The sequence below is a fragment of the Lactuca sativa genome, chromosome 2 (genome assembly GCF_002870075.4).
Source record: "Lactuca sativa cultivar Salinas chromosome 2, Lsat_Salinas_v11, whole genome shotgun sequence".
Classification (NCBI taxonomy): Eukaryota; Viridiplantae; Streptophyta; class Magnoliopsida; order Asterales; family Asteraceae; genus Lactuca; species Lactuca sativa.
Window position 1 is genome coordinate 131,732,180 of NC_056624.2, and position 72,089 is coordinate 131,804,268.

The following is a 72,089-nucleotide window of genomic DNA, read 5'->3' on the forward strand; positions in this document are numbered from 1 at the left end:
ATACAAGTGTTAGTGAACAAGGCGTAATTCCAAAAGGATAAAGGAAGATACTTTCTACCGATTAGAAGGTAAACCATATCTAGTAAAGTTTAGATCATCATTTATTAGTAAAGTTTAGATCATCATTTATTATCTCTAACGATTTAGATGATATTACTCATTTGTATCTTAACTTTATATTTCAAAACGTCAACAAAGGTTTTATAAATATCCTTCAACAGGTAAAATATAATTACAATGACTATATTTGTAAAATATATTTGATTAAGTATTTTGTATTAAATCTAGACATTCATTAGAAATAAATTTATACATCACAGTTTATAGTTTCTTAATAATTATTTTCTTTACATTTTAGTGAAAATATCATTAAGAACTTTTTATATATAAATAAGATTCACATATGTCAAATTCACTACATAATTCGCCTTTAAAAATCAATTTCTAAGAGTTGGAATATGTGTATTTTATTTATATAAACATATAACAATTTATTAGATTAGTTTGATTCGAAAGTGTTTTTATATAGAGCATATTATATAGAAAAAATTGATATTTATGTTATAATTCTATTAAGAGATATGGCTCTCAAGAATAGAATTTAATTATTTTAGAAAATGAAGGTAATTGTTATGAAAAATGATTAAGTATCTTGTACTAAATCTAGACATTCATTAGAAATGAAGTCATACATCACAGTTACACTTTCTTAATAATTATTTTCACTACATTTTAGTGAAAATATCATTATGGATTTTTTATATATAAATAGGATTCACATATGTCAAATAAACTACATAATTTTCCTTTAAATATGCATTTCTTGAAACTATAATATGTGTATTTTATTTATATAATAAAGATAACAATTTATTAGATTAGTTTGATTTGAAAGTGTTCTTATATAGAACTTATTGTTTAGAAAAAAATGATATTTACTTTATAATTCTATTAAGAGATATCGCTTCCAAAAATAGAATTTAATCATTTTAGAAAATGAAGGTGACCATTATGAAAAATGATTTAAATAAACAATCAATCATTTAATAAATTAACTAAGACATATATACTAGACATGCTAAATTTAAACATAATTGTTCCAAAAAAAATATTGTTTTTTACAATACAAGTATTTTATGTTGTAAGGATAAATAATAAACAAAACTTCAAGAGTGCAATTCAACTTGTTTGTGCTGAGCTGGTCAACTTGCTTGTACCTGAAATACTAATATTTTCAGACTTTCATTTCATATAAGACGGACAATTCCTCTTCCAATGTCTAGTTTCTCCACAAAAGAGATATGATCCATCTATGTCCACCTTCTTGGATTTCTTAGGCCTAAAGGTATCCATTCCATAAAATATGGGCCACTTAGATCATACATGGTTGCTCTTATTTGTTTTGCATTATTCCATTGTTTGAACTGGCTCAAAGTAAATATCATTGGATTGTTGGAATATTTGCTTAACATGTTGTAATATCATATATACATCTAAATTATCAAAGATTTCCTGGAAGTTAGGAATAATTGTTCCTAGTTATAATGTTAGAAACATTTTCAGCATCACAACCAGGTATTATGTTTACGTTTACTGCTCAAAACAAGTGGATTAGGAATAGGTCCTTCAGCAATGATCATTTTTGGTCTAACAAGATATGAACGCATTCATTGAAATTGTATCCATCAAATGTTATTGTTTTTTTAAGATCATTTAGAAAACGATGATTCATGGTAATGAGAACGGATTGTACATCTACAAAATTTTAACAAAATTCATTTACTATTTTTGATATTTAAATCTTTAATAACTAATACCCTTTTAATTTCTAAAAACATTATTTATCAAAGTCTAGGATCCAAATTGCAAAACAAATAAACTGTTAGGTATCCTTTATATCATTCACTTGAATCTAGCTAGATACATATCGAGTATCAATTATATTTTGTTATATAATTCCTTGGTTTATGGGATTGCTAATAACAAAATTTAATTGACATGTTTGATACCAACTATGCCTCAAAATATTTTTCTTAGGTATCATTTATCACAAAAGATTTCAAGTCAAACCATCCAATTTTAAAAAAAATTGGTAATTGGCCTATAACTTGTTCATAGAAATCGCGAATACACCCCATATTTCAAAAGATAACACAAAGAGGTTAGGTGATCTCTATCCTACTAGCGTATCAAGAGACGTGCAAGTGTTTTCAAAATGGATTGCATAGATCTGAGTTCATTAAGGGATCTTTTATGTTCTACAATTCTAGTTTTAAAAACATATATTATATCATGGTTATAGCATGCATCCGATAAACTATCATATACCTTTTTATTTAAAATCACATTTTAATACTATTATTTAAATCACATTTTAACAATGTTCCTTTATAAAATCCAAATTTTATAAATATGATGCGATCGAATTTAAAATTTAATAACTAATAGTAAGTTTTACCGTTTGAGCGCAATAGCACATTCATAAACTTTTTAATAAAAAATCATTTTATAAAATAAGGTTTGGAGTTTGATGTTGGGTTTTTATTCAAAACTAGTCTAACTTTAGTGACTAAATTAACATAATTAACGATGGAAGAATTTTTAGATTTGATTAAACTAAAACCATTTTAACCCACCAATGATCATTTTGAAAATCTTAGAAAGATTAAAACATAACCAAAGGAAAGAAGAAGTTCACAACCTTTGAAGACTTTGGTTCCTTTTAAAAATTAGGAAGTTCATGAAGATGACAATATAACTCCAAGAAGAAGCCTTCTATAATGTATCCACCAAAGAAAGAATAAAACCACATCAAGATGCTCGTCTTCACTTGTAAATAAGTTATTTTTAAGATATTAAGACATCCAAATAAGTCTGAATAGAAAACAAATTATTACCCGTCATATCTAACACCATTTGCAAGAAGCAAGAAGGAGAGATGAGGGCATATTGATGAGAGATGAAAGATTGAAAGAAAACTAGCCACTTCCCATGTGTCATGCCTTTCTTTTATGCCTCATCTTAGGTAAAAAAGCCAGACATAAAATAATGAGATCATGGGGCTTTCTTACAAGCATTGTATAAGGTAATAAACAGATCAAAATCAAGTGTCCTTCATAAAAGAAAGAACCTACAGTTCTTCATGCCATGGAGACAAGTTTCAAATGCTAATTACTTTATATGTAACTAGCTAGTTGGATGGAAACTTAATGGTTACTCAAAGTGACCAAAATGTTGTACACAACATTAATATTCATAGCATGGGATAGAGCTGGTTTTGTTCTCTTTTATTATTATTTTCTACAAACAATAATTCCCAATATGTTGGTAAAATACTATTTTCATAAAATAATGTTTTTCCAATTAAATACAAGTATTGATTTTATTTATTAATAATCAAGTTACTATAATAAATAATCAATTAGTTATAGCTTATTATAAGACGTGACACTATAGAATCATATGTTATTAGCAATATCATTTTATAATGACTTTTAGGCATACAAAATCTTTCGGTAGGTTTATAAATCTTAATTTTAAACTTATATAATTTAAATCCCGATATTTACTGTTTGCTACCATTAGCTAGTTTTAAATAATAAAGTGTGTTTTACTTTTAAGACCTTTTTAGCATCTTATGTTAACCGACTAATTTCGTTAAAATTTACACTCCTTGTGATGTTATTTATGTTAAAAATATTTTATATATATTAAATCAAATTTAAAAACAACAACATAATATTAATATAAATTTAAACAACGCATACATGAAAAACATATGTGCATAAACCAACCATCTAATGACATTTTTGTGAGCCACCACAAAAATGTCAAGTCCTTCCTAAGGGACGTAAAGGAACCAAAAAATCTTCAACTTGTTGTATTATGTCCTCCCACTTGCTTTGATAATTTCACGCTCCAAAAATACACAATCTTATAGATGTTACGAATACTTTATGAAATCATGATGTAAACACTTGATCCTCCAAAATGGTCTTCATCTTCATCTTGTTACACACACACACACACACACACATATATATATATATATATATATATATATATATATATATATATATAACTATTTCTAAAAGTAATATATTACTTATAAAAAAAATTAAAACTAATATATTTAATTATTACATATCATATGATTAAATAAATATTACAACAATTTCATCAAATCAACACATAGAACACAAGAGGTTCATCGCTTGTTTATGCACATTACACACATACACACACACACACATATATATATATATATACACACACACACACACACACTCAAAATTACATAAAACAACACTTTGTTTTTCTAAGACAACTTTTACTGACAAAAAATACATGTTAATTTTTGTCACTAAAAATAACAATTTTAAAGTTGTCATGGAAAGTATATACGGATATTCTTAAAAAAGAAAACAATCAATGTTTCTCAAAAACAAAGATAACACCAAATTATCAAATAATCAAACTAAGCTTGCAAAAATGGTTTTGATACCAATTTTTGGGTTTTTATTCAAAAACAATCTAATTATAGTGAGAAATTTGATGTAATTAGTAACATAAACATTTTTTAGATTTGAGTAAACTAGAACCATTTTACTCACCAAATATCATTTTTCGTAGCTTAGGAAATATTAAAAAAAGCATAGAAAATGTAAATATTATAACCTTTGATGTTTTTGGTCCTTTTTGGCAGCTAAGAAGTTGATGAAGATTGTAACAATATCCAAAGTATAATCTCTCTAGAGATATCCATCAACAATTTGCCAACTTGATAGATTCTAGTCGTATTCTTGTAATAAAAAGAATCTCTTAAGCTTTTAAGACAAATAAACTAGTTTGGCTTAAAAGAGAGAATCCAAGTATCAAAATTTTCTCATACAAGTGCTTATCTCTTTAAGTATTTAGAAAGAAACTTCAGAGAGCATGGAGAAAATCGGATTTATCCCACAAGTCTTAGCACATTAAGATCCATGATTCATCATTATGTCAAGATACACCTTCCAAGCACAGATGCCTTAATATAACAATCAAAAGCCTTTTACTTGTACCTTATTTATGTACTTACAATTTTAGAATATAAAAATGAAGAGATTTTTATAAAAAAAATCTCTCATGCTTTTATAACTTACAAACCCTTATCCAATTAGCTAAAATAAAAAAGTCTTTCTAGTCCAAAAATATGTACATGTCATAATAAATCATACGTTATGATATATATTATGATATCTTATGATACTCAACATTGAAAGTTAATATTTCCATGAAATAAATAATATCCAATTAATTACAAGATATATATATATATATATATATATATATATATATATATATATATATATATATTTATTTATCAAGAATCAAATTCTTATAAATAATATATTAGCATCAAGTTGTTGTTAGTGTAACCCTTTATGATCATATATTATCTAGCAATAGCATTTTATAATGACTCTTACGCATAAAGATCTTTCAATAACTTTTATCCTTGTTGTCTAGTTTACTACCATCGAAGTCGATCTCTCTGTTGTCGTATCACAAAAATGGACTCTTTGGCAACTAGATGACAAGGATGTTTCTTTATGGGGATCTTAATGAGGCTGTCAAAAACCAAAGAATGTCTCTTTACTCAATAATCCTTGTTTGGGTTAAAACAAGCCCCTCGTGCTTGGTTCTAGTATCTGTCTCAAGCATTAAATTCTCTTGGCTTAAAGGTTCTCACATAGATTCATCATTATTTATACTCTCAACCAAGGGTACACATGACTATAAGTTGGTTTATATAGACGATATTATCCTCACGGGAAACAACCCTATGACTATTGATCATATCATTAAAAGTCTTAGTCAGAAATTTGTTGTTTAGGAAATGGAAGTAATTTCATACTTTCTTGGTGTTGAGGTTGCGTTTTGTGGAACTGGCTTTTTCTCTCTAAGAAAAAATACATCTTACATATTTTACAGCACATTAGTCTTGTTGAGGCCAAGTCAGTCACCATTTCGCTCCCAACTCGCGTTGCTTTAGCGCTAAGGGACAGTCCACTTTTTGTGAATCATGTTCGATGTCATTAGGTGGTTGGTGCTCTACAATATGTCACCTTATCCAGAACAAATATCACATATGTAGTATGATGTGTTTTCTAGATTATAAAAAATTTTACGTGGGAAAAAAACTTAAACGCCTAAGTTCACATGCAACCAAGAAAGGATGTATGTTTTCTATATCAATAGCAATAATCTGTGAACATCAAGAAACCCTAAAGGAAGGCTATAGAAATCAAGGTTCATATAGATCTAAGGTTACATACCTTTTGATTATTGTAGCAAATAATCAAAGCATATTCCTTCTTCAAGAAATTGGAAAGCTGACACCAAAGGAATAAATGCCTCTAATGGCTTGTACCAAAAACCCTAGTAGCAAGAAGACTTGAGGATAAAGGAGGCCTAAGGAGAATTTTGGATCTTTAGAGAGTGTATATTGTGTGTGAAAATATGATGCTAAGGGACCCTACGTATAGCTGATAGGAAAATCCTAGAAACCCTAATTTTAAATAAAATAATATTATTTCAAATCCAGAATTATCTAGTTTCCCAAATTATCCATAAGGAATATTCCAAAAACCCTAAAAACCCTCCTTAATTTCATTCAAGGAGTTGCAAGGTTATGGAATACCTTCTTATTCAACTATTGAACAATTACAACTTCAGTCCTTGCACTTTTAATTAATCCAATTAATCCGGAAATTAATTCCAATTAATTTATGATTAATTTCAAATTAATTATTCCTATTTCCAATTAATATATTAATCATAAAATATATTAATAAATCATTTATTTCAGTTTCTAATTAATTTATTAATCATATAATAAATTAACAAATCAGCCTCTTCATCCAAAATTCATTTTATCCAAACACTAGTTTTCATGGGAACCTGAAAAGGACTTTGCTTCGAATTCAAGAATATACCAATTGGTTATTGGCTTAGACACCTTAATCCAACATATTCAACAAAGTATGTCAGGTCATCCATTCTCTGACTGAAAATCACTATTTTGTTGTTAAACGGATCCTTAGTTATCTTAAAGGCACCAATGATTTTAGCCTTCGTCCGACTCCTTCAAGTGACACTACTATCCATGCCTACAATGATGCACAATCTCCTAGGCTTACTTTCTATTTAGATGCCAACTGTTTTGGTTGTCCATTTGATCATTGATCCACTAGGGGATTTGTTTTATATCTTGGTTAAAATCTAGTATATTGGTCAGCAAGAAAACAAAATACTGTTTCTTGTGCATCTACCGAGGTAGAGTACAAAACCTTAGCTTACACTATTACGGAGGTCACTTAGCTTGAAGCCTTATTACAAGAGTTATGTATTCCAATTACTTCAACATTGGTCTTATGGTGTGACAACCTTGGAGCCACCTTTTTATCTGCCAATCTTATATTACGTACTCGCACTAAGCATGTTGAGGTTGATTTTCACTTTGTAAGAGAAAAGTTTGCTGTAAAGAAGATCTCACTTCAGTTTATTTCCACAAATGATCAGATCGTTGATGTATTCACTAAGCCTCTGCATTCACACAAATTTTAAGGTTTATGGTCCAAGCTGCAGGTCCTTACCAAGTCTTAGCTGTGGGGGGAATATTAGACATTAAATAATAGATAGGGATTAGTGTGTAACTACCATTATTATATATACTCCTTATGTAATTCTTGTTTAATAATTAATAAAATACAATCTATTTTACCAAGTTTATGATGGGTTTTGAGCAGTACATCATTCCTATGGTGTACATGCAAACACTAAAGCTTTGGATCTAGTTTGTCTAATGAACATGCAATAATCATCCAAAGCCATAAACCCTAGATCTAGCATACAATAAACAATTGAACATATGAATTATGGTTTAGATCTTACCTTACAATGGTTATAATAGTTCTTTGGTCTTCAAGAAGCTTAGTGTCACAAGTGTCACACCTCTAATGGCTCACAAACACCAAGAGCAAGAGAATGACCTATGAGAAAGAGGAGGAGCACCAAAAACCGTCCTAGGGTTATTCTAAAAGAGTTAGTCTCGTTTTTGGGGCCATAGGGGTATTTATATAGTGAGGCTATTAGAGTTATCAAACAAGGAAACCCTAATTTGACTACTTAGGCTCCAAGCAGCCTATGGACTCCCTTTAGAACACCCCTTGGACGAATTCCTTATGGGATTCCCATAGAATTCGTCCAAACTATGTTCCAAGGTGATCCATAGCCCAATTGCAATTATCTTATACTTACAATTCCAGTACCCTAAGTTTAATTAATGTCTTTTAGTCACACAACTAACTATCAATTAATTCTTGACTAATATTAATTAAACAATATGGTTTCTCCTTTAATATATTATTCATATAATATATAAATAAATCATAATTAATCCTCTTTCTACATAATTCATCCTATAAAGTTGCTTTGGTGAAGGCAACCCAAAAGGACCATGCACAACCGGGTCAAGTACATACCAAATATAGTTACAGGCTTAGACACTAATCCAGCAGTCTCCCACTTCGATAAGTCTAGTAACTATAATGTAAGTACAATCCGATTAGCAATCGTAGCTTCTCAAAGACGTTGTCGAACTCTGATCTTATCAATAACCTGTCCTTTAGATAAGGGATCATATATTCCTCCATTCTAGATATCGTATGAACACTGATATCCGATTTATGACGACTGGCAACATACTACAATTGAACACATCAACTCAGTCCTGACTTGGCCAAGCGCTTAGGGTGTCATCAGCAAATCATTGAGGGGCCCAAAAATATCGCTTTTATCCCACTTTGGTTAAAAGGAATGGATAAAATTCGACTCATTACTTGCTTGCACTCACTCACCTAATCACACACAACAATACGTTTTATAACACCAAGTTCCTGGTGCGTTTACAAATTATCAATGTGTAACCGACTCGGAAGATACAACTCACACATCTCGATTTCAAGAATATAAGATATTACCGTCTCACCAATCACTCGTGATAAAATCCATGAAGCGATCCAAGTGAGCGTGGGTTTAATCCAATACTCTAATCTTATAGCAGCACTCTTGAACTCTACAACAAACTTGTGCCATGTCTAAACATTTTAGACAATCTACAGACGGATACACGACAATCTTCATTCATACCTACTTCCAAAGTATGAGCGACTGTGGAGGGTTTGAATAATCTTATTATTCAGGAAGTCAAAACATGCAAAGTGAAACACAAGAATAATACTAATCCTATATGCTCCCAAACCTTTGAGTATAAATAAAACAATTTTATTTAATCACCATATTGATTACTCATTATTTGTTGTTTCGGGTAATCAACTTCTTACTTGAATTATGACAACAGTTGTCCCATGCACCAAGCATGCACACTATGTTTACCTATGGTCTTTACTTTGTGAAATAGATCAAATGAACACATTTCCAATGATGCTCATTTCACAATTCCTAATCCATTAGTGTAAGAATACAAAATTCTCGCCACTACTAGTATATGTTAGATTCTAACATTTTATGCGACGGTCCTTTCGTAATAACACAACGCCAAAGTCACCAAGACTTTGCCAATGAAATTACAAAGTGCTCTATTGGAGATTGTTTACAAGACAATTCTATAGTCATGAAGTCTCACATTTAAAGTACATTCCTTTGAACATCCTTCTTGCATAAAAGTTTCTAATCTAGACATAGATTCTTAACGTCCAACTCCCAATAAGGAAACATTTCCATATTTTCCATATGACAACTCATTCTAAATAGAATATTATCCATTCATAATAATGTCAATATGGTCCATCTATGACTATACTTCCAGTTGTCCGCAAGCGACCAATCCTTGGCGAACCTTAGATTGTCCTTGACAGTTGTTTAATTATTTTAGTCAAATCCAATTCTATTCCCCTTTTTCCCTCTAAATGCCCTAGGCATTTGGAAAATTTTAGAAAGGTCGAATATTACAGCATATGCAATCGATCCTATACCCGAAGTGTATGGGATACGAAACATAATGAGAAATGTGATAGTTTACCAGTTTCTTGCCATAATTGCCACAATATTTATATTTTCCGTGTTCTCAAAATTCGAACTATGAAGAGGGATGTCGTAATCATAATCGAACTTTGAGAATGCAATTAATAAATATATCCTTGACTAAATTCTATTAAAATTTCTCGATCTAGGCTTTTAGATTGGAAACGAAGTATAACATTCTCTCCCTTAATAATAGCAAAAACAACTTTTCAACCCCTGCAACTTTGCAAAGTAAACTTTTGTTTTTCTATAATTAATATTGTCAACTTGCAATACTTAAAATAATAATCATGCTCCCACTAACATAATGATTATATCCATTGTAGCATAACATTTATGCTCCCACTAGCCTTGAAGCGTATCGGAAAACAGTTGGACTTCAAGAAGACAATACTTATTGACTTCCAAAGTTCATATTTCCAATATGATGTGCTTCGATAAGCCTTTATCTAAGCTTCTCAAACTCATACACCTTTCTTTAGACAACTTACATGTGTGTCTAAACTAATTCAAAACTTATATTACTAAGCCCCAAATGTTCAGACTAATCGCCAAGTCTCAGAATTCGACCTATGAAGAGGGATGTCGTAATCATAATCGAATTTGAGAATGCAATTTACATAATATCTATCTCCTTAAAATCTCTCTTAGTGAAAGCGTTTCCTCAAAATCATTTTCATGAAGGAGAGAAACCTTACGACACTTAGATCTTATGGTGCATGTGTTCTCATCCATGCAAATTTGTCATAACCATAATCATAAGATAATGTTTGTGACAAATCTAAACTCTTATGGACAGAACTTGTTTATACTTCATTTCTTGCCATCAAGGGTCCTACCATTGCTTCCAAGTTATTTAGAAGCTCACCTATGCCAGTCAATGTACTTTCATTAAACAAGGTGCTTGCCTTATGCAGTTTATTGAGAACTCGTAGAACTCATATGCATAACCAACTCAACTGGATTGGCACAAAAACAAGAATACATCAACACGATAGGCTACAATCCTCAAGTCGTGTGCTAGTGTTTAATAGGTTTATTCTTGATTAGTTCTTGAAAATTTCAAGATCTTAAGACTCCCACTGACCTCTTGACATATTAGATTCTCTTAACAAGAAACATTTCTTGACAAAAACAAATATCCAAGAGTTAGTGTGTGTTTATATCAAGACAAAACCTACACGCAATTTGGTACTAGTTGGTCTTTGTTTTATTCAAAACATTACATCTTACCAAAATGTGCGAGTGTAAGAACATCACGACTTAAGATTATGTCACTCAAGTCACAATCTTGGAGTATGACTCTAAGACTAGATTTTGGAACGAAGTACGATACATCTTATTGAGTTAACCACTACAACAATTCTCGATTCCTCTTCTTAGCCAAACTAGTGCATTAAGGTGTCCTTAGAGGATCAATTGTAAGTATAACCACACTTACTAGACCTTTAGTAAATCATGATGAATAATGTTATTATTATTTATGGTGGACTTGATTAGCGCATAACATTGTGTACTAGTTACTTTATTCCTTTACTTGACTCATATATTTATGTGAACAAGGAATTAGTCTTACTTACTTAAGTACCAAGATTTCATACATCACACAATACAAGCTGTATGATTCCAAGTTTCTGTCCAATTGAAACTTGGGTGATGGGAGTCTTTCCTTACTTAGAAAATTATGACACTACCATAAATAGCATAACTAAGAATCACATCCATTTCAACATTGCTAATAGTAGAAATACACAAATATCAATTTTTCATACATGTCATTGCAAGGATAAATAAATAAGATAAAATCAAAATTTATTTTATTGCGGAAAAATTTGTCCTTACAACGCAACTCAATTGAAAAACTATGCTATTACATTTCTTAGCAATTTATCCTAACTCTAAAGTAGTACCTCAAAAAATCCGATCTTCGAATCCATGAAATCCATTTCTTCACGATCAAATTCAGCACGCTTCTTCCTTTAAGCTTCCTCTCTTTTCTTTGATTCTACAAAACATCAAAAAATGTAATCTTATAACATAATGTATCAAGAATAAAAAAAATAGGAAATTATAGAGTTAGTTAATGGATTTTACCTGAAGCAGAGCCATATGTCTTGACTCTCCAATCTCTTAGATCTCTCAGGTAGATAGGGCGGCTTCGTCTCCAATGCCCATTCTCTTGGCAATAAAAGAAAATTGACTCTTCTGGAACAGCACACGGAACTACCTCAGACTTTGCCTTTATCTTATGATCAAACTTTTCGACCATGTCATGCCTTTCGTTGCCATTGCCTATGTCCATGGAGGTTGGGAAGGCAGATCCACCAATCAATTTTTCTTCTCCAGTGTGCCAAATCATTGCTGATTCAGCAGTAACAAGCAAATAGGTGAGATTGATGAGGGTCACATCATGGTCTGTCATATAGTACTCTCTTACGAACTCACTATATGAGTCAGAAAGTGATTGAAGAACCCAGTCAACAGCCAACTTCTCACAGACAACGACTCCTAACATTCTTAACTTATCAATGTGTGACTTCATCTCTAAGACGTGTGCACATACTGACTTTCCTTCTTCATGTTTACTTGCCAAAAGGGCTTGAGTGAGCTTGAATTTTTCAAGCCTTTGAACTGGTGGGTTAGGGAGAACAATAGGAGGAGGTGGAGGAAGTGAAGCATGATCTCTTGTTCCTCGATCGAATCATGGAATATCATCTTCATGTGTAAAGCTTGTTCCAAGGGATTTGGGAAGACCATAGTTGTCATACTTTGACATCTACAAAACAGGAGAAAATTCAAGTTAGTTGATTGATTGTGTCCTTAATAAAACACCCAAATGAGATATTAAGTCCAGGACCCAACACAATACTCTACAACTTGGGAAAGGGATGTCGTAACCCAAATTGCAGAACATTTGAAGGTAAGTGAATGACGATTCACTAATTTTCCACCATGAAAAATGAAAAAGAGATTAAGTTTTAAATGTATTGAAAACTCCTAGATCCTTTGAGATTCATTGAACTTTTCAATGGCATGTTTAAATCTCGATATGCCCCTTGATTTGTGACTGGGATGCCGAGGGTCACAAAACAGGGTGTGAATAACCATGCAAACTTACACGGTGCCCCCAATGTTACAGTCACCTATTTGATGTGCCAGTTAACCACATACACTCCACCGAACTATGACAAACATCGAGTCACCCTTCGCTACCTTTTCTTAGAATCGATTTAGTGTGCCGGTTAACCACACACGCTCCACTAACGTCTTAGCAAGGGTACAAAGTGTAATTTGATGGAATTGCATCAAATGCACTTTTGCCTAAAGTAACTAAGATTGAGAATTTTGAAAAAACATTTAGTTACATTATAATTCATTATGCTTTTAATGGAAAGGGTTTGCCCTATCCTACCCGTCCAGCTAACGACCCTCCATTAGTCAAGAGTGTGGTGGGTAAGAGTGGATACCCAATGGCGGTCATTTTACAGGTCGCTTCCTTAAACACCCCTTATAGACCAACTTTGTGAATGAGGCCTACTACGGTAAGACTAGCATTTAAGTTATACATATATAATATTAGACTTTTAATTTTATATATAATATAAGGGTGTATTTTAAACTTTTAAAACACTATGTGGTCTAATTTAATAAATTACACTTTTAATTTAATTAAATGTAAACCATATCACTATGAATTTATTAACTCTCTTTTAATCATACACTTAATTAACTTAATAAAACCATAAGGGTGCAATTTGAACTTTTCAAAAATTAGGGTTTTAGAATTTAACATTTTAAAATTAAACTTACAATCAAAATTTAAATTCCAAAACTTGAGGGAAAGTTTTGAAACTTTTCAAAACATTAGGGTTTAGAATTTAAAATTTTTCAAAATTAAACTTTAAATGGAAATATTTAAATTCCAAAACTTGAGGACAAGTTTTGAAACTTTTCAAAACTATCTAGATCAAATTACAAATAATTAAATCAATCAAATAATTGGTAATTACTAAATTTGACCTAATTCAATTTCTAAAAAGATAATTCATAAACAAAATTACAAATAATTATTATTTATCTTATAAAACAAGTAATTATCTTAATTTTGACAATTATCTTCTATTTTGGTAAGGATAATCACCAAATATTGATAAAATTCGGATTTTATTAATGAAAAACATTTTTGGTAATTATCCCACAACAAAATAGGTCAAAATCCCGCAAATTCAGCAACCAGATCTGAAAACTCGTCGAGTCAAGGAAGGACTTGTCGAGTTCATCTATGAACTCGGCAAGTTCAGGCTCCAGATTGCAGATTTTCGCGATTTTCAGCATGAACGATTATCTAAAGCATCAAATACATCAAACAAACTGTCTAGGCTCTGATACCACTGATGGGTTTTGAACACTATATCATTCCTATGGTGTACATGTAAACCCTAAAGCTTTGGATCTAGTTTGTCTAATGAACATGCAATAATCATCCAAATCCATAAACCCGAGATCTAGCATTCAATAAATGATTTAACATATGAATTAGGTTTAGATCTTACCTTACAATGTTTATAATAGTTCTTTGGTCTTCAAGAAGCTTAGTGTCACAAGTGTCACACCTCTAATGGCTCACAAACACCAAGAGCAAGAGAATGACTTATGAGAAAGAGGAGGATCACCAAAAACCGTCCTAGGGTTCTTCCAAAAGAGTTAGTCCCGTTTTGGGGGCCATAGGGGTCTTTATATAGTGAGACTATTAGGGTTATCAAACAAGGAAACCCTTATTTGATTGCTTAGGCTCCAAGCAGCCCATGGACTCCCTTTAGAACACCCCTTGGACGAATTCCTTATCGTATTCCCATAGAATTCTTCGAACCTATGTTCCAAGATGATCCATAGCCCAATTGCAATTATCTTATACTTACAATTCCAGACCCCTAAGTTTAATTAATGTCTTTTAGTCACAAACTAACTATCAATTAATTCTTGACTAATATTAATTAAACAATATGATTTCTCCTTTAATATATTATTCATATAATATATAAATAAATCATAATTAATTCTCTTTCTCCATAAATCATCTTATAAAGTTGCTTTGGTGAAGGCAACCCAAAAGGACCATGCACAACCGGGTCAAGTACATACCAAATATAGTTACATGCTTAGACACAAATCCAACAGTTTATCTATAATTATGTTTTCTAAATCAAATTAAATACAAACTTAATGAAGCTTTTTATGTAAATCTTACCTTAAATCCCAAGTAGAACCCAAGAGAAACCCTGTGTTCCCGCCCTTTTTCTCACAATTTCAAAAGAAGAATAGAATCAATTTTCAAGCATGTCTTTGTAGTTTCAATGATAATAAGAGATTTTATCCTTGTATTAACAAGATTGCTACATAATTTCATGAGAAAAAATTTCCTATCTACATACACATTATTAATAGTCATACCAACATCAACAATAGAGATACCAAAACTTTGATACACAATAAAACAAATCCTATAACACAATCACACACTAGTTTCTTAGGTGGCACTCGCACCAAATTTGTATGCGGACTTTGAAGTAGTTGTACCCATAATAGAAGGCAACTCTTGAATAACATTCCCCATATCCATTCGATCATGTGGAGACTCAGAAGAACATTGCACTCTGATTTGTACTAACGAAATTAAAATCGTTTGGTTGACATTATCATTTAGAAGCATAGGATCCACAATCTGAAGCACAAAACCATCTACCACGGCTTTCCTTGCATAAGAATGCAGGCTCCTCCCTTCTTGAAATATTAGATCAACAGATCTTTTTCCGGTCAACATCTCTAACAATAGGATCCCATTCTATTGTACTGTATCCTACATATATTGTTCAATATATTCCATATGTTTTCAAGGGGAAATACTTGACTTATATGGTATCACAGCCAATAGTCAATATCTGACATTTTTCTTCCTGATTCTTTCCTTCTTGGTCCTATCTTCTTCCTTCCTTTTCGTTTCTTTTCTCACCTGTGGTGGCCCTACCTACCCTCCATGGCTGGAGATGAATTCAATACGGATGCTACTGATAAACCTTTCAGTATCACAAACATCCGGAACTATGTACCCATCACCCTCGACTTTGAAGAACTCAATTATGACACTTGGTGTGAGCTATTTACTGCCCGTTGCATCAGTTTTGGTGTCAAACACCACATCTCCAAACCTGCGTCACAAGCTATGACCTCCAAATGGGAGCTAATTGACAATCTTGTCAAGCTTTGGATTTTCGGCACTATTCGCAAATCCTTACTCCAAATGGTTTTGAAACCCAGAATGACATCATATGATTTGTGGAAAGGTCTTGAAGATCTCTTCCGAGACAACAAAGACTCTCGTGCAATGCAACTCGACCAAGACCTCCAGTCAATTGAGATCGGAGACATGTCCATTCACGACTACTGCCACAAAATCAAAGTATTGTCAGACCTTCTTGCCAACATTGATCAGCCCGTGCCCGAGAAGAATCTAGTCATTTACATGATTAATGGCCTTGGAGATAAGTTTGACAATGTCTCAAGCATCATTCGTCATCAATGACCCATTCCGTCTTTCCAACAAGCTCGCTCCATGCTGATGGTTGAAGAAACACGCCTCCTGCGTCCCCGTTCATCTACAGCAGCCCATCGTGATCATAGCTCCTCACTGGCTGCTCTTCTTGCCGAAATTGATGCTCAAAATCCGTCACATCAGCCTCGTCCTGGAGACTGAGACCGGCGGCAAAACGATGGTGGTGACCGGCGACAACACTTTGATCACCGGCAGCAAAATAATCGTTGGCGTGGCAGCGATAAGCGACAACAAGATCGTCGCTCCAACTCAGGTGGGAATTCTACGTGGGGCTTCTGGAACACGTATTATTCCCCTCCTTGGGCTGCTCTAAATTGGCAGCAGATGTGGGCCTTGGGTCAACAAGCACATCGACAACCCTATCCACCATGGGTTGCTGGCTCTTCTTCTGGACCAAGTCGTCAACAGCAACAACAGGCCCAACAGCCTGCTGTCTTTTCTACTTGGCCCGCAAATAACTTCCAGGATCAGCCCACCATCCTCCCACAAGCTTTTCAGGCAATGAATTTACAAGATCCGTCCAACTTGGACTGGTTTATGGATACCGACGCTACCAACCATCTCTCGTCGAATACGGGTAACTTACATACTATTTTTAATTCGCGTCCTTTTTCATCAATTCTTGTTAGTGACGGGTCTCCGATACCCGTCACCAACACGGGTCATGGCATTTTATCTACACCTTCTCGCGCCCTACACCTAAATCATGTCCTTGTCACACCAAATATTATTAAAAACCTTATTTCTTTATGAAAGTTTACTCGCGATAATAATTGTTCCATTGATTTTGACAAAAATGGTTTTTCTATGAAGGATCCTTTGACCAATCAAATCCTCATCCGTTGTGATAGCACTGGCGAGCTCTACCCTTTCCATCACCTCAAGAATTTTCCTCAAGTTTTTTTGTCACCAAGTTCGTCTATGTGGCACCAAAGGCTTGGGCACCCCGGCAATGAAGTTCTTAGTTTTATGATTTCTAGTCATTTAATTTCTTGTAATAAGACTATGTCTCATTCTCTTTGCAATGCTTGTCAATTAGGCAAACACGTTTGTCTTCCATTTTATAAAATTGTTGGTGCTCCTTTCGATATTATCCGCTCTGATACGATATTAGTCGAGTATTTCCCCTTGAAAACATCTGGAACATATTGAACAATATATATAGGATACAATACAATAGAATGGGCCGAACCCTACAAGGCCAAAGGTCAAATACAAAGGTAAAGATATATCTATAATATACACTAATATAGATGTCCCCCTCGGTCCATACTTCATTTCCAAGTCCATATTCTGCATGTTATGTAGAATTATGTTTGTACATATATAGTAAAACAAAGATTAATTAACATAAAAAAAAATCAAGTGGACTAGGGATCGTAAATTTACCTGGTTCTGCATACCAATAGTTCCTCTCATAAGACTTGAACTACTCATGTTTGCATTAGGAAGCTTTTCAAGTGTAAGAATTTTTTCCAGCCCAAAGTCTCCAAAAGTCAACTAAATATATTGGCAATGTAATAACATCAAGTCAACTAAATATATTTTAAATTTACAACTACTAATATTTTGGAAAATAAGTTCGTTGTTTTAAAATATGTGTTTCTATCTGTGATTCAGACAATAAGAATCACATCTTAATTTCATTATGTGAAATGTCATATTTAAATAAAAAATTCTTACTTATTTTTTAATTAGTTAACATGTTGAAGCAATATGCACCACTAGAAAAAAAATTTACCGACAAAAATTACATACAAAATATCTATGGAATTGGATGCATCCTACTTTAGTAACGAAATTTTGACGAAACAGGTACGGAATAGCGACGGCAGGTAGTCCGACGGTAATTACCAACGGAATAGCTACAGAATAGTGATTGAAGTTATGCTATCGGCATAGCAAGTAATTTTAATAAATATTCAATAAAACTCTTATAATTAAATTGATAATTATTTATTTCATGGAAGTAATAATTTACATTAGCAAGTAACATATTATTTCGTATGATATGAATTAATAAGTCATGTACAATATTTTGGACTATATAAATTCTTTTGTCTTTTACTAAAAAGTTAAAGTTTATATTTTATAAACTTGGTTTATAAAATGTAAATATTTTGTCTTTTTTCTTTTATTATTTTTATAAAATAAGAGTCAAAAGACAAGAGTACGGCTTTCATGTTAATATATTGACAAGTAATAGGAATGGGAGATAGCTTGGGGGACAAGCTTGTCTAAAGGGATTAATGGTTAAGGACCGTTAGATTAAGTCTTCACTTTAACTAGCTTAGAGGCTTTCATGTTATGTGTCCTCTTTTACACACAAATTTCGAAATTCCTAAGCTCTCCCTTATTCTATCTTGTTTTATTAAGAACACTTGAGGATTACTTGCATTTATACTCTCTTGAAGTTCATAATTTGGTTATGAACTTCAAGCTTAAGAGTTAAGAGTTTATGGACTAGCATCTAACTCAAGTTGAGTCATTATTGGTGTCTCAAAGGTTCCACATTATTCATCAACTTCTAAGCCTCCCAAGATGACTTAAAGAACAACAACAGTTGTTGTTTCTTCACCCTTTCTTTGGTTGTTGTTTAATCTTTCTATAATTTGCAAGATGATCCTTGGTGGGTATAAAATGTTTATGCTAGTTTCGAAATTTAAAGTCTTTAGTTTGCCATGATATGAGTTTTTTGAAACTATTTTTGAACTAAAACCCAACACGATTCCGCCTGTTTTCTCACAATATCAAAAGAAGAATTCATGTCTTGTAGTTTCAACGACAATAAGAGTTCTTATTCTCATATTAACAATATTACTACAAATTTTCAAGAGAAAAATCGCCTATCTACGTACACATTATTAATAGTCATACCAACATCAACAATAGAGATACCAAAACTTTGATACACAATAAAACAAATCCTATAACACAATCACACACTAGCTTCTTGGGTGGCACTGACACCAACTTTGTCTGTGGACATTGAACTAGCTGTACCCATCACAGAAAGCAACTCGTGAATAACAATCCCAATATCCATTCGATCATGTGGAGACTCATAAGAACATTGCACTCCGATTTTTGCTAATGAACTTAAAAACACTTCATTGACATCGTCATTTAGAAGCATGGGATCTACAATCTGAAGCAAAAAACCATCTGCCAAGGCTTTCCTTGCATAAGAATGCAGGCTCAGTCCTTCTTGAAACATTAGATCAATAGGTCTTTTTCCAGTCACCATCTCTAACAATAGGATCCCATAGCTATAGATGTCCCCCTCGGGCGATACTCCATTTCCAAGTCCATATTCTGCATGTCATGTAGAATTATGTTTGTACATATATAGTAAAACAAAGTTTAATTAACATAACAAATAAAATCAAGTTGACTAGGGATCATAAATTTACCTGGTGCTGCATACCCAATAGTTCCGCTTATAAGACTTGAACTACTCATGTTTGCATTAGGAAGTTGATCAAGTGTAAGAATTTTTGCCAGCCCAAAGTCTCCAATGTGAGCAACCATATCAACATCTAATAAAATGTTGCTTGGCTTCAAATCACAATGAACAACTACATTTCCACAATGATTGTGTAGATAATCAAGAGCACAAGCCACATCTTTAGCAATGCTTATTCTTTGAATGAGATCTAGTTGACACGAATGATGAGGAGGCATATGGTCGAGTATCGTGCATGAATGCAACAACCTCTCAAGACTTCCATTTGGCATGAAATCATACACTAAAGCTTTGAAATCATTACCTTGGAAATTGAGGGTTGAGCAAGCAGTTATGATCTTAACCAGGTTTCGATGACGAATATTTCTCAAGGCTTCACACTCGGCTATGAAACTCTTGGAACCTCCTCTTCGTTGGAGGTTTAGTACTTTGATTGCCACAATTGTACCCTCTTCATCCAGAACTCCTTTGTAAACTGAAGCAAAGCTACCTGTACCAATAAGATTTTGTGAAGAAAACCCATCAGTCGCTTTAAAAAGCCTTTCATATGAAAACATTTCAAAAGATTCCCTGATCAGTATTGATTCTGTTGGCGTGTCTTTCTTCTTCTTTACACAAAAGTATACCAACACAAAGAACACCAGAGCTACACATGCAGCAACAGAAGATAGTGAAATTGCCAGAATACCACCAAGAGAAAGCTTTTTGCTTTTGTTGGACACGATACTTGTGCATTTGGCTAGATGAAGCTCAGCTATTCCCCCGCAAAGTCTAGGGTTCCCTTGGACTGATACTACAGATGTGTTTGTGAAGACACCCTTAACATATACCTCTCCCTCAAAATCATTATATGAAAGATCAAGATACTCTAAAGGAATTTGCTCCAAATAACTTGGAATAGGTCCCGAAATATTATTCCTTGATAGGTTCAAATATTTGAGACCTTTCAGTGATCTCCATGCTTCCGGCATTGATCCATGAAAGGAATTGCTTGAAAAATCTAGGAGACCAAGGCTGATGCAACTGCTCAAACTACTCGGAATTTCACCCGATAAATGATTCATAGACAAATCAAATAAGTCCAAGTTTTTCAGGCGATGAATTCCTGGTGGAAGCACTCCAGAAAGATTGTTTACACTTAGATCTAGTGCTTTTGAAAGTGAAGACAATTGAAATACTTCTTTTGGTATAGTTCCTATGAGGTTATTTAAAGCAAACGATAGAAATATCAACTCTTTGCATGCTCCAATACTCGAGGGTATAGTACCCTCCAATTTGTTTTCTCTAAATGAAATTTCGATTAGAGAAGAAAGGTTTCCTATAGATCTAGGAATGATCCCAGAAAAACTGTTGAAACCAAGGTTGAGGTACGCTAAGTTGCTAAGCTTGCCGATGCTTTCAGGAATCATGCCTGTGAGTTTGTTTCCGACTAAAGAAAGTACAGTTAGTCTATGCAAGTTTCCTATAGATGAAGGAAGGGTGCCTGAAATAGAGGTATATTGAAATTTTAGTGTTCTCAATTCAGTCAAGTTCCCAACCCAATCAGGTATCCCCCTTAGTTGGAGTCCCGCAAGTTCCAATAGCTCCAAATTGCTGCAATTCAACAAAGAATCAAAATATTTCATGCCACCAAGACCCTCGGTTGGACCAAGAGTTAACCACCAAAGATGACGGAGTTTTCCAAAATCAACATTTATTTCTCCCTTAAAATTGTTATAAGTAGAATCAAAGCGACGCAACTGAGAACAGTTTGATAGTGAAGGTGGCAAGACTCCAGTGAACAACGTTTGACCAAATTCTAGTCTTTGGAGATGAGGTTGATTAGAACATAAGTTTGAGGGTAGACTTCCAGCGAGTTGATTGTCAGGAAAATTTAGAACTTCTATCTTGGAAAGGTTAAATATGAACATGGGAAAGTTTCCAACGAGGCGATTTTCTCCAAGTATTAAACTTCTCAAGTTTGTCAACTGATGGAAGGAATCTGGAATGCTCCCTTCTAATCGACAACCAGAAAGATTTATGAATTCGAGATATGTGAGATTGCCAATGGATGTTGGAATCCCACCGGTTAACTTATTTTTCCAAAAATTTATCTCTTGTATCATTCCCAAAGAACTAAAAATATTTGGAATATTCCCAGATAGCATATTCCCAGATAAATCAATGTGTTGTAGTTTTGTACAATTTGATATGTTGTTGGGAATTTCTTTAGCGAACGAATTATTAGGAAGGGATAGTGATTCTAATCGAAATAAGCTACCGATTTCAGAAGGTATACTTCCATGAAGTTTGTTGTTATCAAGATAAATATACCTGAGGAAGCTGAGGTTGCCAATAGAAGGAGATAAAGTGCCTACTAAGCCTCTGTTCGCTAGATTCAAACCTGTGACTCTTTGGTGGCGACTACCACATATGACTCCTCGCCATAGGCAAAAAGGAAGAGAATCATTCCAAAATTTTAAAACACCTTGAGGGTCTTCTGTAATCTCGGATTTGATTGCATGTAATGCAAGATTATCTACCGAGACAACTCCACTCATTTGTATGATAAGTGCAACGAATAAGACTGCTACTTTTGAGAAGAACGAGAAGCACATGATTCCTAGTGTTGAGATTTAGAGAGAAACAAAGAACGAATAAACACAAGATCTGTTTGAAAAAAAAAAAAAACCTACGAAGCATCAAATTAATAGGGACTGATTTCAACTACTACATTCGAAAACAATATCGTTTTTTTTTTTTTAATATTTTCATAATAACATGTGTGGATTGATGTAAAAATATTACTATATATAATGCACGTTCTTGGAAACCTCTCGTCCTATATAAAATTCATAAGTTAGCATCTTACAGCATTCACACGAGCACAACAATATGATGCTTAATTAGTAAAAAAAAAAAAGAGCCATAATAGTGGAGGTAACGCGCTACGCAACAAAGTTATAATAGTACCATAGTTATATGAATGTTTCTCGAAGTTTAATCTTTCGTTTTTGTCATTTTTTAAAATAATAGTACCATTTAGCAAAGCTTTCACGGAATTCGTCTGAAATTCTCCGCGGTGCAAACTTTCAAGTAATCAATATTGGCAATGAAATAACATCAAGTCAACTAAATATATTTTAAATTTCCAACTACGTACTAATATTTTGCAATATAAGTTCGTTGTTTTAAAATGTGTGTTGCTATCTATGATTCAGAAAATAAGAATCACAACATGTTGATTTCATTACGTGAAATGTCATATTTAAATAAAAGAATTCTAACTTATTTTAATTTTTTTAATTATTTAACATGTTGAAGCAATATGCACTACTAGAAAAAAAAGGTTTTACCATCGAAATAGCTACGAAATTGGATGCATCCTACTTTAGTAACGAAATTTTGACAAAACAGGTACGGAATAGCGACGGCAGGTAGTCCAACAGTAATTACCAAGGGAATAGCTACGGAATAATGATGCATATGGAAGTTATGTTGTCGGCATAGCTACGAAATACCAATGGCTAAGGACAATAAAAAAAAACTACTGTGTGATTCAAACTCAAGTCTCAAGCGTTTATGTCTAACACCTGACCATCCGGCTCGTAATGTCACATCCAAAACTTACTTGCTCCACTAATTATACATTTTTTTTGTTGTTATTATTATTATTATTCGGGTATTAAAACGTAATTTTTTCGGTTCGTTTTTCTAGATATTTATCATGCATATAAACATACATAATTGTCTTACATATACATCCATATAACACATAGAGAAAAAAATGAAAAAATCTATGTTTAATAAACGAACAACTAATAATAATAATAATAATAATAATAATAATAATAATAATAATAATAATAATAATATTTAACACACGAATAAGCAACAAAGGGTTCTACCATGCGGTATCCGGTGATGTCTTCCTTACTCGAGGTTGAGGAGCCACGTTCTGGACACATATGGAATTAAGGAGTAGTTTACAAGTAGAGTAGATTTGTCATTTCAAAACAAAAAACACACGAATAAACGAAAAAAAAAGCTATGTGTGTATGTTTATGTATATGCCTGTGCGCATATGTATATGTATTGGTCATATGTATTTGTTTATGTATGTTAAAATGTGTCTATGTTTATGCATATGTTTGTATGTATTAATGTATGTATGTATGTATGTATGTATATTTGTATGTATGTATATGTATGTATGTATGTATGTATGTATGTATGTATGTATGTATGTATGCCTATATATGAATGTGTATATGTATGTATACTTATAAGTATGTATGTTTATGTGTGTATGCATAAGTGTATGTGTATGTATATGTGTGTATACATATGTATGTGTATCAAAAATCACAAGTATTAATAGGCATTACAATGTTAAACCATGAAATGAGTAATGGATCCTGAAGATATACACAATTTTATGAACGATATTAGTAGTTAAAAACTGATGAAAGTATAGGTAATCATGTATAATAGATGTGAGAAAATACGAAGCAGAAAAAACGATATTCGTTGTCCGAAAAATCAAAAAGAAGAAAAATACATAGGTAATCCGTCAGCAATTACTGATAGATTACCTACAGATATTCCATATTTTCGATTTTTTTGGCACCAAAAGTCGCTTTTTCCGCTCCTTTTTTTTCACAGCTCTAGTATACATTATTATCTTTACTTTCACTAACTTATAAATATAAATATTGTTCATAAAGTTGTGTGCACCTTCGAGATCCATTATTCACTTTATGGTTTCACATTATAATGTCTATTAATACATTCACATACTCATATACTTACATATACACACAATCATATATATATATATATATATATATATATATACACACTTTTACATATACACATTCATTGATACACACACACACACACACACACATATATATATATATATATATATATATATATATATATATATATTTATAGACACACACACATAGACATACACATACGCATACATATATACATATACATATGCACATACACATACAAATAAACATACAAATACATATTCATATACTCATACACTTACATATATACACAATCATATATACATACCCATCCACACATTTATATATATATATATATATATATATATATATATATATATATATATATATATATATATTTACTATCTTATAAAAGAAATCTCACTATTTCTAAAAATAGATGGAATATAATAATATTATTTTTTTAAGACGTTCAAATCATTAAGCTAATAGTACAAGTAGTCATCAATAAAATAATATTAAATTTTAACCTGTGTTTTGAATCCTTATATTTCTCAACAAATTCTATCTCCTTCCTTGAATTTCGGATAATTCAAAATTTGAAACCACCAGAAAATACATGTTGATTTAAAATATCCCTCCTGTAGATGACTCTTTCTTACATCCCCTGCTATAAAGCCTACCGTGAATCTATTGTTAATGGAGGTTTTGCAACATTTTGCAAAGTATAGCATGTTATATTTTTGATGTTGAAGATCTGAAATTCTATCATAGTTAGGCAAGAATCCTCTTCTTGAATCCTTTTTTCTCTCTCTAAACACAATGATGATCTCGAATCGTTCAGGTTATCTTGCACCCCTATATTCTCACATGTCTTCACCAATAACATCAGCCACCATTGTATTCACAAGATCAGCCATCATCACTGTCAAAACCATCAGACACCACCGCATCAGGCGACTCCTTCCTATTACTTCTTATTTGTCTTTATCTTGAGTTGGAATCGCAAATCAAAACACCCAGATCTTATTTGGAGTTGTTATTTGCTACACATCAAATGATAGAGCTTCAAGATTTTGTTTATCTCTCCCCTTATTTAGACATATGATCAATTTGTATGTGATTTTTTGGTAACAGAAAGCTCGGATTTCTGTTGTTGCAGATATGTCAACAAAGTGTTTTCATTGCTCCACTTTCAGGTGACATTTTTGACCTAGACATGCTTTGATTTCAAAAAACTTGATTTTTTTTGATCTTCTTATGGATGTGATGGTTCTGGGAATGGTAGAAAACCTCACTCTCAATCCACGGACCCTAATCTTCTCCATCTATCTGAGAATACCTTGCTTTCTATTTCCTCACTTCCTCACCCGCCTCAACTCATTAAAAATTGACCATTAGCCCACCAGAAAGTCTATACGGCTCTTCTTCCCTTGATAATTAACTTTCAGACAAGTGAAACTGGTAAATCCCATTCTTAGTTTTTTTTTTTTTTTTTTTTTTTTTTTTTTTTTTTTTTTTTTTTTTTTTGTCGCTTCAGTCCAATAATTGGGGTTTTTATTACTTTATATTTGATCTTCTTTTATGATTAATGATATTAGGTCTTAATTGTTAATTTTATTATTATATATGTAGAAGGCTTCTTGCTGAAGCTGCCCTAAGATGTTTAGAAACTTGAAAAGAAGGTCGTATAAACCATAGTGTTGGTCATTGAAGATGAATGGATTGGAAATTTGATTAGAACTTCTGAAAGGGTTGGGGCTAACCATGTAAGGTTGCTAGAAATTCATGTGTATCTTGATCTACATATTCTTTAGGTTCGGACAAACCATTTTGTACAAGAGGCTTTATCAATAACGATATCAATATGCATAAAAAATGGATCAAGAAAATGATTTTGAGACTGGATAGGGCAAAGGCCTTATCTTAATAGGTTTATTATTTTAATTCTTACTTGTAAATGATTTCATCATTTTTAACTTTTTGTATTTTTATCTTATAAATATATTGGGTGAAGGCTTTATTATATCAGGTTTGTTCCTAAAAAGGTTTTTACTATGTTTCTTTAATGTGTTGACTTTACAGGTTCAAAGAACTCAACCAAGAGGGCCAGTTAGAGCATTGTATTATCATTAGTTTGTATATTTTGGCATCTTACTTTTGCATTAAAGGACGGTTAAACACAAGATTTGACATGATTAAGGTAGTTTGTATATTTTTCATCTTGTTTAGTCTAAAAATGAAACATTTTTCATCATTGGTCCTTATAATATCAAGTTTCATCACATGGACTTCTTGATTACGGTGATTATTGTCCTTATTATAAGGTTATAAGATTCTATATAGATTTTGTTCAATATTTTAAGGTTTCGAGAGCCTAAATCAATATGAATCCTTGAATTACATACCATCGTTAAAAATGTTTTAATTTGTGACCAAACTTGGTTTAAAATCACAATGAACAAGTTGACACTTGAGTATTTTGGCCTTCTCAAAGGCTTATTTATCGACTTTTGAATCACAACACCTGATATTTTAAAGGTTTATTTTTATAAACTATTATTTATATATTTTAGCATTTTACTTAGTAGGACATTAAATTAATAAAGAAATTAAGGAAAACGAAAAAAAAAAAAAAAAAAAAAAAAGAGGACGATAAACAGTACAAGTGGTTTGGGTATGTATAAATGGAAGTAATAACCATTTAGGGGGTGTTTGACAAAAAAGTTTATTGCTTATTAGTTTATTTGCTTATAAGTTAATAAGTAAGTATAGGGTAACTTATGAAAAAATGACGTATTAGAGGTTCCCCACTGGAATAAGTTATTTTAATCCAAATACTTTTTTAACTTATAGTGATGTGGAACCTAATAAGTTGTTTTAAAAAAGCTTGACCAAACACCCCCTTAATATGGTATGATAATGCTCTTGAAAAATAGATGTCATTTAATATTCATTTCTCAAAGTGAATGCAAAATGGTTTTAACTCTAAAGAGATCAAACTATTCGCCGCTCGCCGCTTTGCGCGGGTAACGGCTAGTATATATATATATATATATATATATATATATATATATATATATATATATATATATATATATATATATATATATATATATATATATATATATATATATATATATACACTGTATTTGATTTTATTATATATTAATGATTTGATTTGTATTACTAACATATTGGATTACTATTTTTTAATAAAAAAAAAAGCATATAGCGACAACATACCGGCAGAAAATCCGACGGTAATCCATCGGTAACAAATCAATTTCAGTCAAAGCCAAATCCAACTCCATTGCTGCGTCGTAGGAAATCCATACGTAAATGCTTCTATCGATATTTCATCGGTAATTACATAAAGATAAAAGGTCGTCAGTATTTCATAGCTAATTTGTCGCAAATCATTAGGTATAATTTACCCAAGGGCGTTTTTATTACAACCCTTTTCCCGTCAGAATTTTATCAGTATTGTCGTATACATGTGGATTATGTTGTAGGTATTATTGGTAATGACCGTCGACCATTGACCCTGAAATTAATAAAAAAAAAAGATACTAAAAAGTAGAATATGATTAAAATCTTCAACTAAATGTCATTTTGCAGTTGAAATCTTCGAGGAGACATAGCTAAGAAATAATTGATAATATTTGCATTCATCACCTTGGAAAATCCTTCTCTTTTAACTGAAAAAATTACACAATCATTTAAAAATTCATCCAAAATTCAATTCCGAAAATCCAAATTTAAAAAATTCATCGCGAAAAACATTTTTCCGTGGTTGTGGTTGCAACCGGCAAAACTAATGGCAACTTCACTAACCAATAAATCAATGAAAATAAATATTCATATTGGTTTCCAACATCACTTTAGCAAGGTCAGATATACTCTTCAAGGTAGGAAATCTTCCATCTTTTTGCATTTGAGTAGGATAAACCAAAAGTTAATATAGAATATCCATCTTATCTTTATAGCTAAAATCATATGGATAGAAATTGATCAACTTTCATATCTTTGATTGGTCAATGTTACAAAATGAATCATGTGAACTTACTTAATTAAAAATATCACTAAACTCTTGAATTTTCATTTTAAAAAAATAAAAAATAAATAAAAAAAACTTGCAGTAGTGGTGAAATCAACTACCGCTATTTGTTCCTTTTTGGATATATCGATGGACTCGTTAACTAAAAAAAGCAAAAACATCATCACCAATTTCATCAAAAATGATTTAAGTACTTCTTCAGCAAAAAAAAAAAAAAAAAAAAAAAAAAAAAAAAAAAAAAAAAGAAAAACAAAAAAAGAGCAATATCTTTTGGAATACATGGAGCCACCATTTTATTGTTTCGTGGAGCATTTCATAATGTAAATTTGCATACACTCTCATTTTGTTCCTAAATTAAATTCAATGTTTCCAAGAAATTCATCTAAAAATATATATTTCACACTCATGGTGACCATGAAAAGATAATGCACAAGAATCAATGGAAACATTTAATCGGATTCGATGTTAATTCATTTTAGCATCATTTTGCTTATGAAGAGCAGATGAAATACTTGATTTAACTTTAAATAAGTAACTTAAAAAAGAAAAGGCCTCATTTGCCTTTTTATGACACTACAACCATTTAATGTATTGGTCAAATCAAGTCTGATTGAATCATCTTGTACTACCTCCTATCTTTTTGTTGGAAATGTATGGTCATGCGGTTAACAAGGTTCTCTAATGAAATTATTTTCACCTTATTTCATCTCTTTGATTATCGTGATAATCTAGAAAACAAATTGTCGGATGGATCTTAAGGATTTTCACTCAAATCAATTTCAACCAACACCGAAGGAATAGAGTTACATTAGGGAATTTCATTGGAGCAATTCTCAAATGAAGATGCACCATCTATTGATATCCGTCTTTTTAAAAATTTTTCCAGTTATCTGTTAATAGAAATTAAAAATCATTATACATTGATATAATAAAACTTCACAATTAAATATATATATATATATATATATAATGTATTCTCCCTCAAAAGCATTAAAGAGTTTAAAATTGGGGTTGTGAAACTCACTTTCATTGCGTGCTTTAACTGGATCAGGAATCGAAAATTGGAACGAAATGGAAAGCGCTTTGTTTAACGAAATGTTAAATGGGAGTTGTCGATTGGGATACTTCGGATCTTATAAATGTATCGGGTGATTTTTCAGGTAGAGGTACATCTGAGCTGATAAGGGATTTGGATGCAACTTGAAATTCTTGGATGAACCATCATTATGCTCGTGGGATGTACATCTGAGCACCTGAATTACATGGAGAGGCCAATGTCCGTTCTGGAGAAGAAAGTGAAGGTTCTACGTAACTAGGAGGTACCTTTGGTAAAGGTACAATGGGAGCATAGGAGGGAATCCGAGTGGACTTGGGAGCCGGAGGCCGAGATGCAGGAGCATTATCCGGAGTTGTTCACCGCAACAGGTTTTGCATGTCTACTCGAAAACTCCCAATATTTAGGTATGAATTTTAAAATCTTATATACGTATTTTCAGGACACCTCGACGAGTTGGGAGGCTCCAACTCTTCGTGTAGAATGTTTATGCCCGTGTATATTTACATGTCTACTCGACGAGTTGGAAGGCCCCAACTCGATGAGTTGACGACTAATTATGAAACCCTAATTTTCAGGGTTTTGCACCTTATATAAAGGACTTATGGCTCATTTGTGGCCTCCCTTGAAGAAGTTGGAGCAATGGGAGAAGTAGTAGATCCGACATCTACTCTGTGTTGGCAACCATCTTGAGGTATAAAGTTGATACCTTGACCTTTCATTGTTTAGATCTCCTCTTATGAAAGTATATGGTCATTTTTGGTGAAAAATGGAGGCATTCTCAGATTTGAGCTTTTCAAGAGGATATGGTTTCAGATTTGTACACTTCTAGGCCTCCATGGATATAAATTTGACCACTTTATCTAGTCCTGGCCCTCCTCCATGCCCTAAACCTCTTATTAAGCCTAGTTTTAAGTGTTTTAATCCCTTTTATGCCTTGCATGCACGTAAAGTTAGCAACTATACGTGGTATCTCAATCCTAAGGGGCGAGATCTGTAATTTGGGGCCTTGGAGTCGACTGGAAAGGGCTGAACACGTTAAGACAGGAAAATTCGACGAGTTGCTTAGCCAACTTGACGAGTTGGATAGGGTTTACCAGCCTTATGGATACTGAGTGAACTTGGTGAGTGAGTGCGATGACTCAGCGAGTTGACTAGGGTTTTCCGGGTCTTCTGAACACTAAAGAACTCGACGAGTTACTCGGGTAACTCAGCGAGTTGTCTCGAGCTTTCACGATCTTCTAAGATATGAAGGAAAATCAACGAGTCAGTACATGAACTCGACGAGTTGGGTCAACATGTACTGTTGGCCTTGACCGTTGACTTTGAATTTGACCATGGTTGACCAAGTTTGACTGTTGGGGGTACTTTGCTAATTTGGGACTCTAATGGAAATAGTCATATGGTGGTTATAAGCAGTTGAGTTTGGAGCTGTGAGTTGGGATTCGATTTATCGGTTCAGCACTACACTAATAGGGTCGAAGGCACCAATGTCGGCTGTTTTTGGATTGTTATCCTGGTTATAGCATGATGACATGCTTAGTGATCTGTTAGATCTGTATCCTGCTATATAGGATGATGCTATGTTTAGTGACGTGTTAGGTCTGTATCCTAGTATATAGGATGATGCTATGTTTAGTGATCTGTTAGGCGGTTCTGCTTTGTGCTCTAGGCCAACATACCCAGGGCAGCCCAGATAGACTAAAGGCCCAATGAGGCGTACCAGTCAGGCCGAAGGCCCGGAGGACGGTCCAGACAAGTTGAAGGCCTAGTAGGGCGGACCATACATGCTGAAGGTTCTGAGAGTGGGCCAGATAGACTAAAGGCCCGATAAGGGTGGTCCAGTCATACTTCAAACTCTATATGCATGATGTTTGTTATGATATTAATCTGGTCTGTATGGCGTTGGTATTTTCAGGGGAACTCACTAAGCTTCGTGCTTACAGTTTTGGATTTCGTATCAGGTACTTCAGATGATCGTGGGAAGGCGAAGGCTTGATCGTGCACCTCCTCACCTCTTATGATTTTGATTTATGGGATTCTCTGATATGAAACTGTTTTGAAAACATTTTGTAATAAATAATGGTTTTTGGATGCTTGAAAAAGTTTTAAATTTTTATGAATTTTATGGATATTACATGGGAGCAGTGGGTTGATGATTACTTGTCAGGAATTCATGTGTGTATTTAAGGTTTTTTGGCACAATTTTTGGATTTGGGATTGTGGAAATTCACGATTAGTGTCTTTGAGTACTCTTTATGCATGGTTTAGTGGTGTTCCCAGTCAGTGAACTAGGGGTAAGTACAATGAATGGATGATCATTAGACTTAGAGTATGGTTTGTAAAGTTTAGCCTGATGGCTTCCTGGTTCTGGGAAGTATATGGATGGAATTGGTTTGTGGTTATGGTTTTTAGATTTTACGGTTTGAGTGGTTCTCACTTGAAGTTGGTTCTTCAGTTAGGGAGAGAAAGATGTTGCGGTTGAGGATTTTCAAGTCTTTTGGGTTGTTTGTTAGAAGCTATGAGTTTTCGAGTGGTCTCTTGAGTTTTATTCATAAGATGAATTGATTTCAAATTGGTTAAATGAAGCTTATGGAATGTGTTGGCATTGTTTTTAGGGATCCTAACCAAGACAGATTTCGAGGAGGAAATCCAACTTAAGCGGGGGAGAGTTTTAACATCCAGTTTCATGAAGTCTCTTATTTCAAGATTGTGGTCGATAAAAGGATCAAGTAAAATCCCTTGTCTTCTAAGGAATGGGGTTTACATCATATTGGATGATTATAATGTTGCATAAGTGATTAAAGCCTTGGTTTGTGTCTTGGAGTCGAAGGGTAAAATGGGAAAAGTATTGTTTTAGACTTCATTTATGAATTAAGGATTTAAGTTAGATGTGTTTTAGGAAAATTAATATGATAAGGTTGTTGGGTCCATCGATACGTTTCCGTGCATATAAAGAACGCCGAAAATGGAGTTAAAACGAAGAAGTTATGACTATTTGAAGTTGGAGTGAAATTTGGTGAAAAATTGTTCTCACGATGTGAGAGTCCTCACGAGGTGGGAATATATTCTCGTGACATGAGAACCGTGCAGCCCAAAGCCCATGAAATATTTAGGCTTTTCAAGGTATTTAAAGGTAATGATTCATGTTTTAGTGTATTTTCTTAGCCTCCATCATATCTAGAACCTCTTGAGAGAAACCCTAGCCTCTATTTTCAAGATTTGAGCATCCCCTCTCCTCTCTCATTCGTTTTTGGAGTTTTGATGGTTCTAGAGACATGATTTCATGCAATATTATTCCTTGAAGCTTGGTAATTAAAGACATAATATGCATAAAGTTGCAAATTTAATCTATCTAAACATCATATTTATTCAAACCTGAAGGTTGGAGACTTAGACATAATGGATTTAGCTGAAAAAGATGCATTATTGGTCCCTTTGAGACTTAAATACTAGATCATGATTGTTTGGACCATCCTAATGGATAATGTTGGAAATTTTATCCATTATGAAGCCATTTAGGAACTAGATCGAAGGTTATGGGCCTTAGTCTTAAGAGATTAAGCACTTAATGAAGATTTTGGCCTTCTAACTAGAAGTCACAACGTGACATAAGATGTATCACGACGTGATGGTGTCTTGAATCGCGATTATTTTGTCATTTGCATTCTCATGACGTGACCAAGGAATGGTGACGATGTGACGTTGACTTTGACTTAGCTGAAAGTTGACTTTTTGACTAGTTTGACTTTGGGTCAAACTTGGGTAGAATTGAGTATCTGGCTAAGGATTTGTATCAAATTGGATTTAGAAAGCTTGGGTTGGATGTTTTGTTGTTAAGGTATCTGTGGGACTTCTGTTGAATAGTTCAGGTGAGTCTTCTCACAATTTTTGCTGGTCAAAGGCACCAATGTCGGCCCATGATTTATTATGATTAGGATGCAAATTATCTGTGTGACACTTGCACGTGTAGTATGTGATATGTATACCGGGAAAGGCCGGATGAGTATATTGTATTCTATTTGTCTTGGTGATTCTTGCATGTGTTCTATGTTTTCCATGTATATCAGGCAGGGCCCAATGCTAGGTGGGGCCTGATGAATGTATCGGGTGGGGGCCAATGCATGTATGTGTACATGATATGTATGGTATGTGGTATTTTAGGGAACTCACTAACCTTTGTGCTTGTGGTTTTACATTTATGGTTTCAGGTACTTTTCTTTTCAAATGAAGGGCCCAGCTTGATTGCACTGCGTCCCGTGGAGATTTATTTAGCATTGACTATTTATGATTTTTTTTTTCTCTGATGTTTTGATAATAATTTTATTATGACCGACATTTTGATAATGAATGAATGGTTTTGACTTATTTAAATTGAAGTTTTTACTCGGAAATTTTGGGACGTTTCATGTGGACCACAAAAAATTGGACAAGTGGCCCCTCTAGAAACACGACAAGTGGCTCCTCCCAAATCGTGATGCGGGTATTGTTTTTTAAAAATCACTAGTTTGATGTCCACGAAATTAAAGTTCGAAATATGTAAAAATTTTCACCAAATGAATATCATAGCTATGTCAAAAATGTTTTAGAAGTCGTTATACAATGTATTTCTGGTTGTTGTATAACTTCGAGGTATGAAAATTTCGAAAGTAAAAACAAATACTAGAGTATTGTTTGATTCATCAAATGTTATCGTTTTCACTTAATCAAATGTGTATCTATTCCAACGAATCGTTTGAAGATTTGAATACAAGAAACATTGGGTGTTGCACGGTCCGATATTTGAATTTTTTTAAAAAATGAGTTAGCGTTAGAATCAAGTACTATATTGTATCACGATCGTGGGAAAATTGTTTGAAGTTGAAAATTCATTTTCTAAGGCATCTAACAAAGCGTTTTAAATTTTATTAATTTACACTTTAAGCGGTTGATTTTATGTTTTATTCAAAAGTCCGTACCATTTGCATACGAACTTAGTTTTTTACCTTCTTTATATCCACAAAATCATATTTTCATGCTCTATCTGTTTAGTGTTTTATTTGTTCATAATAATACTTAATACATAAATCTTGTTTTAAATCTTATGTATCATGAATAATGTTTGTCAACGATCTATATACATTGAAGACTTGAGTGTTATTCTGCATCCATTTCCAAGTATAAAAACTTCAATTGCATTAAAATGAATGGAATACATTACATTTGGTCTATTACATAGGGTGTTCAAGGTGATTCCGGTGACCTAATTTTTGCAGTTCCTTTTAGCATCATTTTGCTTATGAAGAGCATGGCCATTTACTTGATTCATCTTTAAATAAGTAACATCACAAACAAAATGCTTCATTTTCGTTTTTAAGATACGCCAACCATTTAATTTATTGGTCGAACCAAGCGGAATTGAATCATCTTGTCTTACCTCCTATCTTTTTGTTGGAAATGTATGATCACACAGTTGACAAGGTCCTTTAATAAAATACTTTCATCTTATTTCTTCTCTTTGATTAGGGTGACAACATAGAAAAAATAAATTATCAGATGGATCTTAAGGAGTTTCACTCAAATCAATTTTACCCAGCACCGGAGCAATACAGTTACATTAAGGAATTTCATTGGATGAATTCTCAGATGAAGATGCACCATCTATTGATATCCATATTTTTAAAACCCTTTCTAGTTATCTATTAATAGGAATTAAAATCTATTACTCATTGATAAAGTAAACTCAACAATTGCCAATCTATTATTCAACAGTGGACATATTAGGTTCTAATAAGTCGGCTTAGGAGAAACAACATGAAAAATCTATTATTCAAGTATTTAACCAACAACAAAATTCTAAAAACCATAAAAAAAATAGATTTCCATCGATAAAACCAAATTATATTACATATTTACTAAGTTAGAGAGAGAACAGTGGTTGTGCAGGTCGGAGGGTCACTCAAATTAGCGGTGTCAAATTCAGGTGAAAGCATCGGCAATGCTATTTTCGATCTCCGACGAAGTCATTCCATAGATGGTGATTATGTGGGGGCTATTTGAAATAGTTTCAATAGTCACAAAAGGTGGTAATAATACAATTAATGGCAGAGTCCTTTTTAGATTACATGTAAGGACGGGTTTAAGAATTATGCAATTAATGACAAAAGAAAATAATAGGGATCTAGTTAGTTAATTAACTAGATGCTTAATTTTTTTTTTTTGAAACGGAAAATCTAACTTACTCCTAAACTACTCCTTAAATCCACATATGTCCACGACGGGATTCGAACCCTCAACCTCAAGGAGGGAGCGCAACACCGGATACCGCTGGGCTAGAAACTTGTAGGTGTAAAGATTTCAAATTAGATGCTTAATTAATTAATAGAAACTTGTAGACTTAAGGGGTACAAGTGTTAAGATTTCAAATTAAAATCTTATAGGTTGTTACTTTGTAACCAAGTAATTATTGCATAAGGATTCTATCCCTCCCCTATAAATAGAGGAGCCTAGGACCAGAAGTAAGAGTGATAAAACCCTAAGAATTTTGACTGCCACTCCAACCCTCTCTAAATCCTAATCTTCCTCGATCCACATGACATGACCTTCTCGTTTACGTGTCGCATCCGAAGAACACAAACCCTGATCTTGTAGAGTCTTGGTACTTGGCTAATCTAGAGTTGCCAAAGGTTGCTAATATGATCTTTGGGTGTGACTACATCAGAAGGATTCTACTTTGTATTCTATACATATGATCAAATGGATAGACCAAAGAAATCAAAGGCTACGAATGTAAATACTTTTATCCCCCTATGGTTGTTTATTTTGTTGCTTTAGATTAATTAAACATAGATCTACCATTAGGTTCATGAGATTTGTTTGTATGCTTCCATTATATGCCTTTGTGGCTTTTGTTTACTCATAACTCAACAATGGTATTAGAGCCGCTATAAGTTCTAAAATTTAAAAAGCTAGGATCTGAAAATCGAATTAATGTTAAAGTAGAAACCGTTTCTGCCCTGATTACATGACATGTCACCTTTGTGTGTGGCGCTTCAGCAGCGGGATAAGCGAAACCCTATTACATGGAACACAATGCATGAATTCCAGTTCGCATCGCATGTTCGCACGTAGTGCGTCAAATTCTTACATGTCACGCATAGTCACTATTCATAGAAACAAAAAATTTTGATTTTCTTATCTATGTATACTTTTTCACTTTCTGCATCTGAATCGGATTTATAAATTCTTGCAAATAAGATGGTTTTACAAATTTGGCACATTGCTTGTTGTTTTAATTGGTTAATTGTGATGACTAATTATATTCAACAATGAAACATTGTTGTTTAAATGATCTCTTGCATGTGAGATCATAGAAACAATGGTATGTTAACTTGCATTCAACTTTATGGTTATTCATTTAATCTAAAAGTTTCAATCCATTTTCAAAATAATTGCATATTTTCAATTGTATAAATATGATAGACCGCGCCTTGACTTGACCTATGTGGTGTATGTTTGGATGTATATTTGGTTTTTGAGACCTTCATTCTTTTCTATTTTTCAATATGAATTTTTGTTCTTTTATACTGTAATGTAATAATTTAGTATCAATGTTTTGTTAGAATAGAAAGTTGTAATGTTGTGGAGACCGAAGTCCAAGATAAGATTCTAAAAATTTAGAGTCCAATGGAGTGTGAGTTGGCATCAAAAGTTGGTAGCTGATTGAGTGGGAACTTTGAATAGTCCCTTTGTCCTTAGTATGAATTGTCTCTTATTTGATGGCTCATAGGACGCATAAGATCGAGGTTGGCGGTATTGTCACTTTTATATGTTATATGTGAATGTATGTTTTTTATTTTAATGTTTTTTAATATTTGAAATGAAATTTGTTAAAAGTTAACAAATGCTTTTATAAATGTTATAATGAAAGTATAAAATTAAATGATTTTAAAGGTTAAAGAATTTTTACTAAATAAAACAAAAAGCCATTTTATAAAAACAAAAATCTCATGTTACCCATGAAAAAAACATAGTTCCTTGTAATTTGTTGACGTGAGGTGGTGCCTGGATCCAACATATTAACTAGATTATAGTTGAGGTGATGAGATACTTGCGATTCTCAAACGTTAATTGAGTCAGGGACTACATGGTTTTTGCATAGTTGATTTTTCATCTCGATTTTAATCCACAACAACCTTATTATGAATTTAGATGAGCATCAAAGAGAACACACATGCTATTGACACAAATCAATAAATCTCGACAAATCTAAGAGTTTCATAGAGATTGAAACCGGAAAACAATTTTCCTACCTAAATAGCTCCTTAGTGTGATTACATCAACCTTTTTCACATCTCATAGTGAAATATCGGTCATATCCTTATTTAAATAATTATCTTTTTTATATTGTGAAATTATTTTTCTAAGTAATTAATCAAAGTAACAAGCTTTGTTTATTTTGATGTCTTCCGGTACGAGTGAACATAACCCTGCCCCACCTGTACCTACACCTATGTCAAACTTCTCACTCCTCCGAATCCTTTTGAGGGACAAACTCACTAGACCAAACTATCTCTGTTACATTTGTGCATGAAGAATTATTCTTAGGTATGAGAAGAAAGAGTATGTTCTGGATGAGGAAGTCCTTGAGGAACTAGAAGATAATTTTATTATGGAAGAGAATGATGATTATGACAAACATTATAATCATTTGAATGAATTCCCTTGCATCATGTTGGTGACCATGGTTTCAGAGCTCCTAAAGAACTTCGAGAATCTTGGGGCATCTGGTATGAAGGCTCTCAAGGAAATGTTCCAAGAGTAATCAAAACAAAAGCGATTTAATGTTTTCAAATCTCTTCGAGGATGCAAGCTTTAAGTAAGAACTATTGGTAGTACATGTGTTCTGAAAAAGAAGTCACATATTGATAGACTAGAGCATCTAGGTGTTCCATTCTCTTAGGAGTTTGCTACTGACTTAGTACTCAACATGCTGACCAGTTAATATCATCAGTTATTTTGGAATTAATACACACTGTCACAACGGTTGGTAATGTTACTATTAATGGTGATGTACTTTTTCATTTCATGCAACGAAAAAATTGAACGATTAATGAGACAAGAGAAATATAGGGATATAGTTTGTTAATTAATTATATGTGTAATTAATTAATGGAAACATGTAGAACTATAGCGATAAAAGAGTAAATATTTGAAAGTAAAATCTTGTAGATATACACTTGTCGTATAAATAATTACTTAATGGACAAGTAATTATCCAATAAAACATCCAATCCATTCCTACAAATAGAGGGTGACATGTAAATTTTAAATGATGCCTTTTAAGAGATAGTACTCCCAAAACCTATCCCTGTCTCCTTAAAAAACACTGAAGAGCACGATGCACTCCTTCCTTACATGACGTACCCGATGAACAATTTTGTGATTCTTTGGCGTTCCAGATCCATAAGTGTCCATATCGGTGTTCTGACTTCCGTGGGTGTGATAAAAAAAAAAGAGGAATCTTTCTTTGGAATCTATTTCGTCCGACTAACTGGATAGAATACGCAAATTAAAGGCTATGGATATATGTAACCGTATATCCCTCTTTTAGTTAGTTTTGTTACATTGATTGGCTTATTAAGAGATCTGACTATGTTATTTTGTGTTACTAGTTTTTGTTGTTAACTGTTTTTGTTGTGTTTTCACCTTTGTGGTGAAATATCCTTAAAACCCAACAATGGTATCAGAGACATATTAATCATGTCTTTGCACATGTGATTTCTATCATTTTGTAATTATATTTGTATCTAATATGTTCACTATATTCATTTTTAAAAGTTTAAACATTTTACAAAACAAAAATGATTTAGCGTTTAGCATTCGCAGAATATGGTTTCTGCTCGTCAAGGTGTGGTGCGCCTCTCCATGATGCGGTGTGTTTTCAATTAATCCTAAAATCTAATATGTGAAGCACAAGGAAGAATGTGAATCCTTGTCGAGATGTTGCGCCTGGACGCAGAGCGCTTTAGCTGGTAACATATTCGTTTTTCCTTTTTTTTGTCAGATTTGAATATGTTTGAATTTATTGAGCATTTGATCCAGATCTGTAAACCTGTGCAAATTAGATAGTTTATAAAAGATAAATTCAAATTAGATAGTTTATAAAAGATAAATTCCAATTTCTTCTTGTTTTTATTGTTTTAATTATTTAATTGTAAATTATTAAATAAAAGTCAAGTATTGTGAATTTGTTGTTTTAATGATTTCTTGCATGTGAGATCATTAGAAAAATTATAAGTCTGCTTTCTTTAAACTTTGTGATTATTCATTTAGTCTAAAAGCTATAATATAAGTTCGAATAATTTTTTGTTTGGATTGTATAGATTTGATACACCACGCCTCGAATGACATATGTGATGTTTGTGTTTGTTGTACTTTTGGTCTTTCTGACCACATTAGTTTTCTACTTTTTATTTGTAATATTTTTCTAAATGTAAAAGTTTAGTTATGTATTTTGTAAGTTATAATAGAAAAGTGTAATAATGTGAAGACCAAATACTAAGTGAATGATTTAGGAGCTTGGACTTCTAAGGCATTTGAGGTTGCATCAAGATTTGGTAGATGGTCGTTTAGAACATTTGAAGAGTCCCTTTATGTCTTTAGTATGAATTGTCTCTCCTTTGATTTCTCATAGGGGAGACACATAAGATCGAGGTTGGTAGTGTTGTTATTTGTACTTGATATGTGTGTGATTGCATTTTTCTTATTTTAAGTATATTTAAATAGGAAATTGATGCTTTCAAAAATGTTAAAATATTTTAAATAAAAAAAAAAAAAGCAAATTTTGAGTTTTAATAAAAACATAAATCTCATGTTACCTACGAAACACACACACATTCTTATAATCGACTAATATGAGGTAGTGCCTGGAGCCAACACATTGGTTTCATTATGGTACGGGTGATACGATACTCACGATTCTCAATCGCTACTTGAACTGAATTTCACGTGGTTTTGCATGGTTGATTTACCATTTATATTCATGATCCTCGTTTAATTTAGTCATGAATTCTAGATGAGCATGGAAGAGATTTAATGTCATTGACATAAATCAATAAATCTTTACATATCCAGGAGATTCGTGGAAATTGAGACTGGAAAACAGTTTGCCCGCCTAAATAACTTCATGGTGTGATTTTGGCTAATCTAGTTTTTATCTTGAAGTGAAATATGGGTCCTAGCCTTTTTCTTAAATAATTTTACAATTGGGTGATTATTTTAAATATGACTTAATCAAACTAATTTGAAACTTCGGTTTATCGACGTGTAGTGGTACAAGTGTGATTTTTCCTCCCTACCTACTTCTTCATCAAACCTCTCAGTACACCAACTCCTTTTAAAGGAAAAACTAATTGGAAGTAACTATCCTGAATGGATTCGTTCGCTAAGGATCACCCTTAGTCACTAGAAAAAAGTACGTTATGCATGAGGCAGTCCTCGAAGAGCTTCAAGAAGATGCTACTCTTATAGAGAAAACCAATTATGAAAAACATAATTATCACTTGATTAAGGTCACATGCCTTTTGTTGGCGACCATGGTTCTGAAACTCCGAAAGAGTTTTGAGAACCTTTGGGCATTCAAAATAAATGGGAAACTCAATATAATGTTCCAAGTTCAAGCTAGACACGATCAATTGAAAGTTATGAAATGTCTATTGGGTTGCAAGGTGCAAGAAGGAGGATCTTTCAGTACCCATGTTCTGAAAATGAAAGGATACATTGACAGAATTGAATGTCTAGGTGTTCCATTTCCATGAGAGTTAACCAATGATATTATGCTCAAATCATACACTAGTTCGTATCCTCAATTCATTTTGAACTATAATATGAACTTGGAAGGTGGTTTCAGAGGAAAAAGATCTATCGTTCCAAAAGAAAGGAAAGAGTAAGGTTGGATAGTCCAAACCTAAGCCTAATAAGGTCAAATATTAGATAACACCTACTAGTGACCCCAATGAGACCATTTTCTTATACCTCCAACAAAAGGTACATTGCAAACATAGTTGTCTAAATTGAATGGAGGACATCAAGAAGAACAAGGCTAAGGGAATTAGCACCTCGGTTATATTTATGATCGAACATTGTGCTTCAATTTCTGATTCATGGATCCTTGACATAGGGTGTGGTACTCACATTTTTTCTGATGTTCAGGGACTAAAGAGAATTAGGAAGATAAGGCATAGTGAGCTCGACTTGATCATTGGAATCAAGAGCAAGGTTGTTGTTACCAAGAATAGGGACTACAAGTTTGTTTTGTCTAGTAGTTTTTTAGTCAGTTTATTATATTGTTATTATTCACCTTATATAGAAATAAACATTATTTCTTTTCACTCATTGTATTGAGATGGTTTTTAGTTTAGATTTGACAATGAAAGTATCTTAGTTTTCAAAAATGATAATCTCTAATTTAAAGAAAATCAATGCAATGGCGTTTATGAAACCATTATAGGTTTAAGAAATATTAGTAGCTTAATCTTAAGTGCTTATTCACCCAATTATGCTTTTGATAAATCATGTGTATAAAATTTTCGACATGGTCATACAAAAAACAACGTATCACCAAGCTACAGTCGGATGGGATCTTGGAATCATTTAACTTAGAGTCAGATGATGTGCGTAAGTCTTGTTTCTTAGAAAGATAGCAAAGAACGCATTCACATGTAACTATGAAAGAGGCAATGATTTGTTACACATCATACACACTGATGTATGTCGACGATTTAGATCTGCCACAAGACAAGGTGAGAAATACTTCGTTATAGTTACTGATAATTTTAGTAGATATGGATATGTTATTTGATTACACATAAGTTAGAAACCTTCAAGGTGTTCAATACATTTCAAAGAGAAGTAAAGAATGAAGTAGGCAAGAAGATTAAGATTCTATGATCTAATAAAGGTGGAAAGTATCTTAGTCATGAATTTTACGATCATATTAAAGACTGTGGAATTCTTTCACATCTATCTCCTTCAGGAACACCACAACACAATGGTATGTCTAAAACGAGAATTAGGCCTTAATTGATATGATTTGATCTATGGTGATTCGTGTTATAGTTCCAATCAGTTTTTGGGGTCATGCCTTGGAGATGGGTGCATGTGTTGTTAAACTTCTACCAACTAAGAAGGTATCAAAGATATCATATGATATGTAGAAATGGGCTCGTCCTTCTCTAGCACTTATCAAAGTCTGGGGTTGTCAGACTTTCATTCTTCACGAAGCGCTCGAAAAATTAGAACTCAAATATGAAAGGTGTATCTTCATTGGTTATCTAAATACTCCTTTGGATATTTGTTCTATAAACTTTCTTAGAACAAAGTGTTTGTTGCTCGAAGGCAATCCTCCAAGAGAGGGAGCTGATATCTCAAGGAGTTAGTGGGAACCAAATTTATCTTGATGAGATTCAAGAGTCAACCAATGACTAGCCTGAAGTTGGCCCTAACACTCAATCGTAGGTTGATATACCTTTGAGGAATTTGACATACTTCCATCTCCTCCTCATTTTTATGGTTTACATGTAACTAAGGAAAATGAAAAGTTAATAGAGAGTGTCATCAACTAGACTTCTTTGGCTTACATATAACCGAGGAAAATGACAATTGGTTTGATGATGATGAGGCACATATCTCTTAGGAAGCCATGGGGAGCCCAGATGTTTCAAAATGGAAAGTGGTGAGGGAGAGCAAGATTTCTTCCATGTGTGATATCGAAGTTTGTAATTTAGTTGATCCTACACCTGACATTAAAACCATTAGGTGTAAATGGATCTTGAAGAAAAAGACTGACGTGGATGGGAATTTACACACATTCAAAGCTCGGCTAGTTGAGAAAAGTTACACTCCAAATCAAAGAATTAATTATGAGGAAACTTTCTCGCCAACAGCAATGATAAATCTATAAGGATACTACTAGCCATTGTTGCATTTCATAATTATGAGATATGGAAAATGAATGTCAAAATCGCTTTCCTTGATGAAAAACTGATTACAGATGTGTATATGGCACAACCAGAAGGTTTTGTACAAATTTTGCAAGCTTGAGATCCCCATTTATGGACTCAAACAAGCATATTGCATTTAAAACATATGTTTCGATGAGAAAGTCAAAGTGCTTGGATTCTCAAGAAACGAAGATGAGAGATTTGCATATGTTAGGGCTACTCGGAGCACTATTGTCATCCTTGTATTCTATATAGATGACATACTGCTCATATGAAATGATATCCCAACGTTGCAAAGTGTAAAAACTTGGCTTGATAAGTGTTTTGCTATGAAAGATATGGGATATATCGTGTATATACTTGGTATAAATATCTATAGGGATAGATTTTAGTGATTAATAGGATTGTACCAAATTACATACATGGATAAGATCTTAAAGAAATTGAAGATGCAAGATTCAAAGAAAGGCCTCGTTCCTATGTAACATGGCATGAAATTAAGTAACACTCAATGTCACAGTACTAAAAAATAATTGGATACGATGAGTCGATTCTCACATGTTTCTACTAAACCATCTATCATATACTCCACGATATGTAGTAGACCTTATGCTCAGGTTCTATGAGCATGAAGAGACGTTATCAGGCTAACCCAAGTGAAATTCATTGGATTGTAGTCAACAACATTTTGAGGTATCTTAGGAGGACTAAAGATATGTTCTTGGTCAATAGTAATAAGTAAAAGATAAGAATAAAGGGTTATGTACATGCAAGTTTCCAAACTAACAGAGACGATTCTCAATCTCAGTCAAGATTTTTGTTATTGATGAAAGGAGAAGTAGTGACTTGGATGACTTCCAAGCAAGAGGTTGTAGCAGATTCAATGACAGAGTCAGAATATACAACAGCTAAAAAAGCTATAAAAGTGGCTATGTGGTTGAAGAAGTTCATTAGTGATGTAGGTATTGTTCCCAGCATAGCTAATCAGGTTGATATATTCCGCAACAATGAGGTTGTGGTTACTTTCTGAAACATCCCAAAAATACAGTCCAAAATTTTCTTTTTGAAAATATTATAAAAACTATAACCATCTATAATCAATAAGAAAACCAAGTGTCATGTATCTCAAAATCACATATCAATTACTGTATCAAAACAAATGAGAAAATATATCAGAGTTTCAAACAATCCCAGGCTGAAAGTTGTGGTGTGTGTACTACAACCTTCCCGAGCTCCTCTTTTGAAAACTAAAGTACCTGAAACCAAAACTGAAAACTGTAAGCACGAAGCTTAGTGAGTCTCCCCAAGTTACCACATACCATATAATAACACATATAGCACATAGTGGGCCTTTCCCACTGCATCGGGCCTCGCACGGCATCAGACCGAAGTCCGGGCTAACTTGGGCCCCGCCCAACATCGGACCGAAGTCCGAAATAACTTGGGCCGGCCCAACATCGGACCGAAGTCCAGAATATACTGAACATAACAAAAACATAAACATATAACATAATCATATATACTACACAGGGCTTGCCCGCCATCGGACTGAAGTCCAGAACATATACCACATAACATAAACATGCATGAATCACAAAGACATCAAGAATACATAACTACTTCTCGGGACCACCCCGGCATCGGACCGAAGTCCTGAATACATATAAACTACATCGGGCTAACCCCGACATCAGCCTTACCCCGGCATACTGTAATTACATAAACGGGCCAGCATTGGTGCCTTAGACCCGTTCCTACTGGAGAAAAACTCACCTCACACTGCTGAAGTCCCGCAGACGAAAACCCTAGCTGCTGGATGACAGATTCCCAAATCTATGAATATCAAAATAACACCCAATTAATAATTGGGTTCTAACACATATCCATAAATCCATGCTTGGGGTAAAAGACTACTGTACCCCTAACTTAGCTTGACTCAAGTATAAGGCCCAATCCAAAGGCTCAAAAGTCCAACTATGGCTCAAAGCGCAACATATGGCCCAATTTTCTAAATTTGGCCCAAACCTTCACATGGTCTCACCTAAGGCCCAACCAAAGTCCAGTCCAACATTTGGTATTTCTAATGACCCAATATCTCATAATCATAAAGGCCCATACTATGGCCCATCTATGGTCTAATTTTCCAAATTGGGCCCAAACCCCTTACATGGGCCTTATCCTAGGCCCATTAAATTTATTCTAGCCTAATTGCTTGTTCTTGGATGGCCCAATATTATCCCAATCACCAAATCCCAATAGAAAGGCCCACTTAAGGCCCAAGTGAAATTAGGATTTCACATAAAATGACAATTAGGGTTAAGTGTTTCTCACCTAACCCATTAAGGACTTAATCTATTAAGTCCTTTACTCTACTAGATAAATGATATGGAGTAATTTGGGCTTAATACACAACCCAATCCCAATGGCCCAAAAGTGGGTCCCAATGTGTTCAAGGCCCACGTATCAAGAATTAGAGTTTTCTAAATCCTAATTAGGGTTTCCACTCAAACATGGCCCAATACGCCCAAAATTAATCTTTAAGCGCATTAGGGTTTTGCTAGGTCCATTACGGTTTTGCTAGTGGGGCACCACCCACCACCACCTCGGATAGTGGTAGCCAACGGCGGCTCACGGCGGTGGCCACCACCTTACGGTGGGGGTTTTGTGCTTCTTTTCATTATTCTTTTGTTAATTACAATTACAATGCTCAATCTCAATAACACACACACACACTAAGCTAAGTTAAACACACACACACACACATCCACCCTAGTGGTTGCTGATGGTGGCTCATGGCTGCAGCAACAACCTCACAGTGGTGACCATGGACTTCTTGCTTTTCCGGCTATATAAAACACACACAACACCCAATAAGAGCAAAATCACACACCAACACAACTCACCGCCAGCTCCACGGTGGTTGGTGGTGTCAAGACACGCAGTAGGAGAAAAATAGCGGCAGGCGGTGGTTGCCGACGACGAACATGGTAGCGGAAGTAGTTAACGGCGACGGCTCACGTCTTCAGTAGAATGACACAGCGCCATCTTGGTGATCGGAAAAGAAAAAGGATGACTACGAGCAGCAGAACGAAGGGATGAAGAGGAAAGGTTAGCGGTAACTTGGACGTCGACTTCGCCCCACCGATCTCTAGCTGCTGTGGCGTCTTCCTGGGTCCCGACGGTCTCCGATAATGCCAACAGCAAGAGCCGTCGGTGGTTGTTCAGTGGTGCTAATGGCCGGAGTTGATAGTGGGGGTTAGGAGGGGTAGAGAAAGGAAGTGGCGGCTGAATGAAGAGTAGGGTTAGGGTTTGCATTAGATTAAATACGGAGGCTACACACTAGGGTGACGGGTTCACCCGTACCCTTCAAACATCTTCCATATTTTACAAGTTCAGCCCCTCCTTCATTAAATATTTTCAATTTTAATCCAATAGTTACTCTTTTGCCCCCTGATTCCATAATTTCTTTTCATTTTAGGTCTAAAACTTACCTAATAGCCCCTTACCTCCAAAACCTCTTCAAATGAAGTGCCATAAGTTATCATTTAGTCCCTGCCTTCATAAAATTTTACAAAATAAGTCAGAAACTTACACTTTGAAACCCGAACTCGCAAAATAGTAGCAATCAACTCCTCGAGACCAACGCCTCGCTATATAATTATTGATTTTAGGGCTACCATACATTCATTAATTTATTATTTATTTAATAAATAAACGGGGTCTTACACTTTCGCTAGAGAACCCTAAGAACACAAGCGCACAAGACATATACTCAGAGAGTTTCACTACGTAAGAAAGCACGTGGAATACAGAGACATCATAATGAGTCATGTAGCATCAGAAGAAAACTAAGTTGATACGCTTACCAAACTATTATCACGAATCAAGCATGAGGATCATACTAGATCGATAGCCATTACATTTGATGGTGAGTTGGTTTGATTACTTACTTTATAATTTGAATTTTGGAAGAGGTATTTTATTCTATATGTCATTGTAATTGCTTTGTGGGGACACGATAAGATGCTATTTTGCTACCATTTAAATTAATATATTATTGTGTACTTCTTTGCATGTTTAGAACTACTTCCCGAATATTAATTTATTAGAACTTCCACAGTTAGTCCTTCTTTCGGAAGTAAGTAGTGTTTTAAGAATTTCGTGGAGCATTGGTAGATTGTTCACAGAGATGAAATAGCATTGGAATGCGACCAACACTCATGAGTACTTGAAATGGAGATATTAAGTATTGGAGTAACCTACACTTAGAGATTGTTACGTGGATTATGTCATGAGTAATTATAAGATGTCAATATTTCATATTCTTTAAATGGAGATGCGTGAGATTTTGTCCTAGAATCTTTCATGCCTTACTTTCTCTCCAACATTGATTGGAACTGGTAGATATACTGGGTTTGACCAGATATGATATGGGGAATAGGCAAGGTCTATTTAGTCAAAGTTTATTTATGCCTTCTTCCTTGATATAACGATGTCGATATCTTTAGGCCTCTAAATGATTTGGTGTTGACAATCAAATATTTGGCCAAGTTGAGAATGGGTTGAACTAATCAACAAATATATTGATACGGTCACACAAATATCATTAGAGAAACATATTCTTAAACATTGGGATTGACTCATTATCCATGTCACAAGTTCATATAGATATCATGAAAAGAAAAGGAATATGAAATCACTAGTCTAAGGGTTGTTGTATTACAAGATTGTGATAAATATAGTAGATGCATTAGATGGAACACTCGTTGTCCATTATCATTAAGAAATTATAACAGACATGTTGAATGACTTGTGCAAATGGGAGACTGTTGGAAATAGTTTTTATGGTCATAACGGTTGGCAATGTTACTATTAACAGTACTGTCTTTTAGGTTACACGCAAGGATATAATTGAATGATTAATGACACAAGAGAATTATAGGAATCTAGTATGTTAACTAACTATGTGATTAATTAATTAAAGAAACATGTAGAACAATAAGGGTTCAAGTTTAAAGATTTGAAAGTCAAATATTTTGGAAACACACTTGCCTTATAGATAATTACAAAATGGACAAGTTAATATCCAATAAGAAACCCTAATCCCACCATATAAATAGAGGGGTGGTAGGAAAATTTTGGACGATGTTTTCAAAGAGATAGTACTCCCAAAATATGGTCCTCTCTTTCATCTCGAAACCCTAGAAAACACTAAAGAGCTCGATGTATTCCTTCTTTACCCGGCGCGCCTGATGAACAGTTTGGTAGTTCTTTGGCGTTTCAGATCCAGAAGTGTCTAGATCAGTGTTCTGACTTCCTTGGTTACGATCACAAAAGAGGAATCATGGTTTGGGTTCTTTTCCATCCGAATAACTTCGTAGAACACGCAAATCAAAGGCTAAGAATGTACATAACCCTAGATCTCTCGCTTAGTTCTTTCCGTTGCAGTGATTGGTTGATTAAGAGATTCAGTTATTGTGTTATGAGTTACTAGTTTTTGTTGTTTACTATTTCCACTTAATTTGCGCCTTTGTGACCAAAGATATTTATAACCTAACAAGTTCATCATGAACTATAATATGAACAACTTGGAAAAGACCTTGATGGAGCCACATGGAATTTTGAAAATTACCGAATCAATCATGCTCAATCCTTGTAGTGTTATATGTACAACTCTTGTTCTGGTCATTAGGTAGGGTGGTATCAAGAGGAAGAAGACTTTACTGATGGGTGTTGGTCATAAGATATCCTATGTGCTCATACAAACCCTAATGCTTGGATCTAGGTTTCTCTATTGTACATGCTTTGAATCCAAGACTATAAACCCTAATTCTAGCATATGGATATCGATATTAACATATAATTAGGTTTAAGATATTACCTTGATTGTTATGTAGCAATAACAATCCCAATTCCTCCTTGAATTGACTTTGGAAGGCTTAGAGTCACAAGTGTCACTCCTCTAATGGCTTACAAACACCAAGAGCAAATGGAGAAGGTATAAGGAGAGAGGAGAGAGGTAGGAATTCATCCTTAGGACTTCTTGGGAAGGCATGGACGAATTCATGAGCCTTAGGGGGTTTATATAGGTGTAAAGATTAGGGTTTTAGTCCTTATCCTTATCTAGTTGCTTGCCCACCAAGTAACCATAAGATAAGTCTTAGAAACCCTTATCCTAGTCGAATTCTAAGGCCTTATCACCTTAGATTCGTCCAACCCATGAATAAGATAATCCTTACCTTATTTTGTAACTATCACATAATTACAATTCAGCCCCTCTAGTTTAATTAATTACACTTGATCACAAAATTAATTCTTAATTAATTATTGACCAATATAAATTAAACAAATATGATTTATCCTTTAATATATTATTCTTATAACATATTAATAAATCATAATAACCTCTCTCTCTTTATTTATTTCTCCAATCAAGTTGCTTTGGTGAAGGCAACCCAAAAGGATCATGCACCATCGGGTCAAGTACATACCAAAATAGTTATGCACTTAGACACTAATCCAACAGTCTCCCACTTGGATAAGTCTAATAACTATTATGCGTATGACTTCAGATCCTGATCTGCAATCGTAGCTTTCCAAAGCCGCTGTCAACTCTGATCCTATCAGATATGCGTGTCCTTAGATAAGGGATCATATATTCCTCCATTCTAGATATCGTATGAGATATGATTTCAAATCATTCTCTTTGTACTATATCTCGATTTCCGATTTATGACGACCGACTAATTGAACAAATCAAATTAGCCCTAGCCCGGCCGAGCATTTACGTTTGTCATCATTAAACCATCGAGGGCCCAAAAGATATCGCTTTTATCCTACCTTGGATAAAAGGAACAGATAAACTTTGATACAATGCTTGCTTACACTCACTAAGCAAATCACACACAACAATATGTTTTATAACACCAAGTTACTAGTGCGTTTACATATTATCAATGTGCAACCGATTCGCAAGATACAACTCACACATCTCGGTTTCAAGAATATAAGATGTTATCGTCTCACCAATCACTCATGATCCAATTTATGGAGTGATCCAAGTGAGCGTGGGTTTGATCCAATGCTCAAATTCATATTCATAAGCACTCATGAACGTTGCAGCAAACATTTTCTATGTCTAATGCTCTTTAGACAATCCACACACCAATTCACGACAGTCTTTATTCATACCTACTTCCAGTGTATGAATGATTGTGGCCCGTTCGAATAATTTGATTATTCTTAATAAACTCAATTATTCTGGAAGTCAAAACATGCAAAGGTGAAACACAAGAATAATACTAATCCCATATGACCTCAAACCTTTGAGTATAAATAAAACACCTTTTATTTATCACCATATCGATTGCTCATTATTTTTCGTTTTGGTTAATCAACTTCTTACTTGAATCACAACACTTGTCCCAAGCTCCTAGCATGCACACAATGTTTACTCATGGTTCTTACTTTGTGAAATAGATCACATTGAACACATTTCCAATCATTCTCATTTCACAACTCCAAATCCTTTTTCCATAAGTGAAAGAATATCAAATTCTTGCTACTTATAGAATATGCTAGATTCTAACGTTCTATGCAACTTATTCTTTCATAATGTCACTGCATCAAAGTCATAAAGACTATTGCCAATGATATTATAAAGTCTTCTATCGGAGATTGTTGCAAGACAATTCCTTAGATATGATGTTTCTCACTCAAAGTACATTCCTTCGAACATCCTTTTGCATAAAGGTTTCTAATCTAGTCATAGATTTTTCAATATTCAATTCCCAATATGGACACGCTTCCATATTTTCCATATTACAACTCATTCTTAATAGAATCTTATCTATTCGTAATGATGTCGATATGGTCCATCCAATATGGAAACATTTCCACATTTTCCAATACTATACTTCCAACTACTCACAAGCGACCAATCCTCGTCGAACTTTGGATTGTCCTTTGATAGTTGTTTAATCATTTTAGTCAAAACCGATTCTAGTCCTTTTTCCCTCTAAATGCGCTAGACATTTGGAAATTTTAGAATGGTCAAACATTAAAGCATTTGCAATCGATCCTATACCCGAAGCGTATGGGACACAATGCATAATGTTTTATTTGCTATGTTCTCAAAATTCGAATTGTGAAGAGGAATGCCGTAATCATAATCGAAATTTTAAGAACACACTATGTACCTTTGACTAAATTTATTAACATTTCTCAACCTAAGCCTTTAGATTTGAAATGAAGCATAATATTATCTCCCTTAATTATAGCAAAACAACTTTATAACCCTTACTACTTTGCAAGGTATAACTCTTGTTTTCTATAATTAATATTGCCAACTTTGCAATACGTGCCTTAATAATCATACAATCATAACATTTATGCTCCCACTATCATGATGATTATTATAAAACATAACACTTATGCTCCGACTAGCTTCGACATGTATTTATAAACATCTTAACTTCCAGAAAGACAATACCTATTAAATTTCTTAAGTCCATGTTTCTAATACTTAGTGCTTTGATAATCTTTTATCAAGGCTTCTTGAACTTATACACCTTTGCCTTCGATAGTTCATATGTGTGTCTAAACACTCAAGACTAATTGCCAAACCTCACAATTCAAATTATGGAAAGGGATACCGTAACCATAACTGAATTCGAGAATGCAATTTTACAATCACTATCTTCTTAAAATCTTTCTTAATGAAAGCATTTCCTCACAATCATTTTCATGAAGGAGGAAATCTTATGACACTTAGATTTTAAACGGTGTATGTGTTCCTATCCATGTGAATTTGTTGAAACCAAAGTTTACAACAAATTCAAACTCATATGGACCGAACTTTCTTAGTCTTGATTTCTTACCTTATGGTAGCACAGCTGCCCACCATGTCTTCCAAGTAGTTAAGCAGCTCACCCTTTCTTATCAATGTACCTTTCATTGATTAAGGTGCTTTGCCTTTTATGCGTTCAAAATGAGAACTCATAGAACTCTCATGCATAATTCACTCGATTGGATTGGCACAGAATCAAAATAATGTCATCACGATAGGTTGTAAACCTTAACTCGTTTGCTAGTGATGATCGATAAGGTTTATTTGATTTGTTCTTGAAACCTTTCAAGACCATTAAGACTCCCACTGGCTCCTTGACATATAAGATTCTCTTGTCATTAACCATTTCTTGACAAACAAATATTCAAGAGTTAGTGTAGCTTTTATCAATACACTTCATAAATTGGTCCTAGTTGGTCTTTGTCTTATCCAAGACATCACAACTTACCACATTTAATGAATGTTATAAACCTTCTTAATACTTTTTCACTCAATGTCACAATCTTAACTTTAAGACTTGTTTTGGAACGAAGTATGATTGACTTTTTGATTTAACCATTTCTTCAATTCTTGATTCCTCTTCTTAAACATACAATTGTACTTAGAGGATCAATTGAAATATGGTTCTTAATCATTAAGACCTATCATAAAGCATAAAAGGTACTCTTCCTTCTTCTTAGAATGGAGAAACTTTTATCTTTCTGCCTATTTGATTCTTGTTATTCGTTCTACTATTGATTTAAACCTTTTTAATCAATTCAGAATTACACTTAATCTTATAAGTATAATCATATTTACTAAACCTTTAGTAAATCATGACGAAAATCATTGTTACTCTTATGGTGGATTTGATTAACACGCAACTTTGTGTGCTCGATCTCCTAGTCCTTCACTTGACACTTTGTCAATGAATTAGTCTAATTTCCAAATACGAAATTTCTCATTCATCATTCATCCATGTTGCATGATTCCAAGTTTCTGTCCAATTGAAACTTGGGCGATGAGAAACTCTTCCTATTTGGTAAATTCTCGACTTTTCCATAAACACCATAAATAAGAATCATATCCATTTGTTGTAGAAATATGCAAACACCAATTTTCATAACGATTTCATTGCAAGGAAATAAATAAATAAATAAGTCAAACGAAAATTTATTTTATTTGTAAAAGCAACGGAAAACATTTGTCCTTACTATGCAAAATCCATCGAAAACTATGGATTTCAAAAGAAAAATTCTAAAAACTCTATCATAACTATCTAAGCTCAAAATCTAATCTTCAAGTCCATGTGATCAAGATCCATTCCTTGTGATTAGATTCATCTTGTTCTTTCACCAAGCTTCCTTTCTTTTCACCGATCCTGTAAAAAATTCAAATGCAATCTTATCATATTATGTATTAAGAATTAATGAATAGGAACTTAATGGAGTTAGATAGTGGATTTTACCTGAAGCGTAGCCATACTTTTTGACTCTCCCATCTTCTAGACTCTTCAGGCTCTTTGGGCAGACTTGTATCCAACGCCCTTTCTTTTGGCAGCAAACGCAGGTCGGTTCTCCTAGAACGTCCTCGGAAGCATGGTTGGTTGATTTTCCCAACAAATACGCTCCATTGCTTCGCCAAATCATTTCTGATTCAGCAGCAATGAGCATGTAAGTTAGGTCAATGAGGCTGTTGTCATGATTCATCATATTAATACTTTCTTTTGAACTCATTATATGATTCAGGAAGTGACTGCAAAACCCAATTTACAGCCAACTCATCTGGGAATGACACGCCCAACATTATCAACCTGTCAATGTGTGATTTCATTCCTAGAACGTGGGCACACACGGGTTTACCATCTTCATGTTTCATTTCCAATAGGGCTTTAGTGATATTGAACCTTTCAATTCTTTGATCTTGTGGGTTGGGGAGAACAATAGGAGGAGGAGGAGGAAGTGAAGCATGATTTCTTGTTCCTCGATTGAATCGTGGAATACTATCTTCATGTGGAATGCTTGTTCCACGGGATTTGGGAAGACCATAGTTGTCGAACTTTGACATCTAAAAACCGGGAGAAAAACGAATTCAAGTTAGTTGATAGATTGAGTCCTTAGTAAATCACCCAAATGAGATACTAAGGCTAGGACCCAACACAATATTCCACAACTCGGGAGAGGGATGCCGTAACCCTAATTGCAGAACATTTGAAGGTAAGTGAATGACGATTCACTAAATTCCACCACGAAAAACGAAAAAGAAATTTAAGTTTTAAATCTATGAAAACTCTTAGATCCTTTGAGATTCATTGAACTTTCAACGGCATGTTTAAATCTCGATATGCCCCTCTAGTTTGTGACTGGGATGCCGAGGATCACAAAGCGGGTGTGAATAACCATGCAAACTTACATGGTGCCCTCACATGTTACAGTCATCTATTCGATGTGCCGGTAAACCACACACGCTCCACCGAACTATGACAAACATTGAGTCACCCTTTGCTACCTTTGCTTAGAACCAATTAGTGTGCCGGTAAACCACACACGCTCCACTGACGTCTTCGCAAGGGCACAAAGTGTAATTTCATGGAATTGCATCAATTCACTTTTGCCTAAGTAACTAAGATTGGGAATTTTATGAATACATTTAGTTACTTTTATACTTTATTATACTTATAATGGAAGGTTTCATCCTATCCTACCCGTTCGGCTAACGACCCTCCACTAGTCAAGAGTGCGGTGGGTAAGAGTGGATACCCATTCAATCGCCATTTTATAGGAAATTTCCTTAAACACCCCTTATAGACTAGCTTCGTGAATGAGGCCTACTAACGGTAAGACTGACTTTTACTCATACATATACATAATGTTAGACTTTTAATGTTATATATAGTATAGGGTGTATTTTATACTTTCAAAATACTAGGTGGTCTAATTTAACAATTATACTTTTAATTCAATTAAATTGTAAACCTAAACTTTTATGGATTTATTAAACTTCTTTTAATTATACACTTTAATTAATTAATAAAACCATAAGGGTGTGATTTGAACTTTTTCAAAACTATACTAGAGTTTTAGAATTTTACATTCCTAATTAAACTTTTAATTAACTTTTAAATTCCAAAACTTGAGGGCATGTTTTGAAACATTTCAACACATTAGTGTTTAGAATTTAAATATACATTAAAATTAAACCATTTTATCAAAATTTAAATTCCAAAACTTGAGGGCAAGTTTTGAAACTTTTTTTCAAAACATTAGGGTTTCAACTATTTAAATTTCAAAACAACAAAACTTTTGGGTTCAAATTTAAACTATAAAACTTAAAGGGCAAAATATGAAACTTTTCATAACATCAAGGATCAAATAACAAATAATTCAAATTAACATTTAATCACATAATTATCCATATTTGATTTATTTAATGATTTCTTGCAAAACAATTTATCAATTTACTCAAAATAATTAATCAATTATCACATAAGGAAACAATTATCTTATTAATTGATAAATATATTCAATTAGATCAAATTATAGTCAAATATATCATATAATCGGATTAATATTAATCTAACATGATCAGGTAACTATCCATAAGCAAAAACAGCAAGAAATCCCGGATATACCTCTGTCTGACGCACTGACTCGCCGAGTCACCCTTTGGAACTCGCCGAGTAGGGCTGACTCGCCGAGTCCAAGAGTGACTCGCGGAGTCAGGTCGAACAATGAGGTCAAAACACGTTTTTCAGTTACATCAAGCATCAATACAATATAAACAAAGCTAGTCTCGGATACCACTGATGGGTGTTGGTCATAAGACATCCTATGTGCTCATACAAACCCTAATGCTTGGATCTAGGTTTCTCTATTGTACATGCTTTGAATCCAAGACTATAAACCCTAATTCTAGCATATGGAAATCGATATTAACATATAATTAGGTTTAAGATATTACCTTGATTGTTATGTAGCAATAACAATCCCAATTCCTCCTTGAATTGACTTTGGAAGGCTTAGAGTCACAAGTGTCACTCCTCTAATGGCTTACAAACACCAAGAGCAAATGGAGAAGGTATAAGGAGAGAGGAGAGAGGTAGGAATTCGTCCTTAGGACTTCTTGGGAAGGCATGGACGGATTCATGAGCCTTAGGGGGTTTATATAGGTGTAAAGATTAGGGTTTTAGTCCTTATCCTTATCTAGTTGCTTGCCCACCAAGTAACCATAAGATAAGTCTTAGAAACCCTTATCCTAGTCGAATTCTAAGGCCTTATCACCTTAGATTCGTCCAACCCATTAATAAGATAATCCTTACCTTATTTTGTAATTATCACATAATTACAATTCAGCCCCTCTAGTTTAATTAATTACACTTGATCACAAAATTAATTCTTAATTAATTATTGACCAATATAAATTAAACAAATATGATTTATTCTTTAATATATTATTCTTATAACATATTAATAAATCATAATAACCTCTCTGTCTTTATTTATTTCTCCAATCAAGTTGCTTTGGTGAAGGCAACCCAAAAGGACCATGCACCATCGGGTCAAGTACATACCAAAATAGTTATGGACTTAGACACTAATCCAACATTTACACCCAATAGAAATCGAAAGGGTAAGGTTGGATAGTCCAACTCAACCCCTAAGAAGGTTGACTCTTATACAGCACCCGTTAGTAACCCTAATTACTCCATATTCTTCTACTTCCAACAAAAGGGACATTAGAAATGCAGTTGTTCGAAGTACCTATAGGAAGGTAAAAAGAACAAAGCTAATAATATTAGCACCTCATATATTTTTATGATTTAGCTTCATAGTGCTTCAACTTTTGATTCTTAGATCCTTGACACAAGATATGGTTCTAATATTTTCTCTAATCTAAAGGAACTAAAGCAAATTAGGAAGCTAAGGCACGTAGAGCTCAACCTATTTTGGGGGAATAAGAACAAAGCCAATGTTCCTATGATTAGGGGCTAAAATCTCATGTTGTCTATGTTAGGATTTTAATATATCAACACACACTAGATTACCGCAGTGGAACAATAAAATTAATCCCTATATGTACATGCACCCTAGGATCTAGGTGTTACTAGTTATAGCAACCTACTTTCTAATTTAACTAAAGAAAGATAAGAATACTTACCTTGTAAAATTTTATTAAGACCATGTCATTACCAGCTGCTGCAATCAATGAAGGACCCAAAATTCCAAGCAGCAGTACTAAGAAAATCCAAATAAGGTATGTGCCCATTGAGTATGAGTGCTTACCTGACTTATTTGAAAATGTGCTTTTTATAACCAAAATGTATGTGTATATGCTACATATGAGTACTATTTGACCTCATATGAGTGCTTTTACAGTGTACTCGGTGTTACAATCAGTTCCAATAACCGAGATATATGAATTGTTCCTTCCTCTGCAGGATGTTTTTGTTGTATGTTGTAAAAATTTCTCTAGATCCTTCATCAATTTATTAATCAAGTGAAAAGTTGTAAGGTCCTGAAACGGATCTTACCAGTGATCAAACAACAAACACAATCAATAATAATAGAGAACAAGTAGAAACAAGAATGAAAACAAGCTTGCACACGCTTCTATTATGAAAAACGTATGGTACAACTTGTGGAATAGCAGCCATGAACTTTGTGGCATCAGCAACCACTAAATGACCTAGCACACCTCTATATATACTGGACCTGGGCCGGCCTTGGGTTTACGGCCATAAACTACACACAAACTACCAAAACCTGCATATTGACTCAAAAGAACCTGTTACATTGAAAGCCTAGACCAAACCATTAATTAGACCCTTCAATCTCCCCCATGGTTTGGTGCTACCTTGAAGTCAATCTTTGTCCATGATCATCACATCATCTAGCCCCATAGCTCCATTCCACACCTGGTTGTTTATAATCTCAGCAACCATAGTGGTGTATTCTTTCGTGGCTGACTCAAATATCTCCTCAGCAACCTTGATCTGATAATGGCTTAAATGATGAAGGTCCCATTTTCTAAACTGGAACAAATCCCTTCTATCATACAAACAAATGCATCCCTCCTTTAGTTTGATGACAGCAGAAGTTGTGGTTTCATCAAATACCCAATAGAGCATAGAGCTTAAGGATCCATCCGGGTAATCTTGAAGCACGGGAATTTGTTTGACCTGATTTGTAGCAGGCCACATCACCACCTGGAGTGGATTACCAGTTTTGGGATCAATGACATTAGGATACTACTTTATCACAGATTCAGCAGTCTTCATAGATGGAAAACCCTTCTTTACTTGATCTTTCAGAAAGTGTTTGAAGTTAGTTGCTTGCTGATTATCCGTCGGGTTTGAAAATGGAGATTGAGACAACTCTGAAAGATCCACCCTGGTCCAAGAATGAAAATCATGACAATGTTTATAGAGCTCCGTATTGTCGCTCTTTCTGCGAACAATCCACATTTTCAGGGGATCATGAAAACCCTAAGATACAATTCCTGACTGATCACCATACGTGTCTCTAAACCTTACGGCTTCGAAATCCGTAATAGTGATTGTGGATTGATTTCCTGGTGCATTCTTCTCGGAAATCCTCTTGAACAAGAGTTGTTCTTTCTCGACGGCTTTGTCTTGTTTATCTCGAATAATCTCTGCCACATGTGGAACATGAGTAGGCTCTTCTTCAAAACGATTCACCACTCGAGAAGTCTGAGCAGTTGGCACGGCAATAGGATGAGCCTGAGAGTGAAGATCGATTCTATACTCATCTGCGGATGTCTTATACTTATCACCAAAGTCTTCTTCAAGCTTCTTCTTGAGATTAAAATAGCTGGAGGTCAGAAGATTGAAATGATCTTGGAGCTCAGAGATTTGCCTGGACTTTATTGCCTTATCTTCTTGGAGATCAGAAACTTGAATCTTCATATTTGTATTCTCACTCAAGAGATCTTCAACTCGAATGTTGAGCTCTATATTTTTCTGATCCAGCACATTTACTCTCTTCTGAAGGTCATCAATTACGGAGTCATCTTCTCTTGACTGACCTTCTCTAAAAGAAATTCCTTTTCCCTTAGAAGAAGGTGCAGCAGCTTGTTCTTGAGCAATATGCAAGGCCAAACGCACAGAGGCCACATCGAGATCTGTTCTTGGAGGAGAGAATCCTAGTGGAACAGAGAAGCCACCGGCTTCAAAGAAAGTGCTAGGGCCTTCACGTAAAGGTTCTGTAGTTACAATAGCAGGAGTGGTAGTAGGAGTAAATGGCAAGCTCTGAGACAAGCTAGAATCTAGATGCCCGTACCTAGGATCTCGTAGTCTTCTTTTGGACGGAGGCTGCGAACTCTGGTCTATTGAGAAATCACCTTGAAGTGGTTCAGATGTTGGTGAGGCAACATGAAGGGGTGGAATCCCTGACACTATCACCATTGGAATTAAAGAAACAACCACTTGTTATGTAGTTATGGGTGTTGATTCGAGAGCGTCTTCCGTATCCCTACTCTCCGTTGCCGTGTGAGCAACATCACTGAGATTATCTAGCAGCGAGTTGAGGTTGACGTTTGACAGAAAATCGTCATTAGTTCCAAAATTAGTTGGAATCTCATCTCTATCAAAACCTGTGAGATCAAGGTCTTCATATTGAGTAGGCTCAGCAGTATTCTTGTAACGTCCCAAAATTCAAGACTAGAAATTTTCTTTTAATAAAACATTACTTAAGCAAAACCATCAATCCAAACATAATCAGAGTATTAATTTCCAAAACACTGGTTCATTATCAGAGTAAAACATTCCCATGCTGTCTAATCTATGGTATGTGCCATGTGATCACCCCGAGCTCTTCCCTCCGCTGCCGGAAGTACCTGAAACCAAAACTGAAAACCGTAAGCACGAAGCTTAGTGAGTTCCCCCATCGTACCGCATACCATACAATCACATACCATAGATATTGCCAGGCATTTCTGGGTTGCCCCACCTACCCGATACGGCCGTTCTGGGGTGCCGACCTACCCGTGTCAAGCCATTCTGGGGTGCTGACTACCCATGTCACGCCGTTCTGGGGTGCTGACTACCCGTCGGTCCTGACGACCGAACCTCGGGGACTATTTCACCCCCTACTGCTACTATCACATATATCATAACATAACATATTATCAGACAAATCTGGGGTGCCTGAACTACCCTTCAGTCCTGACGACCGAACCTCGGGGACTATTTCACCCCCTACTACTACCATCACATATATCATAACATAACATATTATCAGACATATCTGGGGTGCCTGAACTACCCTTCGGTTCTAGCAACCAAACTCGGGGACTAGTCCCCTCCTACTACCTCTATCGCATATAACATAACAAGCCAGCATGCAAACATATCATCACATACTGTCAGACGTATCATGGTAGCATATAACATATCAGGTAGTAGCAAACATAGATGATATCACAGAGACAATCATCTATCATACGACTCCTACTGGTGGGTCGGCATTGTGGCCTTTGACCCACCGCTATTGGAAGGTAACTCACCTGCACTGGCTGAACTGGCTGATGAACCCACTAGCTGCTGCACGGCAACTCTCTGAACTCCTGCTCCACTCGCTCCCCAAGCTACCAATATCAATGCAACACTGAGTCTAACTGACCCCCGAAAGACTACCAAGTCAACTCTGGTCAAAGTCAAAGTCCTGGTCAAAGTTAACCTTCCAGGTCAACCCTACTCGCCAAGTCACCCCAGTGACTCGCCGAGTTCATATGTTCAGATTCTTTCTCTTTGCAACTCGACTCGCCGAGTCAGTCCATGACTCGCCGAGCCTACCGATTTCCGAGTCCTGTCCTGTCCAACTCACCGAGTCTCCACTCGACTCACTGATTCGAGTCTCAACTTGAAGGGTTTGGGGTTTCGCGACCTGACTCGCCGAGTCCAAGAACATACTCGTCGAGTCCAAGACAACCTTCAACAAACTCGCCGAGTTGTTCATCCAACTCGCCGAGTTCCTGCCCAACTTCATCTGACTCGACGAGCTGTTCATCCCACTCGTCGAGTTCCTCCAAGTCTTCATACTACTCGCCGAGTCCACTCAAAGGACTCGCCGAGTCCATTCAGATCTCCATACATGCATAGGACTTTTGAGTCATGCATGGACTCCAAACTGTAGATCTACCCTTCCCAAGCCTATTCCTCACGTAAAGTTGCAAACTTTACGTGTAGAGAAGGAGATCTAGGCAAAATACACCATAAGCTAGGGTTTAAGGCAAGGAGGCTCCATAATCAACTCAAGGACTGAAACTATATGCTTCTCTAGACCATAATATGCTTGGATCTGAAGTAGCAACCCCAGATCCAGCTTATAACTCAAATGGATAACTATCCATGGCTTAAAAAGCCACAAATCTCACAACCAAAGAAGATCTAAAGGAAAGAAACGACTTATTACCTTCAATAACTCAGAAAGTTTCCCCAAACTTCAGATCCAAGGCCAATCCTTGCATCTTCAATGTTTCCCCCTTCTTCTTCTTCCTTCAAATCACTCCAAAATGGCTTGGAAACTTGAATGCACAACAATGGGGCTTAGGGTTCGTTTTCTGTATGAGGGAGGCTCTAAGGAACCCTAATGGAGAGAATAAGGAGTTTAAATAGCGCCCAAAGTCCTGGATTTAGGGTTTTCCTCGAACAGACCTAACTCGCCGAGTCTCCTTGGCCGACTCGCCGAGTCGGTCACTTACTCCTCGACCTGGATCCCGCTTGGACTCGCCAAGTTCCTCCTTCGACTCGCCGAGTCCCCCTTAAAGTTAGGGTGTTCTTCCCTTTCTTGGCCTTCAAAACTTTGGGTGTTACAATTCTTGGAAGACCCTTCATTGTAATCTCCTTCAACTTGAACTGTTTGTAGGTCATGCTCCCCTGCTACTGACACAGCAGGAGCAACAGTCTCTTCTCCTTCTTGATCTGACACGGTGGTCACATCTCCTTCTGAGATCACCTTTTCTGATGAAGTGTGCTCCGATGATATCTTATCTGAGGATCCGTGTGACTCAGTTGCTTCATTCGGCTCAACAAATCGTCCGAAATTAACCAACGGATACAACCCTTGAAAGATCACCTTCCCCTTGCGATTCTGTTTAATGAACCCAATGGTGTGAGGACCCAAGGACTTCATATTGAGAGTTTCTCCCTCCTTTACCAAGTCAAGAAATTGTTTATTGATGAAGAGCTGAACGAACCGCGGGTACATTAAGAAGGTATCCCGAGTGGTGGCATTAATGTTAACCACAAACTCGTCCAGGATAAACCTAGAAAAGTTGAAGCCGATCCCCGCAGCAAGAGAAACAATAGTTCCAGTGTTTCTCATGGATATCTCATCTGCATCGGACCTTCTGCCGGAGATGCAGCTCACGAACACGTGGGCTAGAAATCTCCAATAGGGCAGCAAAAGCTTCTTCATTGTAGGTGGAATCACCTTCGTACCCCATCTTCCTTAATATCCTCTGAGCATCTTTAATACCAATCTCCGTAGGAAAGCTCGGAAGGTCGTTGATCAGCAGGGTCTCTCTAACAAAAGTCTCATCGATAACAATCTTGCATCCTTGAACGATCGCATTCAAAGTCACAGCTCCATCATCATCTCTTGTCATTTTGTTAGTCTCCCAGAATTCCTGAATGATTTTCTGGTAGACAACAGTATTCATAGTGATGGCAGAGGCCAGCCAGCATTCTCGTAATCCATGAATCATCGATTTGAAGTCGCCATGGGCCACCGGAGGATCAGCGAGAACCAGCGCCAGGTTGTGCATATCTTCAAATTTTATGCTGTCATTTTATCTGCACTAAAACACACCAAGTAAGACAAGAGAAAAATTTGAGCAAATAATATTTTAAATAATGTAATTTTTGAGCCTCAGAGAGTATTTTTTTTAATTTTAAAATTAAATTTCAGGTTAACGGGAATTTACGGTCAACGAGTGGCTTACAGTCAACGGGAGTTTACGTCCGTAAACTCGTGACAGCAAGCTTGTGGCCGCAAACTGAGTTTACGGTCGTAAACTCTTCACGGCCGTAAGTTTGGGTCGTAAACTCCGACGAACCCTTTTTCGTTGATTTTAGCCTCAAAAATCGTTTAATCATTGAAAGAAACACATATTCACGGTCGAAAGCATGATACCATTGAAGCTATCGGAGCAATTTCACGAAAAAAACGAGAAAAAAATTTCGAAGAGAGAGAGAGAGAGAGAGAGAGAGAGTAGGGGAGTTTGCGGCTGGAAATCGAAAAGTGAGGATGATTCCGGCTGTAAACTCCTTAAAGACCCAAGAATCTTTTACATGCTGGCACACAGTGTAAGACACAGTCCAAGTTTTTCAAAAATTTTCAAAAAACAAAACCTTTTTGAGGATTAAAATTAAAACTAAAATTAAAAATAAAAAAAATAAAGTGAAATAAAATTAATTTGCAAAATTTAATAATTAAAAATTAACAATCAAATTTTTACAATTAACAAAATAAAATGAAAAATAAAATAAAAATAAAAATAAAAATAAAAATAAATTAAATTAAATCAAATCAAATGAATTACACAACAAAAGATAAGAATTTAATTACTGATAATAAATTTATGACACTGAGATCAAAGTTATTGTACAGCCCTATTCCACTTGTCGATACCTTTATCTTCATGTCTATGTCTTATCGATCGTCAGTATTGTGGTCCACTTAAACACGAAAAATTTGTGACAATTTTGAACAGACTAATAATGACAAGACATTTTGATCCTATATTCTTAGATATATTTCCTAGGGACCATTTAGCTGACGACGACCAGGGATATTGTTATCCACCTAAATTGAGCAGCGAGATCTACAGCCAATCTGTATGTGTTCAAATTTTAATTGTACTAGAACGTGTTTCCCGCTTCCTGATATGCTCCAGCCATCAAGGATTTCCAGATTACTCCTTATACCGGGTGAGCAGACAATTATTAGGAGAGAAAATAGATTTAGATTGCATATGTTATACATCCAAGTCAGATCTCTTCCAATCACGCAGAGGATGAAACATATGACTAACTGAAGTTTTAGAGGAATTGAGAAGAGAATGATGCATATACTGTGTACCAGGTCGGATTATGAGTCACGCAGAGGAGACAATATATGGCTAACAGATAGAAAGAATTGCATAGAGAGAAGATGCAGAGAGATACAATTGCATATGTTACAGTCCAGGTCGGATCTCTCGATCACGCAAAGGAAGCAACATATGACTAACAGACAGAAAGCAAGAAAATAACCTTCTACAGACCTAGTTTATCGGAATTCCCCAATCACCCCATCAAAACCAGAATTAAGGACAGAATCCGCACATCAAGGAAAAGTGAATCCACAGTTCTAGATATGGGTTATGTAGTGTGACCAGTAGATTCCCATGTATATCTCCTTGCTCAACCTATCCGAGCGTCGTATTGTCAGGCTAAACGGATCTAACTAGTTCAATATTTGTCAAGTCCTTGAATTCCTTATGTTCAAATCTTCCTAGTCAAGTCCATTTAGAATCTTTCGTGCCTACCGACGTATTGAGCATAAAGCATAGACAATTCAATTCTGGTACGTTACGCAGATTTAGATTGCCCGTTATCACTTGATAATATCATTTCCCATCACAACACCTGCAAACAAAACTCTCAGCAATATTTTTAATTTTCTGGATTTTTTATTGTTTTTGGATTTTTGGAGTTTTTATTGTTTTTGGATTTTTGATTATTTCTCCCCCTAAATTTGTGCATGGGTGAGAATAAAAATAAAAGTAAATAAAATGTGCAAATTTAAACTAACCTACCTACAGAAACAAAAATAAATTTAAAAATTTAGAAGAATTAAGAAAACAAAAAAAAAACAGAAAAACTTAATCCTCAAAACGAATCATTTTCAGAAATCCCACAAGCACAATGAAACGAGCTTTGTTAAAAGGCTTAGTGAACAGATCCGCCACATTATTAGCAGTGGGAACCTGTTCCAGCCGGATTAGTGAACGTTCATAACAATCTCTAATTAAATGAATTTTAATATCGATGTGCTTGGTTTTAGAATGTTGGACTGGATTTTTGGCAATTTGAATTACGGCCTCATTATCACAGTAAATGGGGGTTTCTAAGTAATTCAAACCATAGTCTAACAGCTGATGTTGGATCCAGATAACTTGAGAACAACAGGCAAATGCAGCAACATATTCCACCTCCGCTGTTGAGGTTGAGACAGTGTGTTGCTTCTTGCACTGCCGTGACACTAGTCTGTCACCAAGATATTGACACCCTCCTGAAGTAGATTTCCTGTCAAGCTCACAACCTCCATAATTACTGTCAGCAAAAGCATATAAATCAAATTCAGAATTCTTCGGATACCAAAGACCCAATTTTGGGCTACCTTTGATATACCAAAAAATTCTTTTCACAGCAATAAGATGTGAAAGTTTAGGATTAGCCTGATAACGTGCGCATTGACAAACTACAAACATAATGTCTAGACGGCTTGCAATAAGATACATCAACGATCCGATCATCGGTCTGTAGAGAGTCTGATCTACGGAGTCGCCATCAGTATCTGGAGTCAGAAAAGGTCTTTCAGCCATTGGCATCGATGCAGATTTAGCATCGTGAAACCCGAACTTCTCAAGAATATCCTCCACATACTTGACTTGATGTAGCAGGATTCTGGTTGAATTTTGTTTGACCTGAAGCCCCAAAAACATGGTCATTTCTCCGAATGAACTCATTTCGAACCTCTTTTTCATAACACCTTCGAATTCCTTGCAAAGCTGCGGACTGGTCGACCCAAAGATAATGTCGTCAACATAGATTTGAACCAGAGTCTGATCATTACCGACATGCTTGATAAACAAAGTTTGATCGATAATGCCACGAGAGTATCCATGCTCAAGCAAGTGCTTTGTTAGAGTCGCATACCACGCTCGAGGAGCTTGATGTAACCCATACAATGCCTTGTCCAACTTGTAGACAGGATTAGGGAACTTCGAGTCAACAAACCCAGGGGACTAATCAATGTAGATTTCTTCCTTCACCTTGCCATACAAAAAGGCAGTCTTGACGTCCATTTGGTAAACGGTGAAGTTCATGTAAGAGGCATATGCAAGGAAGATACGAATAGCCTACAAGCGAGCTACTGTAGCATAAACTTCAGTGTAATCAAGACCCTCGACTTGTCGAAACCCACGGACCACCAATCTAGCTTTTTTCGCACTATAACCCCTGAATCATCTTGCTTGTTTCGATAGACCCATCGTGTGTCAAGAGACTTTTTTCCCATTGGCAACTCAACCAACTTCCAAACCCTGAGTTTTTCAAATTGATGTAATTCTTCATGCATTTCATCTACCCAGCTGGTCTCATTCAGAGCCATTTCAACATTCTTGGGCTCTATTTGAGAGATAAAGCAAGAGTAAAGACAGGTATTGACATCTCCACTCTGACTTCTTGTTTTAATGTCGTCGCCCAGCTAACCAATGATGTTTTCAATCGAATGATCACGTTGAATCCTTGAGAATATTTCTTGGCTGATATCATTAAGCGAGACAAGAAGATTGTGAATATTAACACCTCCTTCATTTGCTGATTGAGCCGTGCCAGATGAATCTGCTACAAACTCATTTGAAATGTTATCAGGAAAGAGAAGTTCCATAAAGGTTGAAGTAACAGCGGAAACATCTTTAGACATGAACTCTCTTTCTATAGGAGTGAGTGGTGTAGTTTCAGCATCAGGAGTATCATTCTGAACTGGAGATTTTGGACTATGAGGATGTACAGATGACTCCCCCTCAGGTTGTGAAGAGGATTCCCCCTTTGGTTGTGAAGAGGATACCGTTGGAGGTCTGTAGACAACTTCTTCATCTTCGTCTTCAGAAACATTCTTCGAACCAGAGACAGATCTAGATGAGCTACCCAAAAACACATTTATGGATTTGAAAAGAGATGTGTAATCAAACAACCAATCCCGACCTACTCAAGCATCCGTCTCATTTTCTTCCAACCAATGCACCTCATAAGATTCTACAACCTGCTTTGTCTTTTTATTGTAGACCCTATAAGTAGTGCGTGCATCATAACCTACGAAGTAACAATCATCAGCTTTGGCATTGAACTTCGGGTTTGTCTCTAGGTGAAGAAGGGTGCAGGGGCAGCCAAATACACGGAAATGACTGACTGAAGGCTTGTGACCATATAGAATCTCATACGGGGTCTTCATCTGAGCTTTTTTGATCAACACGTGATTCTGAACGTAGCAAGCAGTGTTTATCGCCTCGGCCCAAAAGAAAACTGGTAGTTTGGAGTCACACAGCATCGTCCTTGCAGCGTCTTTTAAAGTTTTGTTTCTCCTCTCAGCAACACCATTTTGTTGAGGTGTGTGAGTGGAGCTGTATTGACGCATAATACCATTTTCTGCACAAAAATGATCGGGAACAGAATTCTTGAACTCTGTTCCATTGTCGGTACGAAGCGCCTTCACCCGGTTGTTAGTTTGGTTCTCAATCAACACAATAAATTTCTCAATTAGATCAGCAACTCCAGCTTTGTTGGATAGAAAGAAAACCCATGTAAAATGAGAGAAATCATCAATCACAACCAGAAAATATCAATTTCTGTTAATGCTGAGAACATTTACTGGTCCAAACAGATCCATATGTAGCAATTGAAGCACCTGACTAATTGAGTTGACCTGTTTTGGCAGGTGTGGTTTTCTGTGATGCTTACCTTGGGCACATGACACACACTTTTCGAACATGATAAAGTCTTTGACAGGCAAACCATTGACCATCTCATTCTTTACAAGACGATTCAAGTTCTTGGTGTTAGCATGACCGAGTCTTCGGTGCCATAGCATTGCATTTTGTTCTGAGATCTTTGAAAAGAGGCATGTAACTTGTTCTGGAAGATTGCTATTCATATCAATGATGTAAGCATTCCCATCCCTTTTAGATTTTACAAGAATCCACTCTTCTGGGATGACAAAGCCTGACTTGAGAATCATACATTCCTTTTCAGTGAAATGTGTAGAATAGCCTTTATCACATATCTGAGACACACTCAACAAACTATGCTTCAATTCGGGAGCAAAGTTGACATTCTCGAAACTTAACACCCCATTTGTGACGGTTCCTCTTTGAGTGATTTTGCCACCTTCTTCACTCGCAAAGGAAATATATCCCCCATTAAAAAATTGAATGTTATGTAGTTGGGCGATATCTCCTGTCATATGCCGGGAGCAGCCGCTATCGACGAACCAAGGTCTGACGACATTCCCCCGCAACTATCCCTGCAAAATGTGCGGGTTTATTTTGATTTGGGAACCCAGGTCATCATTTTCCTGGGTTGTCCCGATGCCTTTTCAGATCGATCATTATTTAATAACTTTTCAGAGGACACAGATGATGGATTGGAGGCTAATTTGGGCAACCATTAATAGTTAGGTTTTCTAACAGTCCCGGGTGATTTTGAAATAGGATTTTTATCAGTTTGCTTGGAGCACTTGGGTTTTCTACCCAAATTGGTTGAAAACCCATTGCTGCTTCTTGACGACACCAACCTTGGCTTGTCCATGTTCGATTTGGGCAAACTGCTTGGGACTTTGTTATGAATGACCTTTTTATGCTTTTGAAAAACAGCCCGTTTTCTACTCCGATCATCCTTCCAATCATCATTCCGAGAACGATTTCTAGAGGACTTTCTAGGTAAAGACCTTCCTCTGAATTCGTTCTCTCCTCTTGGTGACTCGAAATGTACAAACATTTGATTAGGACAATTCCTAGCTATATGACCACCAATACCACAATTGAAACAAATCTATTTGTTGTTGTTAAAACTTGTACTACATTGTTTAGATTTGTTTTCCATACCAACACCCTTGCTTTTCTCACATGAACAAGAACAAGAATTAGATTGTGAGACAAGTGAGGGTGCGTCAGATGGAGAAACTTGTGAAACTGGTGGTTTATCAATATTATCATCACAAACAATAGAATTCCCAACCACATCATCAAACACTTTAAAACCATTCAAAACAATATCAGAAGGTGTAGAAACATCAGAAAAAACATTGTCACTTGCAACATCAGAAAAATTATTGTCTTTATTTAAAACTAAAACTTCAGGTTCGGACTCAGTTTTATTTTCAGAAACAGATCCTTCAACTTTGTGCTTTGACTGATTTAAGGATTGATCTACAGGAGAAGTAGAAATGTTAGTACTTTCAACATTAATAAATCCTCCCGAAACAAAACCAGATGGCTTGCCTTAAACCATGAATGGTTCATTGGCAATCTCTTCCTTTGACAAAGGTTGAAACTGATATGAATGGTTGAAAGGAGGAGGCACTTGACTATACCCTAGACCCTTTGACTAATTTCTTTTAAATTGCATGCAGTGGTCTATCATATTGGCAACTACCTCACTTGATACATCATATTTTCAAAAATCAAAATCAGTAGTTTCCAATTTGCCCTTTAATGTTTCAATTTCAGCCACTAACTCAGCGTTATGTTTCTTTATGTAGTCATAATTTTCACATTTATTACTATAGTCTTCCTGAAGTCTTCTAAAGTCCTTTATTTTAGATTCTAACTGGGCCTTAAGAGGTTTTTGTCCTTTTCTAAGTTGGTAACCTTCATACCTAAGATCCTCTACTTCCCTTTTAAGCAAGTCATTATGTTCACGAAGAATTGTAAGGTTCTCTACTTCTCTACGTAGTGTCTCAATTTCCTCATGGAGAATTTTAACATAATCAATACAAGCTTGAGAGAATGAGGGTAGACTTACCTCATTTTTATTTGGTTCATGAGAAGAGGATACCATCAACGCAAACTGCAGCTCCATCATTTGATATTCAGCTGCAACAATCTTCGCGCGAGCATCATCACCAACCTGTGCCAAATGAGCATTTGCAGGTCCTGATATGTTCAGGGTCTGCATCTAATCCTCCCAGTCGAACGATTGCGCAACCATGGCCTTCTCGCTGTTGACCTGAGCACCGCTTCGATTTTGCCCGACTGCAACCATTGTTCGGTCATTATTCAATCTTCTATCCGGCTGTGGACACTCACGAGCAAAATGCCCTGGCTCGTGGCAGTTGAAGCAATGCAAATTTCCCTTGTTGAACCCTACCTTCTTGTCAGCACTCATCCCCCAGTTGTTCTTTTCGGTCTTCTTTGCAAACTGTTTCGCCCTGAAAACTACCATGGCGATTTGCCATGTGATATCCATTTCTTCTACGTCTTCAGGGTGAATTTGATCAAGATCAACAAATGACAATTGGGGCGGAAGATCTCCAGCTACAAGTGCATTGTAGCAGTTAACAAGCCTTGTATCAAGAGCAAGATTTTCATCACCCTCCTTTCCATTTGATGAGGAAGCCACATTGGAAGGAGAAACAGCTTGAGTAGCCACGAATGATTGGTTCTGAGAGAAAGGCATGGCTGATGCAGTAGGAAGAGAAGAATCTGATGGAGTGGAAAAAGACTGAATCTGAGCTTGCTGAGCAGCAAGGGGTTGACCTGCAGAAGAAAAAGTGAGAGATGAAAGAGCATTGTTAGAAGAGATCCCAAGGTTTGCAGCTGAATATGAATTCACATGATTTATCTCCCGCTATTTGTCATCAATATCACAGGCCTTGATGACTGCCATCACTTCAGCAAGAGAGAGCCGGCTTAGATCCTTAGTTTTCTTTATAACAGCTACATTCATGTCCCATGACTTTGGGAGAGCATTCAGTAGCTTCTTCTTTATTTCAGACTTGGTGTAAAAGATCCCGGCTACAGTCATTTCAGTGGTAAGAGTTGTGAATCGCTGCAGCTGTGCTTCAAGAGTTTGTCCAGGAATGTAGTTGAACATGTTAAACCATTTTCACATCATATCTTGGCGACTCTCCTTCATGTCTTCATTCCCTTCATAAACCTCGATTAAGGCTTCCCACAAAGCCTTAGCAGAAGTGTACTCCCTAAAACCTTGAGCTATGTCCGGAGATAGGGCCATGGTTAGAGTGGCCAAAGCCCTTTCTTGCTCTTCAACCTTCTCAAAGACTTCATCTGTGTAATTCTCAATCTTCTTGTCAACCACTTGCCCTGCAACAATGGTGTTTATTCTGACAGGATCTTTTATGATGCTTCTCCAGATTTTGATGTCCTTCATCTTGATGTACTTCTCAATCCTGTACTTCCATTCAGGGAAACCTTCAGCGGACAGCAGTCTTGGAATTCGAGTGGTTGTGCCCATTACAGAA

At 35.1% G+C, this 72,089-nt stretch overlaps 2 protein-coding genes across 2 annotated transcripts; one reads left to right on the forward strand and one right to left on the reverse strand.

Moving 5' to 3' along the window:
* The first annotated feature begins 16,120 nt into the window (after positions 1-16,120).
* On the forward strand, positions 16,121-16,666 carry LOC111912130 (uncharacterized). Its single transcript, XM_023907866.1, has one exon. It carries the CDS (start codon positions 16,121-16,123, stop codon positions 16,664-16,666), a length of 546 nt encoding a protein of 181 aa, XP_023763634.1.
* Positions 16,667-19,634: 2,968 nt separating this feature from the next.
* LOC111912131 (putative receptor-like protein kinase At3g47110) lies at positions 19,635-22,759 on the reverse strand. Its single transcript, XM_023907867.1, has 2 exons — positions 20,110-22,759; positions 19,635-20,011 (listed from the first exon to the last, which is right to left on the reverse strand). Exons 1-2 carry the CDS (start codon positions 22,757-22,759, stop codon positions 19,635-19,637), a joined length of 3,027 nt encoding a protein of 1,008 aa, XP_023763635.1.
* Positions 22,760-72,089: the final 49,330 nt, after the last annotated feature.

Bases quoted from the DNA above. Each gene is read 5' to 3' on its own strand.
- LOC111912130 (XM_023907866.1), top strand. From the start codon at position 16,121: ATGGCTGGAGATGAATTCAATACGGATGCTACTGATAAACCTTTCAGT.
- LOC111912131 (XM_023907867.1), bottom strand. From the start codon at position 22,759: ATGTGCTTCTCGTTCTTCTCAAAAGTAGCAGTCTTATTCGTTGCACTT. The intron at 20,012-20,109 runs GTAAATTTATGA...CATGACATGCAG, and splicing joins TATTGGGTATGCAGCACCAG to AATATGGACTTGGAAATGGA.